General features: G+C 38.7%; 2 protein-coding genes across 3 annotated transcripts; one reads left to right on the forward strand and one right to left on the reverse strand.

The window, feature by feature from the left end:
• Window positions 1-33,564: 33,564 nt before the first annotated feature.
• Window positions 33,565-40,671, reverse strand: LOC127091831 (uncharacterized). 2 transcript variants are annotated; one of them, XM_051030542.1, is made up of 15 exons: window positions 40,410-40,671; window positions 39,698-40,115; window positions 39,431-39,524; window positions 38,465-38,651; window positions 38,111-38,366; window positions 37,032-37,259; window positions 36,846-36,932; window positions 36,620-36,754; window positions 36,084-36,197; window positions 35,713-35,960; window positions 35,534-35,614; window positions 35,112-35,343; window positions 34,707-34,805; window positions 34,399-34,584; window positions 33,565-33,997 (listed from the first exon to the last, which is right to left on the reverse strand). In XM_051030542.1, exons 2-15 carry the CDS (start codon window positions 40,049-40,051, stop codon window positions 33,899-33,901), a joined length of 2,400 nt encoding a protein of 799 aa, XP_050886499.1. In that variant the 5' UTR covers window positions 40,052-40,115; window positions 40,410-40,671; the 3' UTR covers window positions 33,565-33,898. The 2 variants fall into 2 exon arrangements, with proteins under 2 accessions (XP_050886499.1, XP_050886501.1); XM_051030544.1 differs by having other exon boundaries at window positions 37,032-37,247; window positions 40,410-40,670.
• A 104-nt stretch (window positions 40,672-40,775) lies between these two features.
• Window positions 40,776-44,072, forward strand: LOC127094901 (uncharacterized). The gene is made up of 7 exons (XM_051033665.1): window positions 40,776-40,804; window positions 42,230-42,377; window positions 42,471-42,628; window positions 42,739-42,835; window positions 42,929-43,099; window positions 43,176-43,238; window positions 44,064-44,072. Exons 1-7 carry the CDS (start codon window positions 40,776-40,778, stop codon window positions 44,070-44,072), a joined length of 675 nt encoding a protein of 224 aa, XP_050889622.1.
• The last annotated feature ends 28,017 nt before the right edge of the window (window positions 44,073-72,089 follow it).

The raw sequence follows: 72,089 nt of genomic DNA on the forward strand, positions 1-72,089 counted from the left end.
GGAAAAGACACCAGAGATACCGAAGTATATAATAGGTGACTAACCAAAACAAGAGACAATCGATACCAAGCATCCGGGTAAACGAAAGACAACTCAAAGGGATAAATTGCAAGCATCCGGCAATTATCCGACAACAAAGAAATATTCGACTCCGCAAAGGGAAATAACGAATCTTACTCAACAACGAAAACGCAAAAGGCTTCGACTGAAGAGTGCATGAGATATATTATTCATTACCGGCAGACCGTGAATAATACACTCGCATGGAAGATTATCCACAACCGGTCACTGGATTAATAAAGGATAAATCAACCGAAAAGAAAGGCATCGGGATACCAAACTAGGTATATAATGATGACCAGTCAAAGGGAGCAACATACATTACCGACAAAGGGGGTAAATGAAAGAAGATTCGCTGAGATGCATTGATGACAATCAATGATCTGGGGAACACAATCACTGACAAAAGGTGAAAGGACCTGCTGGGGATGAAATTGCTAGCATACGGCAATTATCCACAAAAGACTTGCTGGGGATATAAGTGCTTATCTGAGCAACTTATCCAAACAAAGGAAAAAAAATCAACATCAAACATTAGATGAAGATAAACCATAAAGAGGGGATTACATCTACCAAAAGAAATTGGATAGAAAACCACAGAAGAGTAACTGTCATCGGTTGGGATGAACAACAAAGTTAACTCTGCAAATGGAGAAAACAGGGTTTATAACTACCGATTTGTAGGTAGAAAAAATCGCAAAGATAGGACTTACGACTGCTGGTTTGTAGGCAGAGGGCCAAACTCTGGTGGGGATAACCACAAAATTAGGGTTTACATCTACCGAATACGGGGTAGAAGACCAACAACTCTGCGTGGGGAATAAAAGGTGTATAACCACAAATTCTGTCAAGAGAGCCAGGAAAAATAGGACTTATAACTACCGGTATGAGGGTAGAGGCCCAAAACTACTCCGCTGGGGAACAACCCACTGGGAAGCACGAGACATTTGACAAATAGCCAGTTCGGGAATAATCCAAAAAGACGGACTGAATCAAGACATGTCCTAATGAGAATGTAACTCAAATAGGAAAATCCATCCCAATATATGTGTTGGGAGGAAACGGAAGAAACCGTCATCCACGAGGATATATCTCAGTGGAGAACTGCAGAAGGAAAGACAACACATTTTCTGCTTATGGGGCTGACTCTATATGGAGAGATTTTGACACCCGACATCTGCTAGGGGAGATCTATAGAGAAGATCTATATCGCCCGTTGCAGGAGACACGACAAACAAAAGATATATGGCGAAAAATACAACATGAATATCTGAATGTTTATGAGTATGCATGAATATGCGTGATTTATGTTTGATGAATGCTGACAAAACAGACAATTCTAACACAAACAGGTCCAGGAATCAAACGCCCGGTATTATACTTCCAGGGGAAAAACCAACTGGAGAGCCAATCTGCGGAGATCCATATGCTGAGAAGCAAAGATCTGCGGGTACTGCTGAAGAAGCAGAGGATCGAAGATATCAGGAAACAACCCAATCCAGGTACAGAAAGTCACAACAGGCAAAACAGTCACCGAGACGAATCTGTTGGAGAACAAGAGAAAACCCAAGATATCTGCAGGGGATCCCAGTGTTAACTGAGAAACAAAGGGTGCATTGCACAAGCACGAACTGCTGTAGAAGCAACTCCACATAACTCCGCTGGGGAACAACCTACTGAGGGAGACTGTACCATACAAGTAGATTCTGCAACGAACCACTCTACTTGGGGAGAATACACATAGCGAACTGATCACAACAAGTAGATTCCGCAATATGAGCCACTCTACTGGGGATCACAAACAGTCAGGAAATCAATCCATTCTCTAGATGCTAGAGCCATCATCCTACCATACTGGGGATCGAAGGAGTATTCAACAGGCGAAACTGCCACAACAAACATTCTGCAGACTACGCTGAGGAAAAGATGGTTGAAATACTGGGATATCAACCCAATCAACCACTGAATAGGAAAATAAACCCTGCTCTGCTGAAGAGAAAAACTCTGATGGAGAGATAGCAACAATTCCGCAGACGACTTCGCCGGGGAAAAGGTAAAGTACCGGGTATCAAACCGCTGACTTACCGAGTCTTTAAAAAGAAAGCGATCGTGCTGAGGAAACAGACAATTCCGCTGACAACTGCACTGGGAAGAGTGACAACAACTCTGCTCGCGACTCCGATGGGGATATCAATAACAGCTCTACTCGTGACTGTGCTGAGGAGACAAATAAAGTCTGGGGCAGGCGACCCACTGGAGAAAGTGACGGTGCACCAAGATGACAAACCAATCAACCGCCGAAACTCACAAGGAAACACCCATGCTGGGGAAACTGCTGCTGGAGAAAACGAAGTCTTCAACAACACTCTGCTTGGGGAACAACCCCAACAACAACTCTGTTTGAGGAACAACCCCACCAAAGATTTGAAGAAAGAAGATACAACCAAACCAGGAGTATGAACAAATGTCTTACCTGTTGGAAATCATGCCACCCTTGGGAGAGCACTGAGATATTCTTGAGTATCCTTTCAACCTTGTGAATATTCACTTTGTTTAAAACAGCAAATTTTGAAAAATTTGATTTGTTTAAAAACAATGATATTTTATCAATTTAAAACATGCAAAACATTTGTTGAATTGAAACAAATAAGAGTGAAAATAATTGGATAAAAAGCTCAAATTGATTCAATAGAATGGTAGCCTGCAAATGGCAAGACCCCATAGATCTGTACAAATTTGAAATCAGTGATATATATTGGAAGAGGGCTACATTGAACATAATGATCCTTTCTCTACCAATTTGAATCTCGATGTATCTGAAGCTTCGGTTGACGACGAATCGAGAATCTTCTGACGAAATGACGACTGTAGAACAAAAAGTCTTGTCAGGATGCAGTCATTTGCCAAATCCCTAATTTTTGCCTAGATTGCCCCAGGGTGAGGTACTCAATCTAGCGGGATGCAAATATTCTCTTTTTTTCAAGTCTCTAATTTTTGCCTGAATTACCCTTGCGGGTTCTCCACCGAGACGCTCATTTTTGCCTAAGCCGCCCTTTCGGGTTTTCAACTTAGCGAGCTATTCTGTTTTTCATTTGCATATACTTTTTTTTTAGGCAAAGTATCTCTTGACTGCATCTGAATTCACAGGACGAGTGAAATCCTCCCCATCCATTGTTGTAAGCATCAAAGCTCCGCATGAAAAGGCTCTTTTAACAACATATGGACCCTCGTAGTTTGGAGTCCACTTGCCCCTGGAATCGGGCGTGAAAGACAAAACTTTCTTGAGCACGAGGTCACCTTCTCGGAACACACGAGGCTTGACCTTCTTATCGAATGCTTTCTTCATTCTCTGCTGATATAGCTGACCATGGCACATGGCAGTTAAACGCTTCTCTTCGATCAAATTCAGTTGGTCGTAACGACTCCGAATCCATTCAGCATCAGTCAACTAGGGACTTGAGGGTATAATTTTCTTTTTTCTTTTGAAGAAATCTTGAAAAAAATTTGCTGATTTTTTATTTTTCACCTTTTTCACCCTCTTCTCTTCTTTTTCTTTCTTTTTTTTTTGTTTTGATTGCATTTGCAATGCCCCAGTTTGACTGTTTTGCTGATTCTTATGATACAGCTGAATGAGCTCCTTTGTGCTCAAGAAGGATAGGAAATCTCATCAGGAATCCCCCTTTAACATCATCTTCCTCTGCCTCAAATACAAAGAATTCAAGATTGGGAGATGGCGTTGGATCATTATGTTCAATGGGTTTAGAAATCCCTGCATAATGATTCTGGATAATGAAAAGCTTTTGAATTTTAAACAAGCAAATCATTTATGCATATGAAAAATGTTGTTTTATTGTTTTTCAGGGTTTTTTTTTTTTTGTGATCACTGATTTCATGCAAAAGCAAAAAGTGAAAACAAATGGAAAAACAAATGTTTGACAATGCATTAATTGAATGAAAACATCATTGTATTAAAATGCTGCCAACAATGTCATCACTTCTCCTTTTGGCATGGGAGAAGGGTTTTAAACAAAGTGAACAAATCACGTTGACTTATGAATGACCGTAGGAACATCCACAGCGACCCAATTGTGGAAGACACCACCAGGAATGATGAAATTGTTCAAGTCCTCTGCATCCTCTTCCAAGATAGCAGCAGCCTCTTCTTCAGGTTGATCATTATGGATGAATCCTCCACTTGTGAACAAACCTTGCTCATTACATGCCCCAGAACAGTAGCCAATGCCAGCCCGGGATTGGTTAACCAGGAATAAATCCATCAACAGTACTAAGTCTGGCAAAATCCTCCTCGAGTTCATAGCTCTCTTGCTCAGGATGATCCATCATTCTGGCAGAGTTGGCTTTGGTATAGTACCGGCAAAGGGCGTCTTCAAAATAAATGAAGATCGCAGGGTCAGACCACAGGACGGGAGACCGGAACAAAACACCCGCTTATGCAAATGATGCATGAAGTGTTTGTGCATATGCTTGTTTTTTATATCAAAGGAACCCGAGGGTTTTATTTGCAATCTTTGAAATATTAGCATTTTGATCATACATGAGAATATCTCATCAGATATATCAGGTGAAAAAATTTTCCCGGTTTTTTCATGTTTTGAAAATTTTTGCAAATAAACTCCTTTGAGTTCCTTGAAAATTTTCTTTTTTGATGACATGGATGCAGATGAATGTATGAATGTATGAATGCAACAATCACACTCAAGGATCAAGCAAGTCACACCAAACAAAGGTCGTGGGAAAGCTCATTGTATCCCTAATATCAATCATCCATTTTGGTGGATTTAGGTTTTCACCTTATCGACACCCAAGTTCCACTGATATTAACGGTACATGAACCGGCTCGAACATCCTTAATATCAACCATCCGTTTTGGGGGATTTAGGTTTTATGCCTGATCACCGCCCAGGTTCCATTGATATTAAGGTTGTCTGAACGACTCAACCACGAATCACGGGTTTGTTGAGAGTCACGAGCATGGGGTCTCGGTTAAGAACCACCCAAAGGGAGTGTACTAGGGTTTAAACCTGCCAGACATGTTCTACCAGAGGTTCCCATAATCATCGTTCCATCTTTCTATTTTTGGAAATTTCTTGTCTGACTTTATTTTCTTCACTGTGGATGCTTGACATGTTATATGAGGTTTATATGGACATGAATGAGACCTCTCAAACCAATTCCCACCATCAAATCACTGATTAAATGCACAGTTGACCAAGGTTGACTTCAGTTGACTTTACTAGGGTTTTGCTTGACTGAACCATGTTCTGATGAATTCCAAGCCCCTAACACTTGATATCTTGATCCAAAATGATGTCACAATTCATATGAACTCTTGATGAATGATCATGGTGCCCAAATTCTTCAAGAATGGCCACCATCCATTGCTTAATGACTGATTTGGCTGTTTGACTGTAGATTGCTTCAACTGCAAGTAACATGGTTAGATGACAATATTTTGTACCTTTGGTTAATAGACAAATGAAAAGCAATGATATACAAATGCAAAACATGCTTGGTGATCAAGAACCACACTCACAAGATAACCCACCCACTAGGAGGGAAGCCAGGGCATGCAATGATCCTTGAGGCAATGATATGGTATGATATGGGCCATGAGGGATCTTAGGGCCAAAATTGGGGTTTTACACTAATGTTTACGAAAAGGTTTTTAAAAAGGTGGCCATTGGAACCACAAAAATAACTTGAAGTGAGTTGTATTTACAAGTTAGAAGTATTCACAAAATAAGGTCAAGGTTGGCTTAAGGTTTATTCACAATGAGTATTAATGAAAAGAGTTTGAAAAATCAAAGGCATAAGGCCTAGGTTTCTAGTTTGAAAATAATGTCAAATTTTGCACAAAATGAGTTTGGCTTGGGTTAGAGTGAGGAGAAGAAGAGAATGGCTAGTCCTAAACATGCAAAGATGATAGAAGAGATAAAACCCTTGGAGTTCCTTTTCTTGAGATCATAAAGATGATTCAAGATGCTCCTTTCCTTTGGACTTAGCAAGCAACAAGAAATCAAAACAAACATATATTCAAGCTCCTATGATCTCCATTTGGCTTGTCTCTCATAACTTGGCTATTCATGACAATGGTCCTTCTTACTATCTCAAGATGGAATCCATATCACACAAGAACAAACAATCAAAAAGTTCACAATGCAATAAGAGGAATGGACAAAGAATGAGTTTAGATTAGGGGTCCTTTGAAGTCAACTTTAATATTTAGCATTCTAAAGGCATGAGGCCTAGTTGCTCTTGAACTCCTTTAAGCATAGGTAAGGTCCTAATTCCAAGTCCTTTCTCCTTTTTGCATTGGGTTCACACAAACAAAGACAAAACAAACATAAAGCAACAATATATTTATATACAATAATGAGCTCAAATGAGCAAAAGGAAAATGACATAAACATAAAATATGAGCTCAAGTGAGCAAAGTAAAAAGCAATATGAATAAATGAGCAAGAGAGTAAATTGCATTAAAGTAAATTGCAAGAATTAAATGCTCAAGTTAAAGTTAGTAATTAATGGTTAATGTTAGTGTGTCGTAAGACAATTTAGCGCTATGTTAAGCAATCGTAAGTGGATTAATATAGTAGTCACACTATCAGAGGTCGGTCAATAAAACTATAGGCAAATAAACACAAGTTAGAGATCATGACTAGTAAGCCAAACTCCTACAACTTGCCATGCCAAAAGAAAAGAGGAAGGCCTTGTATGGATTTTAGGTTTTTTGCTTGACCAAGAAGCAACCTATCCTGGACACAAAGCAACTCACTTGATCTTTGATCAAGTTGAGTTTGATTTGGATCAAAGAAGGTTAAGCCTCTCATATGTCAAGACTAACCATAAATCATTAACTCATTGGCCCAAAATGAAAAAGAAGAAGTGAGATGAAGATGAAATGAATAAAAAGAGAATTCAAATGACATAATCAAAACACCATGGTCAAATGTGAATCAAATCATCATCAACCAATGTAAAACAGAAGAGAAATGAATATTAGAAGTCAACAAAGTCAAACATATTTTTTGGTATTTTTGAAATTGAAATAAAATGCAAAATTAAAATGGACAAAATATGGTCAAACCTCAAATTCGATTCAAATCAACTTCAACAAGTTCAATTGAATTATCAAAGGCCTAACATGGTCAAACAAGGTTTGACAAATTTTCTCAACATTTTTTGAAAACAGAAACTATTTAAAATCAATTAAAAAACAATAAAATATAACACAAATGAATTAAAATCTCAAATCAATTAAGAAATTGATGAGACTATTTTTTATAGACTTATCATGATCCATATGTGTTAAGAAAATATTTTTGGAATTTTCAGATATCAAAAAGTATTTAAAATGAATTAAAAACTATTAAAAACAAAATAATTCACAAAAAATATTAAATGAAGTCACAAAAATAATTAAAAATCAGATTATGAAACTAGATTTTTCAAGAAAATTTTTGCCATTGGTCTCATATTTTTGTGACTTCAAATAAAATAGTTATGAATTTTTGAAAATAAATGGAATTAAAAGAAAATAAAACAGAAAATAGAAAAATATGAAAAATCAGCAGCGCTTGGATGGAATTCATTAAATGACGTGGTTGTATCCAATGGCTCAGAGGCGCTGGAGTACCATGGTCATGAGTTAAGCGCGAAACAAAGTGAATTAAAATAAGTTAATAGAAAGCATGGCCACGATTAGATCATTTAAACATCATCCAATGGCTCAGATTCATCCACGTGGGGATGGTGGTGGAAACCACCATCTTCTCTGGTGGACTAACCAATTCCGGACACCAGTTGCAGGTTTTTGAACCTTAACCAAAATACACGAGCCAGGTACCAAAATGAAGCTGGGGTGATGTACATCACACCTGTAACCTTGGATTGTCCTCAAGATTTCTATCAAGTGATAAATCTGAGCTTGAAAATCCAGGTATGCAAACTGAAATGCTTCAAAACATGAAATCAAGACCACCATTGGCATGCCTCTTGCTCGAGGACTTCAGAAAACGGTTTGAACACAAGCAATTCACATTGTATAGCAAGCTTTAGATCAAAACAGTTCAGTGTTATACCTTTGAAGAGCAGCTTTAAACAACACGATATGCTCAAACTCTTGCTTCTAATTTGATCAGGAGATGATGAGGATGTAAGGCTTAGGAATTGAAACTTGAAGATCAATTGATTATGTTGAAATTCAAGTTTGAAATTGAGAAATAAAAATCAGAATTCCTTTGAGTATGGTTTGGTTTTGATTTCAGTAGAGCTTCAGATCACCATAAGGTTGAGATTTGAATGAGGAGAGGCTTCTATTTATAGTTGAGCTTGATGCCAAGGCAAGGTAAAACTCGTGTGCATGATCATTGGATCCTCCATGCATGGGCTTGTACAGGCGCATGTGAGGCCCAAAATTGAGTGAAAATGCAAGCTGATATCACAATGAGTTGAAATGGACGTGCATTCTGAGCTGCATTGCCTTGTGCATGAAATTATAAAGTGAATTGCACAATTGGTCATAAATGTTCATCTCTTCGAAAGTCCCATATGGAAAATCCAAACATGGTGGTGTGAGTAATGGTTAGAAAGGTCTTGACATAAGGAACAAAATCTATGTTGGGCAAAAATCCATTTGGAGTTTGGAAATTTGTGAAAACTGGCCTTAAAGTTGGAGGTACAAAACATGTCTAGGTTTCCTTTGAAAAAATTTCTCAAAAGTGACCAACTTCAAGCCCTTATTTTTCAAAGATTCAAGCCTCAAATAGAAAAACCTCCAACATCAAAGTTGTAGATATTTTCAAGATAATAAATTTAGACTTAACTTTTGCATCACTTGGATTTTTGATGAGAAAGTTATGGGCATATGAAGTTGGACATTTTTCAAATTTAATGGTTTTGGTCCAAAGTGACCTATAATGTTTTATTTTATCACATGTGTTTCTTTTAGGATTATGAAATTTTATCCAACATAAAATTTTAAGTAGACATCTTAAGATTTCCAATGAAATTGGTCTCACCTCAAAATCATAAAAAATGAGGAAGTTAAGTCCTTGGGAAGTTGACCCAAAATTAGGGTTTCAGTCAAAATGACCTATAATGTTTTGGAATTAATGATGACCTTACAAGTTTCAAATGGATTTTTGATGAACATGAAAGTTGTTCATATGGTTCTTAAGAACATTGTTTCTCTTGGGGTCATCTTCAGTTGACAAACATATCAAACGTTGTGTCTCAGTGGATCTCAGTTTGGTCAGATGCCTTGACTGGTCAACTTCTCAAGGCCAAACTCCAAATATTGATGAATGAATGATTGAGGAACCTCACATAAGCTCATATATGCATAAAATAATGAAATAAATAACTTCCCTTGATTGAATTTGATCATAGGTTGAGGTTGCTTCATGAGCAAGGCATAGTCAATGCACAGCTGAATTAGGGTTTCCTTGGGAAACAATCCTCAAGCCCTTTGGATTATCTTGATCAAATTGGAAAATTGAGATACTTGGTGTAGCACCTCAAATTTGCACCTATCATTGTACATACATTCTCATATTAGGTCATAACATAACATGGTCCACTGCATAACATTGCATTGTCCTATTTGCCTCAAGTGCAAGCCAATCAAGAGAATTAGGTCAAACTGGTCAGGAGATCAGTCAGTCAAGCAAGCAAGTACAAATTCCATTGAGCCAAGGCCCTAGGGTTGGTCCAACATGTTCACATGACTTGGGGATCCATTGGAAGTGTTTTGGTCAAGGATTGGATGTTCAGAAGTCATCAGTCAATGCACAGTCAGTCAGAAACCCTAAAAAGTCAAACTTGGTCAACTGGGCTTGATTTTATGGTTTGGATGGATGGATTTGGTTTGAGAGAGCTTATTCATGTCCCAATAGGCCTCATATATCATGTCAAACACCATCATGGAAGAATTTGAAGCCAGGTCAGAAATTTCCAAAAATAGAAACTAGACCTGTAATTGAAACCTGCCAAAAATGGAAAGTCTTGATCCTCAAACTTACATCATTATACAAGCTTCAAATGAATTTTTGCCCAACATGAAAGTTGAAGATCTTGTTCTCCCATTTCCAAAAAGTCCAAGAACACTCAATTCCCATGTATGGTTGGCAAGTTATGATCAAATCATTTTCAGAAATTTTTGAACTTCAAAAGGCCATATCTCTCAAACCATTTGGCCAAATTTGGTGGGGTTTTTTTCCAACAAGTCACATTTGACCTCCTCTTTCCAAAAATGTAACCATCACTCACCAAAACATCATAGATCAAAATGGCATTTTTTGACTTACTTGAATTAATTTCAAGTGAAGTAAAATTTTGACCTTTTAAAATAACCATTTGTAATCACTTTGGCCATTGGAACATGTTCAGAAATGACATTTGAGACTTGTTGGAGGCCCATTTTCGTGCAGTACACACACCCATCCCCAACTTGCTTGAAAAATGGCCAAAAGTACACTTTTCACCAACTCCATTCCACATTTTCATGAACCTTGATTAAGTACCATTAAGCAGGGTATATATTCATCATTTTATCTCTGAAACAAACCCTAGCAGCCACAAGATATCACAGAAAAAACACTTGCTCTCAAAAAACTCATTTTCATCATCTTTCAAAATCCTTCCAAAAGCTCCAAAGAACTCGAGCTGGCTTTTGTGTTTTCATCATCTACCTTCACTTCTGAGCAGCTGTCAAGCATGATCCACTAACTGTAAAGCCCTTTACAAGCACTGCTACTCAAGAACACTTCCATGGCAAGATCCGAATGGAGCTATTTCAAAGATTCTTGAGCTAAACATCCTTCACCATTCACCTTGTGGAAGCTTTGTGAGCACCTGTTTCAAGCATAAACATCCAAACAACATCAAAATCTCAGCTGCTCCTCACTCTTGGTAAATTTTCGAATCTCTCATTTTTCAAAACCATGTTATGCATCATGTAGATCTTTCCATGCTGGTTGTATTGTGCTTTGAATCGTGAAAAACCATTGAGAAATGAGAGAGAACGAGGGTTTTGAAGTTTCATGTTCATGATTAGATTCATTCGATTCGTGTTTGATATGTTGTTGTTTGATGAAATAATGGATTTTCATTGACTGCCTTCCTCTTGTCCAAATGAGATGAAATTTGACATGCTTACCATGTTGTGGGTTGTGATTGACCATGATTTATTTGGTGATTTTTGGAAATGTTTGAGATTACTTTTGATGCAAGTCTTGCTGTTGACTCCTATGAGCTTCTAAATGCCATGCCTTGACCTAAATTGTTCATGAAATGATGATGATGCGTGATATAAACATGAAACCAATTGGGTTTGCTTCCTAAATGTTTGAACATGATTTTGGATGCTTGCCCTTTGCTGTTTTGACTTTTTCATTCCTTTTTGACCCTAGGCTTGCCCTAGTGGTCCTGTTACTCACCTTTGAGCTCATGTTTTCAGGATGACCAACAAATGACCAATGAGACCAATTCTTTTTGATTGAGCTTGCTTAAATATCATTGTCTAACTTGTTTGTTTTGTAGGTGGCTTGGCTCACATGCCTTAAGCCTTATGCCTTGCACATCCATTTGCTTCTGATTAACTGTTGATGTCTGTTTCTTTTTGCTTTGTTTGAAGTTGTATACTAATGTCTGCTTGACTATTTCAGGTGCTTTTAGTTGCTCAGTTCCTTGTGAACTTTTGCTTTGCTTTGCTTGTATAAGCAATTTGCATTGAGGTATATTTCTCATCTTCATGTAGTCTGGAAGACCTGGCCTGTTACTTGGCCAGGCAATTGTCTGAAGTCCTCCTTAAGAGGCAATGTTTGTGGATGTTTAATTTGTCCTTGTATAGAGTCAAAGACCTCCTAAGTGAAGAGGCAATTGGCAGAACCCAAGGGATAAGCAACCTATCCCCTGCTATTCTGTGTGTCATCTGCTTTGCTCACAGCACTGTGTTGATGCATTGCAGATACAAACCCAAGATCTTGTACAATTGTACAGTTGAGTCAGTATCAAATGTGTAGAAGGGTTCCCACTTTCTGAACCCACACATTCTTGTCTTAAGCTCTCCCAGGCCAGGGATAAGAGCTGTGAAGTCTTATCTTCACTCACCTTTCATCTGCTTCACCTTAGCCCCTCAATGGCAAGGTTAAGAGCATATTCACCCGGTTCCAGAGGTTTGTTTGTTGAGGTTGATATGACCCCTCGATTAAAACCTAACCCTTGTTTGAACCACTTGCTTGTGTATAGTGTGTGCTATCTGTGCTTGTATTTTTGCTTGGCTTGCTCCCTGTGCAAGTTAAATGTGTGTGTGGCTTGCTTCCTGTGCAAGTCATGATTAGGATAGGCTGGCTCCCTGTGCCAGTTAGCTAGAAACCTTAACTTAGGGATGATTTTGCATGATAACATCTAGGCTCGAGTCGTAGTCTCCCTAGTTGTGTCTCCCTCTGTTATCTGGTTAGGCTAGTCCTGTATCCCTCCGTAGGGGAACTACGTCGCCCTGATCCTCATACCAGATGAGGTACGTAGGCAGGAGATGAGCAGATCTCTCCGGGCGCCTGTGTCTTTGTTTTGTGTTGTCGTGTGCTTGGAAGCTGATGTAAGTCCATCGAGTGGCATTCGGGTTCTAGTGTGAGTTTGTCTGGTTCGGATGCTGATGTAAGCCCAGTGATTGGCAGTCAGGCTCCACGTTTGCCTCTTTGTGTGTGTTTTGGTTCGGATGCTGATGTAAGTCCAGTGATTGGCATTCAGGCTCCACGTTTGCCTTTGTTTGTGTTTGTTTGTGTGCGTGTCAGCCGAGCTACGAATGCTCTGATTCTCCTTCGTCCAAGAAGATACGTATGCATAGGATGCGATATCCTAGCGAGCATGTGTCGTTTCCCCAGTCCGAACTACTTCGACTCTGATGTCTATGCTTGATAGACTAAGTAGGCCCAGGATGCGATATCCTGCCGAGTCAGTTTCAGTCTTGTTTTCTTGTGTCTCTTTCAGCCAGTGTGCGTGTGTGTTTGAGCAGTGTTTTAGCAACCATTTTTCCTTCCTATTGTGCGTGGATCCCGTCGAGTACGACGGATGCGTAGGGGTGCTAATACCTTCCCTTCGCATAACCGACTCCCGATCCCATTCTCTTTGGTCGCGAGACCATGTCTTTTCCTAGGTTTACTCTGAGCGTTTCCTTCCCCTCTTTTGGGATAAATAACGCACGGTGGCGGCTCTGTTGTTCTTGTTTTCCCGCCGGTTTTTCGCGCGATGCGACAGCTGGCGACTCCACTGGGGATACTAGAGAAGTTGACCTGTGCTGGTCCATCTTCCCTAAGCGAGTCTCTCCTAGCGCTCTCTAGGATAGGGTTTGGTTGCTATTGGCTGTTATTTATTGCATTCATTTGTATATATGTGCATTTATCGTTTGCATTTATTGTTTGCATTAATGTTTGCATTCATCCATTGTTTACCTGGCTGGCTGGTTGTCTGTTTCTCTCTGTTGGGGTGGGAGTTACATGAGGTAAAAGGCCCAATACCCAGGCCATGAGTGAAATCTAGGATACTTAGGAATAGAGTGATTCATGGGAAGCGGGTGGTATTGCGCCACTTAGCGGAACATTGATATCACGAGCAGTTCAGACCCTGGTGGGATATTATCGTTACATACTCCGGGTGTGTATATGATGATATTCTGCGAAAGGTTATCTATGTTGCGTTTCTCTCGCCCTTACCCTGGCCTAGATGACACCCGCGAGTGGGGAGGGAATGATCATTATTACAGGTACAGTTGGTGACTTGTTGGTGACTTGTGATCCTGTTGGTGACTATTGGTTCAGAATTTTGGGGTCTCAGATGACTTTGGGTTTCAGATGAATATGTGGTTCCGAGTTCAAGCCGAAGCTTTGATCCTGTGTTCCGAGAGACACAGCCAACCAGTCCAGTCTGCATCATTTGCATCATAGCATATTTATTTTTCAAAAAAACGCAATAAAAAAGGGATACAAAAAAAAAAAAAAAAAAAAAAAAAAACTAATCCCTGCATGCATGTCATTTCTCAGGTACATTCCAGAGCTTATTCACTGATAGAGATGGCAACAGTCCCAGAGTTGAAGCGGAAGACTTGTTCCTACAGCTTTCACCGTGAACCTTTGACGCCTCTGATTGAGTTGAGCAACCTTATGACCAGTGGTAACCAGAAGGGGTTTGTTGACCAGCATGGAGATATTCTGACACTGTTGAAGATGGTAGTCGATCCGGTGCCGTTGCAGACTCTTCTACAGTTCTACGACCCAGAGCTTCATTGTTTCACCTTTCAAGATTATTAGTTGGCGCCTACTCTTGAGGAGTATTCCATTCTGCTGAGTGTCCCGGTCCGGTATCAGGTTCCTTTCTTGGATGTGCCCAAGGAGGTTGATTTCAGAGTTGTTGCCAGAGCTCTCCATTTGGGTATCAAGGAAGTCAGTGATAGTTGGAAGTCCAGTGGGGATGTTGTAGGATTGCCTCTGAAGTTTCTGTTGAGGGTAGCTAGAGAAGAAGCAGAGAAGGGAAGTTGGGAAGCCTTTCATGCTCAGTTGGCCGTCATGATCTATGGGATCGTCTTGTTTCCGAGTATGCCAAATTTTGTTGACTATGCTGCAGTCAGTATTTTCATTGGAGGAAATCCAGTTCCTACTCTGTTAGCTGACACTTACTATGTTGTTCACAGTAGGCATGGTAAGGGTGGGGCTATCAGGTGTTGTCTCCCGCTTTTGCTCAGATGGTTCTTGTCTCTCCTGCCAGTCAGTGGACCTTTTGTGGATGCTCAGAGCACGCATAAGTGGACTCAGAGGGTTATGTCTCTTACCTCCTATGATATCAGGTGGAAATCTTACCGGATGGATGTGCGTAACGTCATTATGAGCTGTGGAGGATTCCGTAATGTGCCACTTGTAGGGACTAGGGGTTGCATCAATTACAACCCGGTTCTTTCTCTTCGCCAGTTGGGGTTTGTGATGAAGGGAAGACCACTTGAGGCTGAGGTAGCTGAAAGTGTGTGTTTTGAGAAGCGGAGTGACCCGGCTAGATTGGAGCAGATAGGAAGAGCTTGGAAGTCTATTGGTATGAAGGATGGATCTGTCTTAGGGAAGAAGTTTGCCGTTGCTATGCCCGATTACACTGATTGGGTCAAGGAGAGAGTAGAAACTTTGTTGTTACCCTACGATAGGATGGAGCCGTTGCAGGAGCAACCACCTTTGATCCTTGCTGAGAGTGTGCCTGCGGAGCACTACAAGCAAGCCTTGATGGAGAATCGCCGTTTGAGAGGGAAGGAGCAAGATACCCAGATGGAGTTGTACAAAGCCAAAGCCGATAGGTTGAACTTGGCTCATCAACTCAGAGGAGTGCGAGGAGAAGACGCTAGCAGACTGAGAAGCAAGAAGAGATCCTACGAGGAGGTGGAGAGCATGTTAGATGCAGAACACCGGGAGTGCTTGAGGTTGCAGAGGGTTGAGGCCAGCTATCAGAAGAAGATCAGAGACTTGGAGAAGCAACTCAGAGATAAAGACATCCAGTTGAAGAAGGAAGTAGACTTGAGACAGGCATCAGAGAACCACCTTGGAGGAGAAGTGGTAGAGCTTAGACGACAACTGAAGGAGAAGATCACTCTTTTGCCAGAATGTTCAGAATGTGACCTGTTGATAGACCAGTGTCAGTACTTGAAGACTCTCATTCCGGGAGGCCGTTTGTCTTAGCTTGTATCTTTGATATGTATGTTGAGAATCACCTCCAGGCTTGTTGGATGGGATTCATTGTTGTACTCCGATTGTTTGGATTTTCTTTGTCGACTTTGTTGTATGATCCTATTACTCATATAGATGAGGTTGTTGGTTTCACCTTGTACTCATCACTCTTGTGTCTGTTGTTTCTGTGCTTCTGTGTTGTTCTTGATGCAGGTTGCCATCTTTTGAAGATGAATCAGGCTCTTTGAATGCCTGAGAAATGAACATATCATGTGCATCATACGCATCATTAGCACCATACTCATATCATTTTGCATAACGGGTGTTCTTGGTCGTGACTTCTCACTCTTGGTTCCTGTTCAGGCAGGATAGCTGATCAACGTCCGCACCGCTACTCAACAAGACTGAATCAACAGAGGGGTATGGATCAAGTTCAAGCTGAGTTGGCTGAGATGAAGGCTAACATGGCCCAGTTTATGAATATGATGCAAGGGGTTGCACAAGGTCAAGAAGAACTTCGAGCCATGGTTCAGAGACAAGAGGCTGCAATTCCACCGGTCAACCATGCTCCGCCAGAGGGAGGCCCAATCAATGATAACAATGTTGCTGCTGCTGTACCCATCAACAACTATGCTGTAGGTGATGAGTTAGGGGGTATTCGAATCAACGGTCAACCTATTGCTCCAGATGCCGCTAATGCCAGAGCAGTCCGTGCCCCGGCCCGTAATCCTGCTCCGATTGTTGACAGACAAGAGGATATGTTCACTCTGCTCAGTGAAGACGAAGACGTTCTGGGAAGGGTTGATGAGAGGGATCGTAAAGTTGATGCCCTTGCTGAGAAAATTAGAGCTATGGAATGTCAGAATTCTCTCGGTTTTGATGTTACCAATATGGGGTTGGTGGAAGGTTTGAGAATCCCTTACAAGTTCAAAGCACCGTCCTTCGATAAATACAACGGTACTTCTTGCCCTCGCACCCATGTGCAGGCTTATTATCGAAAGATCTCTGCGTATACCGATGATGAAAAGATGTGGATGTATTTTTTCCAAGATAGTCTATCTGGGGCTTCTTTGGACTGGTACATGGAATTGAAGAGAGATTCTATCCGCTGTTGGAGGGATCTGGGTGAGGCCTTTTTGAGGCAATGCAAACACAACATGGACATGGCACCGAGCCGGACTCAGCTGCAGAGTCTATGTCAGAAATCCGGAGAGAGCTTCAAGGAGTACGCCCAGAGGTGGCGTGAACTGGCTGCTAGAGTTCAACCCCCTATGCTGGAGAGGGAGTTGACAGATATGTTTATCGGTACTCTTCAGGGTGTGTTTATGGACCGGATGGGGAGCTGCCCATTCGGTAATTTTTCTGATGTTGTCATTTGTGGAGAGAGGACTGAGAGTTTGATTAAAACTGGGAAGATCCAAGATGTTGGTTCCTCTTCTTCTAAGAAGCCATTTGCTGGGGCACCTCGTCGAAGAGAGGGTGAAACTAATGCTGTTCAACACCGCAGAGATCAGAACAGAATTGAATACCGTCAAGCTGCTGCAGTAACCATTCCGGCACCTCAACCTCGTCAACAACAACAACAAAGAGTTCAACAACCGCAACAACAACGACAGCAACGTCCGTATCAGCCCAGACAAAGGATGCCTGATCGATGTTTTGATTCGCTACCCACGTCGTACGCCGAACTGATGCCCGAACTACTCAGGTTGGGGATGGTTGAGTTGCGTACAATGGCTCCGCCTACAGTATTGCCTCCTGGGTACGACGCCAACGTCCGTTGTGACTTTCACTCTGGGGCACCAGGGCATCATACTGAGAAGTGTCGGGCTCTCCAGCACAAGGTCCAAGATTTGATCGATGCCAAGGCGATCAACTTCGCTCCAGTGCCTAACGTCGTAAACAACCCTATGCCTCAGCATGGTGGGCATAGAGTGAACAATATTGAGGGGAAGGAAGCTGAAGATCTGGTTGTTAGTGTTGATGATGTTCAGACTTCTCTGCTAGTTGTGAAGGGCCGTCTGCTGAATGGGGGTGTCTACTCGGGCTGTGATGAGGATTGTTTGGGCTGTGCAGAATCTGAGAATGGTTGCGACCAGCTAAAGGCCGGTATCCAGGGTATGATGGATGAGGGTTGTTTGCAATTCAGTAGGGCTGTAAAAGATCGTGGAACAGTGTCAACTATCACCATTTACTTTAAACCGTCTGAAGGACGTGGACAAAGGGTCGTTAGTGCACCTGCAACAAATGGTACCCCAGTTACCATTTCCGTGCCTGTAACCATCAGTGCTCCAACTACTATCGCCGCGTCTGGAAGAAGGGCTGTTGAGAATAGTAGAGTCGTGCCGTGGAAGTATGATAATGCTTACCGCAGTAACAGAAGGGCTGAAAGTCAGACGAGACCAGTGAATCAAGCTCCAGTGACAATTGGTTTACCGAATAGAGTTCCTGCAACTGTTGGTCCGGCTGTGGATAATGTAGGGGGTCCAGGAGGTTTTACCAGAAGCGGTCGTCTGTTCGCACCGCAGCCTTTGAGGGACAATAATGCTGAGGCTCTCGCCAAAGCAAAGGGTAAGCAAGTTGTGGTTGAGGAAGAGCCTGTCCAGAAGGAAGCGCCCGAGGGCTCATTTGAGAAAGACGTGGAGGAGTTTATGAAAATAATCAAGAAGAGTGACTACAAGATTGTAGATCAGTTGAATCAAACTCCGTCCAAGATTTCTATACTTTCACTTTTGTTGTGCTCTGAGGCACACCGTAATGCCTTGCTGAAGATGTTGAATCTGGCTTACGTGCCTCAGGAGATTTCTGTCAATCAACTGGAGGGTGTGATGGCCAATGTGAGCACCAGGCATGGTGTAGGATTCACCAACCTGGACTTACCGCCTGAAGGGCGGAACCATAACAAAGCCTTGCACATCACCATGGAGTGCAAGGGGGCAGTGTTGTCTCACGTATTGGTAGACACCGGGTCGTCGCTGAATGTGCTGCCTAAGCAGATTCTGAAGAAGATTGATGTGGAAGGGTTTGTGCTTACTCCCAGTGACCTGATCGTTCGTGCTTTCGACGGCTCCAAACGTCCTGTGTGTGGGGAAGTTACCTTGCCTGTGAAGATAGGTCCTGAGGTATTCGATATCATCTTCTATGTTATGGACATCCAGCCCGCCTATAGTTGTTTATTGGGGCGTCCATGGATTCATGCGGCAGGGGCAGTCTCGTCGACTCTCCATCAAAAGCTCAAGTATGTCTGGAACGGTCAGATTGTGACTGTGTGCGGTGAAGAAGAGATTCTGGTGAGTCATCTATCCTCGTTCAAATATGTTGAGGTGGATGGCGAGATCCACGAAACCTTATGCCAGGCGTTTGAGATTGTGGCTCTTGAGAAAGTGGCGTACGCTGAGCAGAGGAAGCCAGGTGCTTCAATTACTTCTTACAAGCAGGCTAAGGAGGTTGTTGATTCTGGCAAAGCTGAAGGCTGGGGCAAGATGGTGGATTTGCCTGTCAAAGAAGACAAATTTGGCGTTGGTTACGAGCCTCTCCAAGCAGAGCAGAATGGTCAAGCGGGTCCGAGTACTTTTACCAGCGTTGGGCTGATGAATCATGGCGACGTCTCTGCAACCGGTAGTGAAGACTGTGACAGTGATTGTGATCTGGACAACTGGGTTCGCCCGCGTGCACCAGGGGGGTCTATCAACAACTGGATGGCTGAAGAAGTGGTTCAAGTTACTCTTCTGACAGAGTAATTTTCTGTTGTTTTTTCATTTTGCATGAAAATCCTACGATCTGCCCAAGACGTAGTGATTCATTGTAGGGCCTCATCATGTTTTAAATGATTATCATTAATGAAGGACATTTTTTGCAATCAAACTTTGTGATCCCTGTCTTTCTATTTTTTGTTTTCATCTTTTTTCAAAAACAATAAAAATGGCAATGTTTTTGTTTTTTTTTGTGACTTTATTGAACTCTTTTTCTAAAACAAAGCATTAAACATGCAGAAGCGATCTTATGGCATTCACTATGAACAGTTCTGTTATGGCTCAGTATGATTTCGACAATCCCATCTACCAAGCTGAAGAGGAGAGTGAGGAAGACTGTGAACTGCCTGCAGAATTGGTCAGATTGCTGAAGCAGGAGGAAAGGGTCATCCAACCTCATCAGGAGGAGTTGGAGGTTGTTAATTTGGGTACTGAGGACGCCAAAAGAGAAATCAAGATTGGGGCTGCTTTAGAGGACTCTGTCAAGAGGAGGCTGATTGAGATGCTGAGAGAATATGTGGAGATATTCGCCTGGTCATATCAAGATATGCCTGGGTTAGATACAGACATTGTGGTGCATCGATTACCTCTTAGAGAAGGATGTCCTTCGGTCAAGCAGAAGCTTCGTAGAACGAGTCCTGACATGGCAACTAAGATCAAGGAAGAGGTTCAGAAGCAGTGGGATGCGGGTTTTTTGGCTGTTACGAGTTATCCCCCATGGGTGGCCAACATCGTTCCTGTGCCGAAGAAGGATGGTAAAGTCAGAATGTGTGTCGATTACCGGGATTTGAATAGAGCGAGTCCGAAAGACGATTTCCCATTACCTCACATTGATGTATTGATGGATAATACGGCTCAATCCTCGGTATTCTCTTTCATGGATGGTTTCTCTGGATATAACCAGATCAAGATGGCGCCAGAGGACATGGAAAAGACGACATTCATTACACCTTGGGGCACGTTCTGCTATAAGGTGATGCCATTTGGGCTAAAGAATGCTGGTGCTACCTATCAGAGGGCAATGACGACTCTTTTTCATGACATGATGCACAAAGAAATTGAAGTGTACGTAGATGATATGATTGCGAAGTCGCAGACAGAAGAGGAGCACCTGGTTAATTTGCAGAAGCTGTTTGACCGGTTGAGAAAGTTCAAGCTGAGGTTGAATCCGAACAAGTGTACGTTTGGGGTGAGATCAGGGAAGCTTTTAGGCTTCATTGTCAGTGAGAAAGGGATTGAGGTTGATCCAGCAAAAGTCAAAGCTATTCAAGAGATGCCTGAACCAAAAACGGAGAAGCAAGTCCGTGGGTTTTTAGGGAGGTTGAACTACATTGCAAGGTTCATATCTCACCTAACTGCCACATGTGAACCAATTTTCAAACTGCTCAGAAAGAATCAGGCGATCAAGTGGAATGATGACTGTCAGAAAGCTTTTGACAAGATTAAAGAGTATTTACAGAAACCTCCAATTCTGATACCTCCAGTTCCAGGGAGACCTCTGATAATGTACCTGTCAGTGACTGAGAACTCGATGGGGTGTGTATTGGGACAGCATGACGAGTCTGGTCGAAAAGAGCATGCCATATACTACCTTAGCAAAAAGTTTACCGATTGTGAAACAAGATATTCACTGCTCGAGAAAACTTGCTGTGCTTTGGCCTGGGCTGCTCGCCGATTGAGGCAGTATATGTTGAACCATACTACCTTATTGATTTCTAAGATGGATCCAGTGAAGTACATCTTTGAGAAACCGGCTCTCACCGGACGCGTTGCTCGTTGGCAGATGATTCTAACAGAATATGATATTCAGTACACGTCACAAAAGGCCATCAAAGGTAGTATTCTGTCAGACTACCTCGCCGAGCAACCGATTGAAGATTATCAGCCTATGATGTTTGAATTCCCTGATGAAGACATCATGTATCTTAAGATGAAAGATTGCGAAGAGCCTCTTGTTGAGGAAGGACCGGATCCGGATGACAAATGGACACTGATGTTTGATGGGGCTGTGAATATGAACGGTAATGGTGTTGGGGCAGTATTGATCAATCCTAAAGGTGCTCATATACCTTTTTCTGCCAGATTGACGTTTGACGTCACCAACAACGAAGCTGAGTATGAGGCTTGTATCATGGGGATAGAAGAAGCCATTGATCTGAGGATCAAAACTCTTGATATATTCGGAGATTCCGCTCTAGTGGTCAATCAAGTCAATGGAGATTGGAATACGAATCAGCCACATTTGATTCCGTATAGAGATTACACCAGAAGAATACTGACGTTCTTCAAGAAGGTGAAGTTGTATCATGTCCCCCGGGATGAGAATCAAATGGCCGATGCCTTGGCTACTTTGTCGTCTATGATCAAAGTTCATTGGTGGAATCATGTGCCACATGTTGCGGTGAATCGACTCGAGAGGCCTGCGTATGTGTTTGCAGCCGAGTCTGTTGTGGGTGATGAGAAGCCGTGGTATTATGACATCAAGAACTTCCTCAAGACTCAGGAGTATCCTGAAGGTGCGTCGAAGAATGACAAGAAAACCCTGAGGAGGCTAGCTGGAAGCTTCTATTTGAATCAGGATGATGTGTTGTATAAGAGAAACTTTGACATGGTCTTGCTCAGATGCGTGGACAGACCCGAGGCGGACATGTTAATGCAGGAAGTTCATGAAGGTTCCTTCGGTACTCATGCCGGCGGACATGTAATGGCTAAGAAATTGTTGAGAGCGGGTTATTACTGGATGACTATGGAATCCGATTGTTTCAAGTATGCTCGGAAGTGCCATAAGTGTCAAATCTATGTTGATAAGGTGCATGTGCCACCAAGCCCTCTGAATGTCATGAATTCGCCTTGGCCGTTTGCCATGTGGGGCATTGATATGATTGGGAAGATTGAGCCTACTGCTTCGAATGGACATCGCTTCATTTTGGTAGCGATTGACTATTTCACCAAATGGGTGGAAGCAGCTTCCTATGCTAACGTTACCAAACAAGTGGTTACCCGGTTCATCAAGAAAGAAATCATCTGTCGTTATGGAGTTCCGGAGAGAATCATCACTGACAATGGTTTGAATCTCAATAACAAGATGATGAAAGAGCTTTGTAAAGATTTCAAGATTGAACATCACAATTCTTCTCCTTACAGACCGAAGATGAATGGTGCTGTAGAAGCGGCGAACAAGAATATCAAGAAGATTGTGCAGAAGATGGTCGTTACGTACAAGGATTGGCATGAGATGCTGCCTTTCGCTTTGCATGGGTACCGTACCTCAGTACGTACGTCGACCGGGGCAACCCCTTACTCCCTTGTGTATGGTATGGAAGTTGTCCTACCTGTTGAAGTGGAGATTCCTTCTCTGAGAGTTTTATTGGATGTCAAGCTGGACGAAGCCGAGTGGATTCGAACAAGGTTTAATGAGTTGAGCCTTATCGAGGAGAGACGGCTAGCAGCTGTATGTCATGGACAGTTGTATCAGAGAAGGATGAAGCGAGCCTTTGATCAGAAAGTACGTCCTCGAAGCTATCAGATCGGTGATCTAGTTTTGAAGAGGATCCTCCCTCCCGGTACAGATAACAGGGGCAAGTGGACTCCTAATTATGAAGGTCCATATGTTGTGAAAAAGGTATTCTCCGGTGGAGCCTTGATGCTTACAACAATGGATGGTGAAGATTTTCCGTCTCCTGTTAACTCAGATGTAGTCAAAAAATACTTCGCATAAATTGACCCGCTAGACAAAAAGAAAAAAGAGTCCAGGCAAAAAAAAAAGGGCATCCTGGCGAACCAAAAACAGAAAGAAAAGGTTCGGGCAAAAATTAGGGATAAAATGAAAAGAATTTGTACACCCGGTAAGTCGAAAACCCGCAAGGGCGGCTTAGGCAAAAATGGGTATCCCGGTGGATTGAAAGCCCGAAAGGGCGATCCAGCCAAAAGAGGGATTAAAGCGAAGACTACAGTCTGAGTTGTCTGTACTTCATCAAGCTTTGTCGTCTGCCATCTCGAAAGATGTGATCCGTCCAGTCATTCTTCTCAGAAAGCAAGGAGTTGGGAGGAAAACTGATGATCTGTGAGTTATAACAGAATTGGGAAATAGTGGATGCCGTGTTCACGTTGCCATTAGGATAGACTTTTCCTTTTGTGCGCAATTACCTCTTTCTAGGAATTGCCTCCCAATGTATTTGCCTTTTCGGGCACATTTTCAATCAATAAAAGTCGTTATTCAGATAAATGGCTCTTTTGTTTTTATTTTTACTGTTTTGTTTGCAAAAATGTCCGAATTTTTGATAAGCATTGCATATAAGAACATGAAGGCTAAACAATAGCTTGCAGGATGAGGAAACATTTGAAAATCATTTTGAATGTTGAGGACACTTGAGCGTATCTTGTCCATGTATCCCTTGGGGGCATTTTGTTGTGCTGTTGTTCAGGTTGGCATCTGCGAGGACGTTTCCTCAGCAGATATTTTCCCCAAGCAAGTATGGAAGCTATCAGAGCTATGTTCCCCTGCGGAGACGTCTGTGGATAGTGCCTTCTATTCCCCAACAGATCTAAGGATTGCCTATCCCCCAGCAGGCCTGTATTTGCCGTTTTCCTCCCCGAGTGAGGCAGGCTCATTGAGATTTATCTCCAGCATTTATCCTATTTGTGGACTGAAGGATATCCCCAGCGGAGTTTACCTTTCCCCAGCAGCAGTGCTATTCTCCAACGTGAGTGAGAAGTCGTTGCTCTCCTTGCAGAGTCTCCCCGCAGAGTTGGAGTACCCGATCAGTTTTGGCTCCCCAGCCGGAGTTTTTCATCATTTTTGCATTTTTGCATTTTTAGTGATCATTGCATCCTCAAACTGCGTAGCATTCCCATTCAATATGGAACATTACGCCATAGAAAATTCAAACATATGCATTCATGTGTTAACCTCACTAGACCGTATCCCCGGCAGAGGCGGATCATTTCATTCAACATCAGCACAGCAAGTCTGCTACAGTTGCTCTTGACAGCATTCAGGATTGATATCCCCACAGAAGTTTATTACCTCACCCGTTGGTGACAGAAAGTTTGTCTCCCCCCAGTGAGACCCCCAGCAAGTGGTCAACCTTGCCTTGACATATCTAAAAGTCGTTCTTGTGATACCGGTAAGTGTCATACTAGCACTCGCGTGTGTTTCTTTGTTTGGTGTCGGTAAACACCATTGTTTCGGTGTCTGTAAACATCGGGTATTCTCCCCAGTCATCAGTGAATGTCTGGTCATCATTTTTGGTGTCGGTAAACACCATTGTTTCGGTGTCTGTAAACATCGGGTTTTCTCCCTAGTCATCGGTAAATGTCTGGTCATTTTTTTTTTTTTTGATGTCGGTAAACATCATCTTTCGATGTCGGTAAACATCGAGTCTTTTCTGCAGTCATCGGTAAATGTCTGATAACCCCCAGCTAGAGATCCCCAGTAGAATCATCGGTAAATGTCCTATCTGGTTTCCAGTTGCAAATATTTGTTTTTCCCTTAGCGAAGTGTTCCCCGGTCATCGGTAAATGTCTGGTCGTTTTTGGATGTCGGTAAACATCATCTTTCGATGTCGGTAAACATCGAGTCTCATCCCAGTCACCGGTAAATGTCTGGTCATGCTTTGTTTCCTTGTTGATAAAATCAAGATCCCCAGAAGTCGTCGGTAAACGTCTTGTCTGATTACACCACAAAGATTTTGTTCCTCCTCAAGTGGAGACGCCATCGGTAAATGGCCCCGTATGCTTCGATATCGGTAAATATTGAATGCCCAGTTTTATCCGCCATCGATAAATAGCCCCGTTTTCTTCGATATCGGTAAATATCGGATCCCCAGTTGCAGTAGCCATCGGTAAATGGTCGAGTTGAAGTTGATATCGGTAAATGTCAAGTTTTCTTTGAAGCCGCCATCGGTAAATGGTCTTGCTTCCTTTTACATCAGAAGTTGTTTCCCAGCAGCCATCGGTAAATGGTCTTGCTGAAGTTGATATCGGTAAATATCAAGTTACCAGTTTCTAACCATCGGTAAATGGCTTCGCTTTTCTGAAGTTGTCAATTGCAGGCATCATCAGTAAATGATGTGGTTCTCCTTGTATCATATCCGGCAGAGTGCAAATTTCTACGGTTCTTGGTATTCAATCCCTGTTTACCCTGAAAGTCTGACAGCCCTTGCTCTCATCCATTCGGGTTCCCAGCTGATTGAATAGGGGCAGCTGTAGCACCTCAAATTTGCACCTATCATTGTACATACATTCTCATATTAGGTCATAACATAACATGGTCCACTGCATAACATTGCATTGTCCTATTTGCCTCAAGTGCAAGCCAATCAAGAGAATTAGGTCAAACTGGTCAGGAGATCAGTCAGTCAAGCAAGCAAGTACAAATTCCATTGAGCCAAGGCCCTAGGGTTGGTCCAACATGTTCACATGACTTGGGGATCCATTGGAAGTGTTTTGGTCAAGGATTGGATGTTCAGAAGTCATCAGTCAATGCACAGTCAGTCAGAAACCCTAAAAAGTCAAACTTGGTCAACTGGGCTTGATTTTATGGTTTGGATGGATGGATTTGGTTTGAGAGAGCTTATTCATGTCCCAATAGGCCTCATATATCATGTCAAACACCATCATGGAAGAATTTGAAGCCAGATCAGAAATTTCCAAAAATAGAAACTGGACCTGTAATTGAAACCTGCCAAAAATGGAAAGTCTTGATCCTCAAACTTACATCATGATACAAGCTTCAAATGAATTTTTGCCCAACATGAAAGTTGAAGATCTTGTTCTCCCATTTCCAAAAAGTCCAAGAACACTCAATTCCCATGTATGGTTGGCAAGTTATGATCAAATCATTTTCAGAAATTTTTGAACTTCAAAAGGCCATATCTCTCAAACCATTTGGCCAAATTTGGTGGGGTTTTTTTCCAACAAGTCACATTTGACCTCCTCTTTCCAAAAATGTAACCATCACTCACCAAAACATCATAGATCAAAATTGCATTTTTTGACTTACTTGAATTAATTTCAAGTGAAGTAAAATTTTGACCTTTTAAAATAACCATTTGTAATCACTTTGGCCATTGGAACATGTTCAGAAATGACATTTGAGACTTGTTGGAGGCCCATTTTCGTGCAGTACACACACCCATCCCCAACTTGCTTGAAAAATGGCCAAAAGTACACTTTTCACCAACTCCATTCCACATTTTCATGAACCTTGATTAAGTACCATTAAGCAGGGTATATATTCATCATTTTATCTCTGAAATAAACCCTAGCAGCCACAAGATATCACAGAAAAAACACTTGCTCTCAAAAAACTCATTTTCATCATCTTTCAAAATCCTTCCAAAAGCTCCAAAGAACTCGAGCTGGCTTTTGTGTTTTCATCATCTACCTTCACTTCTGAGCAGCTGTCAAGCATGATCCACTAACTGTAAAGCCCTTTACAAGCACTGCTACTCAAGAACACTTCCATGGCAAGATCCGAATGGAGCTATTTCAAAGATTCTTGAGCTAAACATCCTTCACCATTCACCTTGTGGAAGCTTTGTGAGCACCTGTTTCAAGCATAAACATCCAAACAACATCAAAATCTCAGCTGCTCCTCACTCTTGGTAAATTTTCGAATCTCTCATTTTTCAAAACCATGTTATGCATCATGTAGATCTTTCCATGCTGGTTGTATTGTGCTTTGAATCGTGAAAAACCATTGAGAAATGAGAGAGAACGAGGGTTTTGAAGTTTCATGTTCATGATTAGATTCATTCGATTCGTGTTTGATATGTTGTTGTTTGATGAAATAATGGATTTTCATTGACTGCCTTCCTCTTGTCCAAATGAGATGAAATTTGACATGCTTACCATGCTGTGGGTTGTGATTGACCATGATTTATTTGGTGATTTTTGGAAATGTTTGAGATTACTTTTGATGCAAGTCTTGCTGTTGACTCCTATGAGCTTCTAAATGCCATGCCTTGACCTAAATTGTTCATGAAATGATGATGATGCGTGATATAAACATGAAACCAATTGGGTTTGCTTCCTAAATGTTTGAACATGATTTTGGATGCTTGCCCTTTGCTGTTTTGACTTTTTCATTCCTTTTTGACCCTAGGCTTGCCCTAGTGGTCCTGTTACTCACCTTTGAGCTCATGTTTTTAGGATGACCAACAAATGACCAATGAGACCAATTCTTTTTGATTGAGCTTGCTTAAATATCATTGTCTAACTTGTTTGTTTTGTAGGTGGCTTGGCTCACATGCCTTAAGCCTTATGCCTTGCACATCCATTTGCTTCTGATTAACTGTTGATGTCTGTTTCTTTTTGCTTTGTTTGAAGTTGTATACTAATGTCTGCTTGACTATTTCAGGTGCTTTTAGTTGCTCAGTTCCTTGTGAACTTTTGCTTTGCTTTGCTTGTATAAGCAATTTGCATTGAGGTATATTTCTCATCTTCATGTAGTCTGGAAGACCTGGCCTGTTACTTGGCCAGGCAATTGTCTGAAGTCCTCCTTAAGAGGCAATGTTTGTGGATGTTTAATTTGTCCTTGTATAGAGTCAAAGACCTCCTAAGTGAAGAGGCAATTGGCAGAACCCAAGGGATAAGCAACCTATCCCCTGCTATTCTGTGTGTCATCTGCTTTGCTCACACCACTGTGTTGATGCATTGCAGATACAAACCCAAGATCTTGTACAATTGTACAGTTGAGTCAGTATCAAATGTGTAGAAGGGTTCCCACTTTCTGAACCCACACATTCTTGTCTTAAGCTCTCCCAGGCCAGGGATAAGAGCTGTGAAGTCTTATCTTCACTCACCTTTCATCTGTTTCACCTTAGCCCCTCAATGGCAAGGTTAAGAGCACATTCACCCGGTTCCAGAGGTTTGTTTGTTGAGGTTGATATGACCCCTCGATTAAAACCTAACCCTTGTTTGAGCCACTTGCTTGTGTGTAGTGTGTGCTATCTGTGCTTGTATTTTTGCTTGGCTTGCTCCCTGTGCAAGTTAAATGTGTGTGTGGCTTGCTTCCTGTGCAAGTCATGATTAGGATAGGCTGGCTCCCTGTGCCAGTTAGCTAGAAACCTTAACTTAGGGATGATTTTGCATGATAACATCTAGGCTCGAGTCGTAGTCTCCCTAGTTGTGTCTCCCTCTGTTATCTGGTTAGGCTAGTCCTGTATCCCTCCGTAGGGGAACTACGTCGCCCTGATCCTCATACCAGATGAGGTACGTAGGCAGGAGATGAGCAGATCTCTCCGGGCGCCTGTGTCTTTGTTTTGTGTTGTCGTGTGCTTGGAAGCTGATGTAAGTCCATCGAGTGGCATTTGGGTTCTAGTGTGAGTTTGTCTGGTTCGGATGCTGATGTAAGCCCAGTGATTGGCAGTCAGGCTCCACGTTTGCCTCTTTGTGTGTGTTTTGGTTTGGATGCTGATGTAAGTCCAGTGATTGGCATTCAGGCTCCACGTTTGCCTTTGTTTGTGTTTGTTTGTGTGCGTGTCAGCCGAGCTACGAATGCTCTGATTCTCCTTCGTCCAAGAAGATACGTATGCATAGGATGCGATATCCTAGCGAGCATGTGTCGTTTCCCCAGTCCGAACTACTTCGACTCTGATGTCTATGCCTGATAGACTAAGTAGGCCCAGGATGCGATATCCTGCCGAGTCAGTTTCAGTCTTGTTTTCTTGTGTCTCTTTCAGCCAGTGTGCGTGTGTGTTTGAGCAGTGTTTTAGCAACCATTTTTCCTTCCTATTGTGCGTGGATCCCGTCGAGTACGACGGATGCGTAGGGGTGCTAATACCTTCCCTTCGCATAACCGACTCCCGATCCCATTCTCTTTGGTCGCGAGACCATGTCTTTTCCTAGGTTTACTCTGAGCGTTTCCTTCCCCTCTTTTGGGATAAATAACGCACGGTGGCGGCTCTGTTGTTCTTGTTTTCCCGCCGATTTTTCGCGCGATGCGACACTTGGGAGGCATATATGATGACTAGGAACTTTGTGGACCATTGTCTTGCTTGTTTTCATCTTCATCTAGCCACTTCATTGAGCATAGGAGCCTCCTAGGAGCAGGGGATCTCATGATCACTTGAGTTTCAAAATAAAAGAAGTTAGTGACATATTTTTGTGCTTTTGGTTAGTAAACAAAATAAGAAAAGCAATAATATACAATTCAAGCATGCTTAGTGATCTCAAACCAACTCACACAAGTCCCAATCCAAGGGTCAAGGAGCCATACATGCTATGATCCTTGAGGCAATGCATTGAGCAAATGATAGGATGCCATGAGGGATCTTAGGGTCAAAATTAGGGTCTTACAACTACTGCATATGTCGGGCTATATCTCCTTTCCCTCCTCTGGCTCCTCTAGCTCCTCGATTGTCAATACCCCCTCGTCCTCCAGCGCTGTCACTGGTACATAAATGCCTCTCATGCCTCTGTCATGATGACATCTAGAACATGTCTTACATCATACCCATTCGAGAAGATACATTTTTCAATTCCTTCCTGCATTATCTCCACTATGTGACAGCGTCTAGGCAAGACATCCTCAGCATGATCTAACTGTGTTTGCTTCTCCTCTAGTATCTTCTGATGAGCTAGCCTCGGTGGATCTCCTGGAGCAGCCTGCACCATATACGGGTGTGACACCCTAAAGAACCACCTGATGCACCTATCAACGTAGCTCCAGTTTCTCTCAGGTATGGTACTTTATGCCTTCTCTGGTACCAGATGACTCTCATAATCATCAAACATGGCATCCATTTGTCTACGTGTTAAAGCAGGAGGAGCAGAGACAACAGGGTGTCTGGGAATGGTCTAAGTGTAGTTGAACTGACGCATTACGTGCTCAGGAAGATGAGGAGATGTGAGACGTGATCTGCATTACGCGTTCGGGAAGATGAGGAGAATTCTGTCATCAAATGGTCGCGTCTCACGATGATCGACATAGTTGTTGAAGTGCATGTCATCGGCAACCAAACAGTTAAGATACACTTTGGATGGCTCTATCGCTTAGTTCCCTCTGAGTGAAGCAAATGCAGTAGCATGCGGTATATCCTCAGTGTAAGTCAGTGCACCCTCCTATCCGGAGATGCGTGGGAACTGTTGGAGGATTCAAGCCTGAAAAGTTTGGAACACACGAATCATCAGTAATGGCGTTGTAAAGATGAAATGAAAATAACACGGAAACATTAAAAAGACCAATAAATATTAATGTTAGTAGTGTGATGCTGCTTGTACCTACTTCATCTTCCACCTACAGCCCTCTGATAACTTCGAGTACAAGTCGACCAAACAAGTGGCCCCCTAGTTGTTTGTACTCATGGATCCGCTCGAAATCCTCTAAGTATCGTAGGTAGACAACATTTGTATAAGTGGAACTCTTGTCCGTAAAAATCACACTGCCAACTATAGCATATGCTCAATGGAGCCCCACCTGCTCGTTATCACCTCTAGCCTGCTTTGCTCTCTGGAGCTCATCTATATATACCTTTTTCAGGAACTCAAACCTAGCATGAGCCCCTTTGTTTCTCTCCATCTTCGTCAATGCAGCCTCAGGGTCAACTCCCAGATGTCTACCATTAACTCCATTGTCTCGTCTTTTCTAATCCTCCCATGATCTAGAAGTCTCCCCTTGATCAGAAGATGCAGCAAACACGACACATCATCGAGTGTGATAGACATCACACCCAACGAGAAATGAAATGACGAGGTCTTGATGTGCCATCTCCATAAATGCATTAAGCATCCCGTGGTTGATCATAATCGGTCATGCACAAGTCCTTCATCTCATATAGGGACAAAGTTTCCTGGAACTAATCCTCATTCGGCTGAGGCAAGCCAATAACCTTTCGCCTGTGGTTAATAACCTTCAGCAGATCACGGTCCTGCAGAAAAAAAAAATCAATGTCAGAAACTTGTAATATAATAGTAAACGTAAATTTAAAAAATGAATTCAACTAATATACCGCTCTGTCCCAGATATGTCTGGCAATATGGTCTGGATACAGAGGCAGTAGTGACAAATCTACAGTGCCTCCTCCAAATGCTTGAGGTAGCTCTGCTCATCATCCGTAACAACCTCACCATTCGGAGGTGGCACTAGCTTAGCAGGATCAGCAACCTGAGGTGGCACTAACTCACAAGGATGGAAGGAGTGATGCGCTGGTAGGTGAAACTCATCTCCTACAGGAAGAAGAAGAATATGGAAAAGCATGAGGAGAAACATGAGCCCCAAAAGTAGATGTTTTTGCATGGCTAGAGTGAACAGGAGCCTCATAAACCTGACTCTTCTCCCGTCGCTCTGATGAATGTTATGTAATCCAGACAATTAGTACAAGCAACACTACAAGGAAGAACATAAAAAAATAGACTGAGAATTTCCGGAGATGCATATCCGGTTGCTAGAAAACTAAATGTTAAAAAATTTCGGAGATGCATCTCTGAAATTTTCTATAACTCTCCAGGTCATCAATGGCGGTAATGCAGACATGCAAACCTCAAAATAAACTGTTTGATTGTGATTTTCAACAAACAAACATGTTTTACAATATATATATATATATATATATATATATATATATATATATATATATATATATATATATATATATATATATATATATATATATATATATATATATATATATATATAAACTAACGTTCTTGCATTTCCTACTCATTTATACCTAAATCATCATTTTCTATTCATCTGCACAAAAATTCAAAAAAATCATCAAAACATCAAAAACTTACAAATTTAAACTTTGTTTCAGTGTTGGATGATGTTTTTGATGTTGATTGAAGACCATTTGAGCTTGGTTGTTGGATTTTTGATTTGGTTGAAGGAAAAAATTGAGTTTGATAAATTTTTGAGTTTTTTTAGAAATGAAAAAGAATAAGGATTTTTGCGTGATTTACGCTCTAATATCTTCTGGAGATGCATCTCTAAAATAAGTTTGAAGATGTATCTCTGAAATATTTTAACGTTGAGTCGGAATTAGGTGCGTCCGGAAATGTATCTCCGAATTTGGGACATTTTAATATTTTCACGTGGTGATTAAGTAATATATATAGTGCATTAAAAAATTTCCAAATTAAAATCCTCTTCTTTGTTCTCATACTTGATACCATTTTTCTCACGTGCAATTAGGACCCTCATGCCATAATGCGCTGACTTTGCCAAAAATTTAACAGAAACACCTGATATGCCATTACTGAGCTAAGATAGAAGACTTCAGCAATAAAGTTGAAGTTGGATATGGTCGGTGTTGTCAATATATAAACAATTGTATAGTTCTATCATTAATATTATATAAAAAATCATATCAAAGCAAAATAACATCTTTTTGGATGTGCATTTTCAGACAATTTTTTTTGAATAAAATAGAAATATCTCACTTAGTGTTAAAGTGTTAAAATATGTGTAAAAAAATGCAACCGAAGATGATTTTCCATAGGGTGGGGGAGCACCCAGCCCTAAGTGTGGAAAGATAAATCCCCAACATAAAAGTGGCAAAAAGTTGTAAGTCCTTTTAGACAGCGTCAACCAAAAAAATAGAGCAGAAAGAAGGGACGGGGCAGAAATCTTTATCGGCCTACAAAAATGACAGGTTAAGCTGTAAATGCACCGCAACCTGTTTTGTCACCATTACTTTTAATTGTGATACAACTCAGAAAACTTTATTAAATTTCAATAGAATATCAATATAGAACCAAATTGGCTTGATTGGAAAACCAATGTAGAGTTAATTTAGGAAATTAAAACTTTTACATTTTATTTTTTATTCATCTTAGGGATACTTGTTTATACATACTTTGTTCGAATTATCTTAATTAGAAAAGTTGAATGGTAAGTTGAAACCAACAACAAAATGTTGATTAGTGTGAATATTATGATGCTTTTATTTAATAATCATTGCATTGCAAACATAATTTCCACATTCATTCACTGATATTACTAGCAGAAACATCTACCACAATGAAAAACATGCAACATAATTTCCACATTCATTCACTGATATTACTAGCAGAAACATCTACCACAATGAAAAACATGCAAAAATATTGCAAAATATGATTAGATGTATATAAAATTTGTTTACACTGCTATTGCATAGTTACTAAACTCTCTTAAATTTCTAATTAAGTAATTCAAAATGGATGCACACTATACTTATTTTACAATTCGACAGTGTGACAGCCTAAGACACAAAAGCAAAATCCCTCAAGAAACACTTTTACATACACACATTTTATGTGAGAGGGAAAAAAGAATCATGTATGTTCACTCTGGTTGAATGATTTACTGCACTGCGCTGATAATGGTAAAACATATTATAAGAACTTGACCTTCACCTTGTAATTCACTGCCTTTACTCTTCAGTTGGTGTTTACCACACACTGGTTAGGTAATCCAAACTTCTTGTTGTGGCGAACTTGTTTCCTCCAAGGATCATTATGTAACTTGTAATGCAAAACCTTGTTTGTTTTGATACCAAAAAAACTTATGGTCAAAAAATGAAATACAGACAAACACACCCATAAATTGCATAGTAAACTACTTTCTAATTTGCAAGTAATGTTAATGATACGGCATCATGCTACTATTCATCCATAAGGGAGCTTTTGAAAAGCATTATTTGTTAAAATGGATTTGTTAGCTAAATCAGAAGAATTGTTCTTTCTATACAACAACATAAACAACCAAGCCGAATGGCATCGGCTACATAGATCAAACGATGCCATAATGTTCTATCAAATATCATACTTTTTTATCCAGTTCATTAATCTCGAGATCATTGTTAATAGTTTCTATTATAGTTACTAATACCTAGCAAAGTGCAGCATCAAATCTAGAATAGTTTAAAGAAGATACATACTTGTATTAAAGTTGTGGTGACGTCATCCTCCGTCAATTTTAAGAATTCAACTGCCCAATCATCAACATGTCCAAACACAGCTTTTTGTCTTTCGGCTTCAAGCAAAATAGAATCGCGATACAAGAATCTTTGCCAGATTTTCTGAACATTTGCTAACTTCAAATTGATTTCTGTTTCATTGAACCCCTGCATATCACCAACCATTCATACAATCTTCTTGCCTAAGATGACAACTAAATGCAAAAGCTATGGATTTATATTGTATTATCCACTATGCAATATAAAAGAAAGGGAAGGGGGATGAGTACCCGAAGAATCTTTATCATGTTGGGAATTTCTTCTTCTGGTATTCGAACGGCAAAGCTATCATAGTTGAGTACATTTTCATATGGTAAGAAGATCCCGTCCTACAGAACAAAGAAACAAAACAGCAAAAGGTATACAGTTACCATCAATGATAATTTCAGTTCAGTCATTTAGTAACAGATTGTCAACACGAGGGAGATAGCTTCAATTAGCCACTTCCATCACAAATCAATTAGCATGATTCATATTTAGAGTACTTACGGTAAGTAAAGCCACATGTGTCAAGATGAATCACTAACTTTTAAATTTTCTTAGTAGTTAGAAAGCTTGTTCACTAGATCAAAAAGCTAGCTAGCAACACAGAGCTAATGACTCTTTTAAATTGTTTGCTGGGAAAATCCTATTACCTGAATGACCACAGGAATGCATCCTTGCAAAACACTGTCTTCCATGCGTCCACTCCAACCATCACCAGGAAGCACTCCACAGAAAACAGAACTTGCTATATCTGCATGATAGTTATCAGAACGTACTGGAGTCACGATGACATCTTCTGCATGTTGTTTCCCTAGCTTTCCATCCTTGTTGGGGCTTGATCCAAACTCCTTTGCTAACTTCTGTCTTATACCCATACTATACCTGCATCATTTTTTAAACTGGGGTCTTCTATAACAGTTGTAAAAAATATATCAAGATCTAAAGTAAGAGTTACGCCAATTTCATTCAAAACTTTAGGCAACAGGATATCAAGGTTACTAACTAGAGACAATGAATATTCTTCGAACACAACCTCTATGATAATAAAACTAAAGTTTTCTAGTAAACATACGAGACTTGTGGTCTTCCTTGAGGGTAAGCTGGTCCCAAATTCCCATTGAAGAAAAACAGTGTCTTCCGCTTTTCTCGAGGCCTGAAAAAATTATACCATGGTTGCATTCAATTTCAAGAACTAAATAAATAGAACAGTAGCTTCAAGCATGACCAGGAAAAGCAACTAAAATCTGATACCGAGCCCAAAATTTTGAAGCCAACACATTAGCATCAGGAACTTTCCAAGCAGGAAGCACGAGATCTTTGTCAGGGTCAAAGCATGGATGAATGCCTCTCATATGAGTTGAAATCTCATCCCATTTATCAGCCCAGTAGGCTGTGGTTGAACGGTTATGTTTTGTATTTGTGTTTCCCCAATGTACTAACATCGTGCTGTTCCATATTTCCTTAGGGGCATAACAAGCACCTTCATCCCATGAAAAGAACTGCCTTCAGAGACAAAAGTGGAACTATTAGCATCTTCTTCTTATAAGCAAATACAGTTAACTTAACTTTACTTCGTAGAAAACTCTTCAATACATAGGAAAAACAATTCTCCTAGTACGTACCCAGATGTGATCCCTTCCTGATGAGCGATTCCAATAAGGATATTGCTCAACAATGTGATAATATGCACTCTTATAATATTCTAAAGTCAGTGAGCTCCTCAACCCCTTATGCCTCTGAACTTGATCAAGAAAAAGTGAGAAACATTATAGGTATCCAACACTACATAGATGTATCCAATTATATATTCCAAAACGGAATTTACAATCTAAGAGCGACATAGTCTGAGCATTTATGAAAGTAAACAAACAGGTAACAAATGACTAGAAGTATTTTTATCCATCCATCCAAAAAGGGGAAAAGGAACATGAAACTATCGTTTAATTTGTTTCCACTTTGAAATTACTGCTTAGTTACATCAAGAGAAAGCAAATCCATGCACATCATAGCATTGCTAACATGCACATGCATGAAACAGTACATCACTGATGCAGTCTATTTATTAGATGTCCCATATACATACAGTAATCAATGAGTCAATGAGTAGTGAACATTCTACAGATCTACTTCAGTAAATATAGCAGTTAATAAAATATACCTCCATGCTCAAGTGAGGAGCATCGTCAGAACGAGTTATGATGCATGAATCAAGGACAGGAACAAAGAAAAAATCCGCTTCTTCACCATTTAGTGTTCTATGTGGACTAGCTAACAAACTCTCATAAATTGCCATCTGCAGAGATGCAGGCATGGGGCATAAATATATTGCATAAGAAATAAAATTTTACCAGTTGAAGTCCTCCTAAATAAAATTCATGGAATACCTGAGCTCCGTACAGGTGCTCTGTCCATAGGGTTGCATTATTGCCGTCATAAATTCTATTTACACACTCTAACTTGAAATGACGCCCCTATAATAACCAAAAAGAATAAATAAAAATGAAAAATAAAAAAACATAAAAAATCTCTTCAGATGTAATCATGAGAATTGACACTTGGAATATCCTCACCTCCAATAGTAGGCTGTTGTACTCAGGGGGCAAATCATAAATATATATAAGAGGCCTTTTCTTTGCCACCACAGCATTAAGATTGATTATTTTTTCACTGACATGAATATTGTCAGGAACGTCAACTCGAGCAGGACGAAGCCAACTAGGCCACTCTCTTATAGAAGATATTACTGATGGAGTGCTGCAATCTGCTCCATACCAGCCATTGTCACACTGAAAATATACCTATATTCAATTTATCTATTGATACTGGGTGGAAAATGAGCAGTGTTACACCAAAAATACACAACATGCAGCTTATCTATAGAAATCGAATGGAAACAAATAGGACTTCTGTTGCATAGAATGAAAGTAGTTTCATTATATCCTACTGATGTTGTCCTTGAGAAACATATATGTCCGATTTAAAGCAATTCCGGTAGTGTTATGTTAGTTCATGTTCTGCTTGGGGTTCTTGCTGTTTCGTATGTCTTACTATTGGTTGAGTGACTTTGTATTCTTCTATTCTATATTTATTTTACATTGCCCCAATTAAAGAATGTTAAAATTAGGGACTCAGGTAACTTATTTTAAATTGTTAAGGTTTTAGTTTATTTTAAAATTTTATTTATTAAGTAAAGCAACCTTTTAGAGTTGATGAGTTAAGTAAGTTTACAAAAGTACCACGAGTTTGCATAGACTCTAGCGTTTGACAACCTGACTGATAATATAAATCATAAATGCACACAAATTGAACACTGCCTATGGAAGGTATCCGCAGTTATCCCTCATCAATCATCCATTTTTATCTTTTACATTTCCTTTCTTCCAGGTTACTACTCCTCCATCTCCAGGTTATCTGATTTCTAATTAATGACGTGTAGTCAGCAGCAATATTCAAGAGACGGTTTTTTTATAATGAGCCTAAAAACTTGAGAAAAAAACTTCATCAAATAAGTTAGGGTAGTAACTATTTTACTATCAGCCGATCCTACGGCTGCAAAGCCAAACAATAGATGGCTAACGAAGCATTTATTCTTCTAGTAAATAATTGAAACGCCAAAGATAGGTGTCACATTATTAAACAAAAGAATCACCTGACAAAATCCACCACGACACTGGCCATGTCCAGAGCACTGATTAATGCAAACAGATTGAACAGACACTTCGCAGAATCGTCCCCAAAGACCATCATATTTGCAATCACATTCCTCTTTGAATTTTACCTTGCCAGCATATGCTCCGACCGGATCTACATTACACCAACCTGGTATACTACCATTAGTTGTGAACACATCTTGATCAACTATTGTCCAATTCACTAATTTGGGACCACCGGGTTCAGAAGGTGGACTGAAACAGATTTAAGGTGGATATTTTACTAGTAATTGGAAATTGAGGGGAAAAAAAGTAGCGAATGAAACACAATACTAGTAATTCAATTTACTTACTTAAATTGAAACCCACATGTCTCTGCCAATGGCCGAGATGGATATTTTGTTCCTTCTCCACAGAAGCACATTGCCCTTGTTTTGTCGCAGTTGGCTGGACAAATTGATACAACCCATCGGCCAAATGGCTCCACTGGTGATCCTGGGAAGTTGCATTCTAACTCCAGTTTGTCAGTGCATCCATCCCCTGTCACCTCAGAAAATAATATGAATTTCCAAACCAAATAACAAATTGTATTTTGGTGCAATCGTCAAACATATTCTGAAAATGGTAGCATAGCAACAAGTTATAATAGTTTACTTCTTTGTCCTGTTTAAAAAATGTTGTACCAAAAGAAAATCATTACATTATATAATCAAAACTGATTTACCCTACAAGATTTAGGGAATTCAAAATTGTGAAAACAGATAAGTCTGATTTAGCAACTCCCGTTTTTGTTCTCTCATCCCAACTTCCTTTGTAGCATAACAAGTAAAATGTTTCCTATGGATATGAAGAATTCAATTTAAAATTTATTCCCATTTATTCAGCACTAGAAGAATCTTACATTTAAATGTGTCAGGGTTTTAAATCAAATATCAAAAATAATAGTTCGGGGCCCAAATAAAAAAGGTAACATGTCAGCCATTAGTTGGTGGAATAAATGTTGCAGGTAATATATCTAACAAAAAATCCAAAGCACTTCGTAATCTAACAAAAACTTCTCATTAGAGAAAATGATTTTAGGCATATTTGGGGTTTAAAAAAACTCAGTATGTCCGATTTACAAGTTACCGAAGAATGTGCATGACTGTTGGTTCCGATAAACTCTGCAATTCTGATCACCAATATATTAAGAGATGGTAAACGATATGTGAAAGCCAGAGCTACAAGTTTTAAAAAATGAGTTATCTTCTCCTATTTATATCTTCTGATCAAGCATTATGTACCTAGTCAATAGAATGAATATAAGGAACAGAACTAACCAGCATAACCATGAAAGCATCGACATTGTCCCAACTCTCGATTACAAACTCCCAGACCACTGCAGTCATTTTTGCAGTCATTTCCACCTATTATCTGTAACCAATCATATTACAAAGCAGAAAATTTTTACTTTTGGTAACCAGAAATTAACTCAATGCCAATAACAACCATAAAAATTCAGCACAAAACCTCTGAAATAACAACTTAAAAAGAAAACATGAAACAAAAAAGGAAAAAATAAACAGAACTACAACATCACTTGTCACCTCAGAAACGTTGATTTCCTTCGTAATAGAATGACAACCTGCAAGCCACTGACCAATCTCAGCCTTCCACGGTGCACCCTTATAAGGAACCGAACCATGCAAGTCACCCGGGAACCGGTTCTTCAAATCAATCACAGGCTCATCCCAACCATGCGAATTTATCAACTCCACCGATGCATTAGTCGAAACACAGGAATTTGAAGCTAGCTTAAAATAATCAAAAGAAGGCGTGAACGGAAACAAGAACAAATGAACTACAGAAACCAACACCAAAACTGAAGCAATTGTTGCGGCAAGAGACCAAGAACACCTCCAGTTTTTCATGGAGAACAAATCTAACAGGTCTCTTGCCATTCGATAAACCGAAACACTACAAAACAATCTTATCTAATTCACCGATCTCTCTTGACATCATAACCTGAAATCATCAACAATCAACAATAAAATAATAGTATAGTATATTAGTATCTTTCTTACAATGACGACAATCAGAATCATATAAACCTAACCATAACCATAACACCAAAAACTGAACTAGGAACTAAGAAGAAAAACAAACAGTGGCAATTTACAAGTACTGTTACAATTTACAAAAGCAAAACCCTATTTAAATATTGAATATATTAAAAAATGAATCAAAATTGAAATTCAATAAAGAAATGAAATCATCATTGGTAACGTGAATTCTGACATTAGCATAGTTTAGACTCACATTTCACGGATCTGAATCGAAATCAGAGAAACTGATTGAGCAATGTTGAAGAATATTGTAACAGACATGGTGATGATATCGGTCAATGGCTTTACCGAAATTACGTCATTTATTATTTTGTTGAAATCACGTCGTGAGGAGTTCAATTATAGAGGGGGACCACTCAGGTGTAGATTTTCTCCCTTATAGTTTACTACTAGTATATGTGTAAGAATAAATGTACTAACATTCTTCTCTTCACTGAGTTTACGTTCTGGAAACTGATTCGTGAAAGCAATGTATTTGTTTTTTTTTGGGGATTTCAGTTTTATTTATTTATTTTATGTAAATTTGACCTACAAAGACATTTTTGCCCTGCCGGCTTAGATGCGCGATTTGAACCTTTTTGCTTTGAGGTATGTTGTTTTTTTAATTGCTTATTGAATATTGCTTCTTTACTCTAATGAAGCACTGTTTTTAGAATATATTTTTGGATACATCTCAAATACATTAAATAGAGGTATAAGTAACTAATACTTTAATTTTATAAGAAAAGATTAGTATCAAAATGTAATTTCAAAATAATATCAAAAATATAATTTTAAACGCACTTTAAATACATCATATATATATATATATATATATATATATATATATATATATATATATATATATATATATATATATATATATATATATATATATATATATATATATATATATATATATATATATATATATATATATATATATAAAAGTGAATCACATTCTATTTTTTTAAAATAATCCAAAAATATATTTCTAAAATAAAAAATTATGAAGGTTGGAGTAACAATTAAGAAGGCAAATTGATTGAAATTAAGTATAACTTTGTACTCCCTCCCTCACTTTTAACTTTGTACTCCCTCCCTCACTTTTAAATTATCAGAGATTTTGGATATTTCACGTTAATTAAGAAATATAATTAATTTTATATGAGAAAGAAAAATTATGTATGAATTTAGAATAGTGTCATTCATTTAATGCACCGAAATAAAAATTAGTTTAATAAATATTTTAGTTTCTTAATTTAATTTAGTATTCTGCTTTAGTCTCTTAACTAAAAAAATATTACAAGTTAGTCTTTTAATTTTATTTTTGTTATCTTATTTGGTCTCTTCTATCAATTTATGACAAAAAAAATATTAAGTCTGGTGATGTGGCATAAGGTCATTAGTACAAATATGAATCAGCATATTTAGTTAAAAACGAATACACTATTTAAACTTTGAAAATAAAACTATCCCAGTTTAAATAGTGTATCAGTTTTTAACTACATATATTGACTCGTATTTGTACTAATGACATTGATGTCACGCCAAGTCATTAGAACTTAACATTTTTTTGCCAAAATTGACGGAAAAGACTAAATTGGATAACGGAAGTAAAGTTAAGTGATTAACTTGTAACTTTTTTTTAGTGGAAGGACTTTAGTGGAACATTATATTAAGTTAAGGGATTTGGAACTAATTATGTCATAAAAATTTAAAGAATTGAAAGAAAAAATAGTAATAAATGATAGAGTATATTGGAAAAACTTTCATGACTGTTACATAATTGTAACGTGACTTATAATTTGAGACAATTTTTTTTAACAAAATGACTTAAAATTTGAGAATGAGTGAGTACTAATGAATCATTGTTTCTTTGGTCACACAAATAAAATTTTAAATTTGAGAATGAGTGAGTACTAATGAATCATTGATTATTCATTTACTTATTACTAATTTATTTATTATATAAAAATATATCAAATAAAATTTTAAATATATGTTGTGTCATTAGCATTTATGTATATATAGGTTGCCTACTAATGAACAGAAGGAGAAGCCTACTCAATCTGCAAAATCTCTTTCTAATTTGTCTGGTGGTTCTCAGTATTCGCCAGTAGAAAAGTTTGTTCATAATGCGAAATGTATGTCCTTAAGTCAGTTCTGCAAAATCAAACATGTAAGTTGAATACTATAGAGCCGAATTTATCTTTACTATTACAATTATATTGTTTGCTTTTTGAAATTAATATCATTTTTTATTTGCTTTTAGGAAATTTTATGTGTTACTGTAGCAACCACATTGAAATTTGTTGTCTCAAAGTATGGATGGTTTTATTATGGCTGCACAAGGTGTTCTTCGAAGGCACCTAATCCTGAAAAAGCTTATGAATGTTCATGTGGGCAAAAAGTCGAACAGCCTATACCAAGGTACATATAATCTAGATGAATTGCAAATAAATTTGGTAATGGATTTGTTATTAATCATATTATTTTCTTCGTTTAAAATACTATATGTACAAAATTGAGATATATGTTAGCAATGGTGAATCAAAATATCGATTTGTATTCTGGGATTCCGAATGTGCTGCTATACTTGGAATGACTGCTGAATTTATGCATAACTCTATGGTGGAGGTACATTGTTATACATAAGTTAAAATGTTAATAGTTTATCGAGTTGTAAAGTTCAGATTATCACTCATGGTTGATATTTTATTTTTCCATTAGAATGGAGAAGATGATCCAATGGTTTATCCTGATGAGCTTGAAATGTTGTTGAATAAGAAAATTGCTTTTAGAGTTAAGGTGCAGCCAACGTTTTCCCAAGCGTCTGTTTGGAAGCTTTGTGATGATGAAGCCTTTGTTAAAGAGATTGAAAATGACTACATAGTAGAAGACGTATAATATTCACTTAATTCATGTATTATTTAAACATTTAACAAGTATAATAAATATTCGATGTTTCAATGTGCAGAATCAGTCTAAAACTGAATATGCAAAGTTGGTCCCTAACAAAGAAAATTTGGAAACTTCCGCAGTAAGTATCTTCATTTGTTAACATAATAATTTTCTATGATAAATATTGTATTATTATAATTCATTTTATATCTGACAATTAATTTTTTATATTGCAAGCAAACATTATCTGCATCTGGTGAAAATGATCCAGAATCAATCATTCTAATGACTCCGGCTAAGGATGTTGTAATTGCTGACAAGGGTGAAGAAGTTGATTTTGAAGCATCTGGCGCTACGCAATTATCAGGCACCAAACCATCCAAGAAATTAAAGATAGAACCATCTTCTTAATTAGAATTTTCGGAAATTTGATATTGAAATATATTTTATGAACTTTTTAGCACCAGAATGAGTTTAAGTATGAAGTTGTTAAGAACATGATATGTTTTGGTTGTAGGATGTGTTCTTACTTTTTTGAAGTGTTTATTTTGTGGGATTACAATTGACATTTATATTTCATGTATGGTTTAAAGGATGATAATGAGTATTTAATTCATGTGTGTGAAATTATTCAAAATCCTATGTTGTTAGGTTGAACATTGTGTTTTGTGTGTTCTTTCAACTACAAAATTTATATGAGTAATCATATCTTCAAATGTTAATAAGTATTTTAGATTGATAACAAAATACGTTGTCATCTTATGAAATATGTGTATACGACTAAATTATAAATAGATTATTGCATGTCATGTTTGGTTTCAGCATGCCTAATGGTGTTAGAAATTAAAAAAACAATTACATAAAAATTTATTATGAAATCCTTCAAAACTAATTATAGAAAACACATAGAACCACATTTTTTTACAATTTTTTTCAAAGTCTAATACATATGTTAAAATTGCAGGTAGTTTAGAAATGTTTGAGCAATATTTGAATCTTGCATTCAACTGAATTAAGGATTTATAAAAAAAACAAGGTATAATTATCATATACAATGAATTGTCTTTTGATTGGTAATGGAAAATCTACATTGTTTGTTTGAAATGATTAAGTTAAGCATGCAACTATACTTTTTACCAATCTTACGTCATCATATATAGTATTATAACTCAACATATTTAAATTATTTATTTGCCAAAATATAGTTGGGGGTTGAAATGAATAATTATGTCCACTGCCTACTTTCTATTGGCTAGGTCACTGGAGTATTAAAATAATTCAGCCGTAAGATAATTAATGTTATGCATGATTTGTAATAAATCAATAAGAATATCAATTCTTTATACATTTAGTTGTACAAGAAAATGATTGTAAATAATTAAAGTGGGCTAAGAAAATGGGCCCCACTAAATCCCACTATATATTATATAAAATATAATTAAAAAATTCATTCAAATATATCAAAATACATTAAAAGAGAGTTTTTCATTGGGTAAGGTGATGTATGATATGAGTAATTTCCAATGGGTGAATTATTTTATGGATTTTGGATAAAAAGAGAATTTTGAAATCTTGAATTATGGTGTGGATTTGGAATACAAAGAGGACTTCCATCATTTTGTATAAAATTGGAGCATGTGTTATGTTGATTGAGGTTCATTTTCAAATGAAATGTGTACATACAAAAATTAAAATTAAATAAAATAAATTGGTCAAATTTAGACTAGATGTGAGTGAAAAATGTGATAAAATAAATTACCTATTTATACTACTAAAAAATATTACTGTTATTTTATTGTTGTTGCAATCTTATCATTCCAAAATGAAATCAATATCCTGAAATCAAATTAGTTATTATTGTAGTTTTTTAAGGTTGCGGGCAGATTTTGAATCATCACTTTCTAAAAGGTTGCGGGCAGGTTTTGTATAAACCCAGTTTTTTAAGGACCAAAGAATTGTACGAAGTTAAATCATTTTTGTTGTTGGACTTATTTCTCACAATTTTAACTAAAATTGTGAACCTTTTGTTTCAATATCTTTTGTTGCATTAAACCTTACTGTATCAATTGCAATTAATTTCAAACTTTGATAGTATTCATTATTATATTTTAAAACAAATGAGGTTCTGGTATTTCTTTTACATGGTTTATGTATTTTGGTTAAATAATCATTTATTATGAAGGTTAATATTTGCGCTTTTATACCTCAAATTAGTAACAGATTGGAAAATTTCATCCATTACTAAATAAATATATTTTTATTTCTTATGTCCAAAATCTCAATGATAAATGAATGTTTATTCATAACATTAACAATGGAATGTTTATTATATATCAATATATCAATAAATTGTAAAAATATTTTTGTATTATATTTTTTGATTATTTCCTTAATATAGTATACAAAAAAATTTAGCAAAGTGAAAATTTTTTGAACCCATTTATTGATCATTTAACATCCATTACATTAAAAAAAACTCTTATGCAATAAATTTGTGTACGTTGATCCAACCATATATATATATATATATATATATATATATATATATATATATATATATATATATATATATATATATATATATATATATATATATATATATATATATATATATATATATATATATATATTATATATATATATATATAAACAAAAAAATATATTATATTTTAATAAATTATTGCACTTGCACGACCCGTGCGAACGCACGGGTCCTTTACTAGTTTATGACAAAAAAATATTAAGTCTGGTGATGTGGCATAAGGTCATTAGTACAAATATGAGTCAGCATATTTAGTTAAAAACGAATACACTAGTTTAAATAGTGTATCAGTTTTTAACTACATATATTGACTCGTATTTGTACTAATGACATTGATGTCACGCCAAGTCATTAGAGCTTAACATTTTTTTGCCAAAATTGACGGAAAAGACTAAATTGGATAACAGAAGTAAAGTTAAGTGATTAACTTGTAACTTTTTTTTAGTGGAAGGACTTTAGTGGAACATTATATTAAGTTAAGGGATTTGAGACTAATTATGTCATAAAAATTTAAAGAATTGAAAGAAGAAATAGTAATAAATGATAGAGTATATTGGAAAAACTTTCATTACTGTTACATAATTGTAACGTGACTTATAATTTGAGACAATTTTTTTAACAAAATGACTTAAAATTTGAGAATGAGTGAGTACTAATGAATCATTGTTTCTTTGGTCACACAAATAGACATATTTATTTAAGTGTGGAAACTCTTCACTTAAATGAAAGTAATATGGTTAATCATGCAATGCAATAAATAAGAATTTATGAAAATAGATTTTTGGATTGATTTTGGAAGTAATGTTTTCAATACCGGGTCGTTCATCAAACCGGTGAGGGTGTTGGGTCACAAGTTCATTGGTCGAACCACTAGGTCACTAGTCAAACCGCATGACTAAATAGGATAAAACCGAAAAATTCGATTGAATAAATCTGTCACTATAATAAAATTATATCGGTATTAAATCAGTCGAATCGGATGACTCGGTGTCAAAAGAAATCACTAACACCTAAAAAATTTTAAAATATCATAATTTCACAAGTTTATAATTTAAATTCAAGTTTTAGTTAATTATAAATTTGAGTCAAGTAATTAATTTAATAAATTAATCAAAGTATCAATCTCAAATATAAAACTTATGTTTGTTGTCTATCAAACATGCATTATTATTTACTTTATCAAACACTTCATCCCAAATAATAGAAACTAATGATATCAATCACATAGGAGAGAAAATGTTCAAGTTCTGCAACCTATCAATGCTATAATACTGCAATAGCCTCTATTTACTATATTTAACATCATTGTCACCAATTTTTAAAGGAAATAATATCAACTTTCTCATATATTTTTATTTTTATTTTTTTTAAATAATGAAAAACAACGTTGTTTTAATTTTTTCTTAATTAAAAAAGCACTTAAACCATCAATTTTCCAGATTTCATTGATTCAATTACATATCCGATCCAACAATTGAACCAGACCGGTTACCACTCTGATTTTCGGTTCAACCGATCCGACCGACCGGTTTGGTTTTGAAAATTATGTTCAGAAGTATATTTTATGGATTTTTTTTCATAAAATGAGTGAGCGGTTCACTTATACATGTATTTGGTTTGGTTTATTTGGGATACGTCCAAAAATACATTTTCGAAATTTGATAAGTATTTTCAAATTTTTATAGAATTGGATAAACAAATTAACTTTTTACGAGAAAAGAAGAAATGTTCTTTCAACATTTAAATAGGATATTGGGTTCTTGAATTTTATAGAGTATTTTTTTGTTTATGTAAAATTGTATGAAATTAAAGTAAGTGAAAATGTTATATTTAATTAATTGATATTTATTTTATTTATGGGCCAACTGGTTTTTTTAAATGCATAAAAATAAAAATATAAAAAATACAAAAAGCGAAAATGCATTATTGTTTAATTGAATGTTGTTTGAAATTTAGAGTGTTGTATTTATTAAGAAAAATATTTTATTAGTCATAGTATTATAGTTTGTAGGAAGTATTGCATCATATGACTATTTATTTAGATAGTACATTATTATTTTACATTCTTTTGGGGGTAAGATGTGTCAAAAGAACATTTACAAGTTATTCAACTACTAATGTATTATTGTTTTGAAAAATCTAAATGTGATACTAGATGAAGACCGTCTTTAGAATATTGTTTCATCCTCAATAGGGAGGCTGACTTATCTTTTATATTATTTAAAACAAAACATTCACAAACAAAAATTCAAAAATAGGAGAATTTGGTTTTTCGTCACGAAAATTTGGTCAAATAATTATCTTATTTAAGAGATGACACACATGGTTAATCACATTCACCTAATAATATTTAGAGATTATGATCCCTCTAATCATAGTCCTAATAAGTACTACCAAAATACAAATCTTACACTCCACAAAAACACTTTATTGTGGAATTCTAGGACAATAAAATGTATTGATTATCACATTTTTTGTCACAAAAGTTTTAAAAGTAGTGGTTAACAAGCTCACTACTGTAGTTTCTCAAGTATTTCTTGAAGAGAGTACCTCAACAACTGTTGTTGGGGAAGCACATGCATCATTTTATTCTTTAGGTATGTGTACTTTTGTTTGTTATTCACATTTTTTCCTTTTGTAGACCCTTTTGTAAAAACACCATTCAAGGTTTTTCTTTAATGAAAAAATCTTCACGCCTTTTGGTGTTTTATTTGTATAATTGTTGGCTTTTATTATACATAGTACTAATTCGTAATTTTAGGAGGCGTGTTCCTCATTGCCATATAAGGCGACAAGGATCCCTTTGTGATGGTCTTGCAATATTTGACTGATAAGACGACAAGTGTAACACCCCGATAAAAATAAGATAATTATTTAATTTAAGTTAATATTATATTTATTAATTTAATTAAGTAATTGGAATTATTGGATTATTATTATTATTATTATTATTGGAAAATATATAAGTTGGAAATAAGGAAACAGAGTTCCATTTTGGTAAAAAGAGTTTTCACGTGAAAACAGAGAAGCGGCTGAAAAGAGGAAAAGGGCAAAGAGGCAGAGCAAGAGGAAGAAGGTTGGAGAAGAGAAGAGCTTGAGGCTAAAGGATTGCCGGATTAACTCAGGTAAGGGGGGTTTATCGTCGTTTAATGGGTATTATGGGTTAACATGTAATGGGTAGTGATAAACCGTTGAATTGACCCTAATTGGGATGTTAGATGCTGAAAAATTGTGATGAATAAACTGTGTTAAGCCGTAATTGAATCTGTAATTGGATGGGTAGTGATTTTCCGAACGTATAGCTTTTTACGGAATCGGAATCGGAGGTCCGGAAGTCCTCCAACGGCGGAAAATGCGGAGAATTCTGCATTCTGCTTCGTGTTAGCGCAGGAACAGCTTTCTGTCTTGCGTTAACCGGTTAACCCAGGGTGTTAACCGGTTAACACTGTTGTGAATTATGAAGTGTTGCTGTTTTGCTTGCGTTAACCGGTTAACCCAGGGCGTTAACCGGTTAACACTGTTGTGATTTGTGAAAATTGTTGTTCTGTTTGCGTTAACCGGTTAACCCAGGGCATTAACCGGTTAACACTGTTGTGAATTGCCAGGAAGCGTGTTCAGTGTTGCGTTAACCGGTTAACCCAGGGCGTTAACCGGTTAACACTGTTGAAAAGTGGGAAAATTGGTATTTAAATGTTGTGTACATATTTGATGGTTGGCCTATATCGGTATGTGATATAGTAGGGATCATTTCCCGTTGTTTTGAGTATTATAGGTATTAGTAGAGTGTGCTAATACTGTGATTGATTAATTGGCATGACATGATATGATTATGTGATAAATATGCTGATGATGTGTTAAAGTATGCATAATGTTGTGAATGTATATATTATGCATGTGTTGGTGAATGGACTGTTTTATGGCTTAGAGTGTGAGCATATGTCCATTGTGGATTGTTGTTGATGATGTTGCATTGTTAGGTGAATTAGCATGCATATTGTGGCCTTTATGGTGGTAGCTAATTCCCATGGTGAGGAATTAGTGAGTAAATCATTGTAGATTGTTGTTGATGTTTGCATGCTAGGTGATTAGCGTGCATAGCATAGCCCTTGGGGTGGTAGCTAATTCCCATGGTGAGGAATTAGTGAGTGAGTCACTAGGTCTCAAATGAGTGGGACTAGTGGGCTTGGTAGCCGTATCTGGATTTGATCGGTGAGGTGAACTATATGTTCACGAATAGTCGGTACCGCATGCATGGAGTCTCATTGCATAATGTATGTATGGCGTATAATATGAATGGATGTATTCCAATATTATGCGTGTGTTTGTGTTGGCATTGAGTATGAGTATGAATTGTGTTGGTATTGAGTATGATATTTGAGTTGATGTGCCGTTACTGAATGTGTGATATGATTAGGGTGATTAATGTGTTATTTACTTAGCATTACATGATATTTTATAAGGCTTATTATATCGATTGAGGAACTCACCCTTACAACTATTTTTCAGGTAACGAGCAGTGATTGAGTAGAAGCTAGTGCTTGGAGTCTAGTGTAGTCTCCTTAGTGGGTCATGCTCTGATAGATGTAACATCGGGACGGGATGTTTTACCTTGTTGAATAATTTTACATGTAATGTGTTACATGTTTTGCATGATTGATTTGATTTCTATCCGCTGCGTACTGTGCAAATGATTTATGTTTTGAATTAATAAAAGAGCATGACAGTTATTTGGTGAATGGTGTGAAATGATTGTGTGACACCCTTAATTGCATAATTACTCTGATTGATATATTGCTATTTTAATTAAATATTTGGGGTATTTTAGAAGGGTGTTACATTAGTGGTATCAGAGCATAGTCGGTCGAGTCGAGTCGTAATTATTCTGTTTCCCTGTATGAGATAGGTGTTGTGTAACCCTATCCGTACTTATTGTTTTAGCTTGTTGGGTTTTCAGAATAGAGATGGCTGGAAGAGGTAGAGATGATGCTGCGATTGCTGAGGCTCTGGGTATTCTAGCTGGAGTACTTTGAGGGAATCCGAATGTTGTGGGAATGGGAGCTGCTCGTCAACTGAGTGAGTTCCAGAAGAACAATCCTCCAATGTTCAAGGGAGCATACGATCCAGATGGTGCTCAGAAGTGGTTGAAGGAAATCGAGAGGATCTTCCGAGTGACTGAGTGTGCCGATAACCAGAAGGTCAGGTTCGGTACGCATATGCTGTCAGAAGAAGCAGATGATTGGTGGGTTGCTACCCGCACTGAGTTGGAAGCTGTTGGGAATGCTGAGATCACTTGGGCTGTGTTCAGAGAGAGATTCCTGAGGAAGTATTTTCCAGAGGATGTTAGAGGAAAGAAAGAGATAGAGTTCTTAGAATTGAAGCAGGGCAATCGGTCTGTTAATGAGTATGCTGCTAAGTTCACAAAGCTGTCGAAGTATTACACTCCCTATAACGAGGCTACTGGGGAATTTTCAAAATGTGTGAAGTTTGAGAACGGGTTACGTCCCGAGATCAAGCAGGCTATTGGGTATCAGCGGATTAGAGTGTTTTCTGACCTGGTGGACTGTTGCAGGATTTTTGAACAGGATACCAAGGCCAGAGAGGAGAGCTATCAGCAAAGGGTTGATAGGAAAGGCAAGAATCAGAATGATCGTGGGAAACCGTATGCAGCTGGCAAAGGTTTCCAGCGACAGAGTGGGATGAAGAGGCCTAGTGGGGGAGACTCCAGTGCCCCTGCTAAGTGTTTCAGATGTGGTCAGGCTGGACATCGTATCCATGAGTGTACCAGTAATGAGAAGAAGTGTTTTAAGTGTGGAAAAGGTGGGCACTTGGCTGCAGAGTGCCGGTTGAAGACTGTGACTTGTTTCAACTGTGGAGAGGTGGGTCATATCAGTCCACAGTGTCCTAAGCCGAAGAAAGAGAACCAGTCGGGAGGCAAGGTCTTTGCTTTATCGGGTTCTGAGACTTCTGCAGATGATCGTTTGATCCGAGGTACGTGTTATATTAATGGCTTTCCTCTTGTAGCTATTATTGACACAGGTGCGACTCATTCCTTTATATCTTTGGATTGTGCTGTGAAACTTAAGTTAGAGATATCTGAGATGCATGGAAGTATGGTGATTGATACTCCTGCGAAGGGTTCAGTGACTACTACTTCAGTTTGTTTAAATTGTCCTTTGAGTATTTTTGGTAGAGACTTTGGGATGGACCTAGTGTGTCTTCCACTTGTGCAGATTGATGTTATTCTGGGTATGAACTGGTTGGTGTTTAACCGAGTCTATATCAATTGTTTTGATAAGACTGTGATTTTTCTTGAGATTGAGGAAGGAAAGAGTTTGTTTCTATCAGCGAGGCAGGTGAATGAGGCAGTAGCAGATGGGGCAGAGTTGTTTATGCTGTTAGCGACTTTGGAGGCTAAAGATAAACTGATGATTTGCGATCTAGCTGTGGTGTGTGATTTTCCTGATGTGTTTCCGGAAGAAGTGAATGAATTACCGCCAGAGCGTGAAGTTGAGTTCTCGATTGATTTGGTACCTGGTACTAGGCCGATGTCGATGGCTCCGTACCGTATGTCTGTTGTTGAGTTAACTGAATTGAAGAGTCAGTTGGAAGATCTGTTGGATAAGAAATTTATTCGTCCGAGTGTGTCACCGTGGGGTGCACCAGTGTTATTAGTTAAGAAGAAAGAAGGTACTATGAGGTTGTGTGTGGACTACAGGCAACTGAATAAAGTGACGATCAAGAATCGGTATCCTTTGCCGAGGATTGATGATTTGATGGATCAGTTAGTTGGTGCGAGTGTGTTCAGCAAAATAGATTTGAGATCAGGGTATCATCAGATATGTGTGAAAACTGAGGATATTCAGAAGACTGCTTTCAGAACAAGGTATGGACATTATGAGTATTCTGTAATGCCTTTTGGTGTGACTAATGCGCCTGGAGTGTTTATGGAGTATATGAATAGGATTTTCCATCCGTACCTAGATCAGTTTGTTGTGGTGTTTATTGATGATATTTTGGTGTATTCGAAATCTGAAGAAGAGCATGCTGAGCATTTGAGAGTGGTTTTGGGAGTTCTGCGGGAAAAGAAGTTATTTGCTAAACTGTCCAAGTGTGAATTTTGGTTAGAAGAGGTTAGTTTTCTTGGTCATGTGATTTCAAGAGATGGTGTTGCTGTTGATCCTTCTAAGATAGAAGCGGTATCTAAGTGGGAAGCTCCGAAGTCAGTTTCGGAGATAAGGAGTTTTCTTGGTTTGGCTGGTTATTATAGGAAGTTCATTGAGGGATTTGCTAAGTTGGCGTTACCATTGACGATGTTGACTAGAAAGGGGCAAGCGTTTGTTTGGGACTCAAAATGTGAAGAAGGGTTCCAAGAGTTAAAGAGAAGGTTAACTACTGCTCCTATTCTGATATTACTGAGTTCGTCGGAATCATTTGAGGTTTACTGTGATGCTTCATTGTTGGGTTTGGGTGGTGTGTTGATGCAGAACAAGCAGGTTATAGCTTATGCTTCGAGACAATTGAGGGTTCATGAGAGGAACTATCCGACACACGATTTAGAGTTGGCAGCCGTGGTATTTGTTCTGAAGTTATGGAGGCATTACTTGTACGGGTCAAGATTTGAGGTTTTCAGTGACCATAAAAGTTTAAAGTATTTGTTTGATCAGAAAGAGCTGAATATGAGACAGAGGAGATGGTTAGAGTTCCTGAAGGATTATGACTTTGGTTTGAATTACCATCCGGGTAAAGCAAACGTAGTGGCTGATGCATTGAGTCGGAAATCATTGCATATGTCTATGTTAATGGTTAAGGAATTGGATTTAATTGAGCAGTTTAGAGACTTGAGTTTGGTGTGCGAGAGTACTCACAATAGTGTTAAATTGGGAATGTTGAAGTTAACGAGTGGTATTCTGGATGAGATTAAAAAGGGTTAGAAATCCGATGTGCTTTTGGTTGATAAGTTGACTCTAGTGAATCAAGGTCAAGGTGGTGAATTCAGAGTTGATGAGAATGGTGTTTTGAAATTTGGTAATCGGGTGTGTATTCCGGATGTTACCGAACTTAAGAAGAGTATTCTTGAGGAAGGACATCGTAGTGGCCTGAGTATTCATCCTGGAGCTACGAAGATGTATCATGATTTGAAAAAGTTATTTTGGTGGCCGGGAATGAAAAGAGAAATTGCGAGTTTTGTTTATTCTTGTTTGACTTGTCAGAAGTCGAAGATTGAGCATCAGAAGCCGTCTGGGCTAATGCAACCGTTGGCTATTCCAGAATGGAAGTGGGATAGTATCAGTATGGATTTTGTTTCTGGTTTACCGAGGACGATTAAGAATTTTGAAGCTATTTGGGTGATTGTTGACAGATTGACGAAATCGGCTCATTTCATTCCGATCAGAATGGATTATCCGTTAGAGAGATTAGCTGAGTTGTATATTGAGAAAATTGTAAGTTTGCATGGTATTCCGTCGAGTATTGTTTCGGACAGAGATCCTAGATTTACATCGAAGTTTTGGGAAGGTTTGCAGAAGGCTTTGGGAACTAAGCTGAGATTGAGTTCTGCATATCATCCGCAGACTGATGGTCAGACTGAGAGGACGATTCAGTCATTGGAAGATCTTTTGAGGGCTTGTGTTTTGGAAAAGGGAGGTGCTTGGGATTGTTACTTACCTTTGATTGAGTTTACCTACAACAATAGTTTTCATTCGAGCATTGGTATGGCACCGTTTGAAGCTTTGTATGGTAGGAGATGTCGGACGCCTTTATGTTGGTATGAGTCCGGTGAGAGTGCTGTGGTTGGACCGGAGATTGTTCAACAGACTACGGAAAAGATTAAGATGATTCAGGAGAAGATGAGAATTACTCAAAGTCGTCAGAAGAGTTATCACGACAAGAGAAGGAAGTCACTTGAGTTTCAAGAGGGAGATCATGTGTTTCTTCGTGTTACTCCGATAACTGGTGTTGGTCGAGCTTTGAAGTCGAAGAAGTTGACACCTCGATTTATTGGTCCTTATCAGATTTTGGAGAGGATAGGGGAGGTAGCCTATCGTATCGCTTTACCGCCGTCACTTACGAATTTGCATGAGGTTTTTCATGTGTCTCAGTTGAGGAGGTACATTCCTGATCCGTCGCATGTGGTCCAAGTAGATGATGTGCAGGTGAGAGATAACCTGACTGTTGAAACATCACCTATGAGGATAGAGGATCGAGAGTTGAAGCAGTTGCGGGGTAAAGAGATTGCTTTGGTGAAGGTAGCTTGGGGAGGACCAGCAGGTGGCAATGTGACTTGGGAACTTGAGAGTCAGATGAAGGAGTCTTATCCGGAGTTATTCGCTTGAGGTATGTTTTCGAGGACGAAAACTCTTTTAGTGGGGGAGAGTTGTAACACCCCGATAAAAATAAGATAACTATTTAATTTAAGTTAATATTATATTTATTAATTTAATTAAGTAATTGGAATTATTGGATTATTATTATTATTATTATTATTATTGGAAAATATATAAGTTGGAAATAAGGAAACAGAGTTCCATTTTGGTAAAAAGAGTTTTCACGTGAAAACAGAGAAGCGGCTGAAAAGAGGAAAAGGGCAAAGAGGCAGAGCAAGAGGAAGAAGGTTGGAGAAGAGAAGAGCTTGAGGCTAAAGGATTGCCGGATTAACTCAGGTAAGGGGGGTTTATCGTCGTTTAATGGGTATTATGGGTTAACATGTAATGGGTAGTGATAAACCGTTGAATTGACCCTAATTGGGATGCTAGATGCTGAAAAATTGTGATGAATAAACTGTGTTAAGCCGTAATTGAATCTGTAATTGGATGGGTAGTGATTTTCCGAACGTATAGCTTTTTACGGAATCGGAATCGGAGGTCCGGAAGTCCTCCAACGGCGGAAAATGCGGAGAATTCTGCATTCTGCTTCGTGTTAGCGCAGGAACAGCTTTCTGTCTTGCGTTAACCGGTTAACCCAGGGTGTTAACCGGTTAACACTGTTGTGAATTATGAAGTGTTGCTGTTTTGCTTGCGTTAACCGGTTAACCCAGGGCGTTAACCGGTTAACACTGTTGTGATTTGTGAAAATTGCTGTTCTGTTTGCGTTAACCGGTTAACCCAGGGCGTTAACCGGTTAACACTGTTGTGAATTGCCAGGAAGCGTGTTCAGTGTTGCGTTAACCGGTTAACCCAGGGCGTTAACCGGTTAACACTGTTGAAAAGTGGGAAAATTGGTATTTAAATGTTGTGTACATATTTGATGGTTGGCCTATATCGGTATGTGATATAGTAGGGATCATTTCCCGTTGTTTTGAGTAGTATAGGTATTAGTAGAGTGTGCTAATACTATGATTGATTAATTGGCATGACATGATATGATTATGTGATAAATATGTTGATGATGTGTGAAAGTATGCATAATGTTGTGAATGTATATATTATGCATGTGTTGGTGAATGGACTGTTTTATGGCTTAGAGTGTGAGCATATGTCCATTGTGGATTGTTGTTGATGATGTTGCATTGCTAGGTGAATTAGCATGCATATTGTGGCCTTTATGGTGGTAGCTAATTCCCATGGTGAGGAATTAGTGAGTAAATCATTGTAGATTGTTGTTGATGTTTGCATGCTAGGTGATTAGCGTGCATAGCATAGCCCTTGGGGTGGTAGCTAATTCCCATGGTGAGGAATTAGTGAGTGAGTCACTAGGTCTCAAATGAGTGGGACTAGTGGGCTTGGTAGCCGTATCTGGATTTGATCGGTGAGGTGAACTATATGTTCACGAATAGTCGGTACCGCATGCATGGAGTCTCATTGCATAATGTATGTATGGCGTATAATATGAATGGATGTATTCCAATATTATGCGTGTGTTTGTGTTGGCATTGAGTATGAGTATGAATTGTGTTGGTATTGAGTATGATATTTGAGTTGATGTGCCGTTACTGAATGTGTGATATGATTAGGGTGATTAATGTGTTATTTACTTAGCATTACATGATATTTTATAAGGCTTATTATATCGATTGAGGAACTCACCCTTACAACTATTTTTCAGGTAACGAGCAGTGATTGAGTAGAAGCTAGTGCTTGGAGTCTAGTGTAGTCTCCTTAGTGGGTCATGCTCTGATAGATGTAACATCGGGACGGGATGTTTTACCTTGTTGAATAATTTTACATGTAATGTGTTACATGTTTTGCATGATTGATTTGATTTCTATCCGCTGCGTACTGTGCAAATGCTTTATGTTTTGAATTAATAAAAGAGCATGACAATTATTTGGTGAATGGTGTGAAATGATTGTGTGACACCCTTAATTGCATAATTACTCTGATTGATATATTGCTATTTTAATTAAATATTTGGGGTATTTTAGAAGGGTGTTACAACAAGGACCCCTCTGTGAGGGTTTAGTAAAATTGTTTGATAAAGCGAAAAAGATCACTTTATAAGGGTATAACAATGTATTGTCTAATAATCCGATAATGGTCTCTTTATAAGGGTCCAATAATGTATTGCCTAATAAGGTAGCAAGGATCCCTCTATAATGGCTCAGTAATGTATTACTTGATAAGTCGACAAGGATGCCTCTGGGAGGATCCAACAATATATTGTCTGATGTGGCGATAATGGTCCATCTATGATGGTCCAATAATGTTTCCAGACATGGCAGTAATGATCATCTAGTGTATTGTGCTTGATTTTTACTACTTTTGAGATTAGTTCAGTTGGTTCGTGTTAGGGACCAATTATCACTACTTTTCATATATTATTATTGGTCCCTTTTACCATTTTCTTATTGAATTACACACTTTTATTCTCACAATTTAGTAAATATGCAATTAAGTTTAATTTAATTATGTTTTGAGTAGATATTTCACTTATTTGTTAGTTTTGTAGAAATTGTGGACAAGAGAGCATTGGATTGCATGAGCATAATTTGGAAGGAGTTTGATGGGCATTTTGGAAGCATTTGAAGAACAAAGTTTGGAAGAAATGGTGTGAAGGAAGCTCGCAAGGCAAAGAAGTTGTACTTCCTTCAGTTCACGCCGCGTCCCTTGTTGGCGCCGCGAACCCTGCGAAGACAGCAAGCTTCTTAATTAGTTTGGGCCACTTGCTATGTTTTGAACCCAACTTAAGTGTGACAGTTTTAGAACATTTTGAGATCGCTTTTCTGTTTTAGACCAAAAGGAGATATTTAGGGGAAGTTTGAACTCTTTAAACATACAATGGGAGAAAAGGAGAGAATTATTCACAAGTTAGAGAAGAAAAACAGAGGCTATTTTGTGTATTCCACTTGCTGTCAAACATGGTGATGAGGAGCTAAACCCCACTTTGTCAAGATTGGAGGTAGTAGCTATCCCTTATTGATCATGTATTCCTATTGACTCTTGTATGTGACAAAAGATTATTGATGTAGTGATTGATATTTTCACCCTATTTTGAATATTAAGATTTGAGTTATTGTTGAGAAAGGTTATTCAAGTCTTGACTTAAAATATGCTTTCAAGTAGTGAATAAATTGTAGAAATAGATTTATACACTACTCTTCTTTTATATCAAACATTAAAGATTGTTATATTAATAGTTAGGTAGAGAAATCGTCTATAGATTAATATAATGATTATCACAATCTCATTTAGAAATAAATGTTATTGAGAGGATACTTGAATATTATCAATAATCTTGAGTCCATATAGTTGTCACTAAGGAAACATAAGAAATTGGGATAGTGAACTCCAATCTTGGCAAGCCTTTTATATTTGATTTAAAACTAATTTCATTGTCTTAATGTCATTTTACTTAAGAGATAATTATTCACTCAAAAACAAATTGGTTACTTTTTAAACTTATAACAATTGAAATTATAGAACGGCGGTAATATCAACCAATCTCTATGGATACGATATAAAAATATTTGCCGGAAATATACTTTTCAACAAATTGACGCCGTTACCGGGGATTGGTGTTCGATATTGGAAGCATTGCAATAATTCATTGTTCTAAGTTTTTATCTTACTACTATCACTCTTGTGTTTCACTTGGTTTATTAGTTTTGTAGATTCTAGTGCATGCGAGGAAAGGCTACCGAGGAGCAATTTCAATTCGATCCCAAAATTGAAAGAACACTTCGAAAGCTCAATAGCAAAACACGAAGAAGAAGGAAACTAGCCGAAGAGAGGAACCGGAGAGAAGAATCATCTACTTCTTCACTTGTTCAAATTGAAGAAGTGGGTGTAGAACCTTGTGAAGGAAACATGGCGGATGAAGCTCCTACCGAAATGTCCGCCAATACTCCAAGGCAGAATGCTCAATTTGCTCGTGGTGGAAGGAACACGGAGATGAAAATCGGAATCCTCCAACTCCTTTATGCAAATCCATTCACCGAAATAGACTATGAAGATCTGTATACCCATCTCATCAAATTCTATGAGATTGCGGGTTCTACGGGAATAGAGGAAGCGGGTGAAGAAGCATTATTCAAGAGAATGTTCCCACATTCCTTAGTGGGAAAGGCAAAAGAGTGGTATCTTGATCAAACACCAAGAGTGATGACGGATTGGAATTTATTAGAAGAAAAGTTTCTAGAAAGATATTTTCCTCAGTCCCGATTCATGGAAGCCAAAACGGCTATTGCGGTATTCAATCAAGGAAGCAACGAGTCTCTAAACGAGGCTTGGGAAAGATTCAAGTCAATGTTGAGAAAATGCAAAGGCCATGGTTTTGATGAACTCACTTAAATCCATATTTTTCTAAATGGGCTCCAATCGACTCACAAAACACTTTTGGATGCTACCGCGGGTGGCTCTCTTATGTCAAAGAACGCGGAAGAGGCGAAAGTCATTATTGACCGGATGGCACACAATGATCGTCAAAGTCAACATCATCGTAGTCCTTCACAAAGGAAACCAGAAGTTCTTGAATTAAATATCAATGATGTTATTCTTGCCCAAAACAAGTTACTTTCTCAACAAGTGGAGTTACTTACTCAACAAATGTCCAAACTTCCACAATAAATGAAGGAAATTCAAGGATCTCAAGCTAGACATCAAGTAGCATGTTGTGAACTATGTCAAGGAGATCATCCCACCGGTTATTGCCCTCCATTGGAAGAAGTGAGTTATGTGAAAAACCAAAATCAAGGTTATCAAAGGCAACCTCCACCCCACAACAACTCATATCAAAGGAACAACCAAGGCTATCAACGATCAAGTGGAAGAAGTGTAGATGTTGCAGTAGAGGATGATATGAATGTCGTAACTGAAAATAAAGAGAACGAAGTGGTGGTGGAATCTGAAAAGAAAAAAGAGGAAAAAACTGTTCAGTTCGCGCCGCGATCCCTTTTGGCGCCGCGAAAAGAGCAGGGTCAGAATGGTTCAGCAGCACAGGAGGGTGAAGCAGGTGAGGAGAAAGAATCAAAGGAAGTAAAGAAGAAAAGAGGAGATAAAGGAGTAAGCGTTATTCCAGCTCAACATCTACCTTACCCGCACGTACCATCAAAGAAGGAGAATGCTAGACACTATGCACGGTTTATCGATATATTTAAGCAACTTCAAATAAATATTCCATTTGCTGAAGCATTAGAGCAAATGCCAAGGTATGCGAAGTTCATGAAAGATATTCTCACAAAGAAGAAGAGATTTGTGGAAGACGAGACAATCTTGCTTGATGCACGTTGTAGCCATAATCCAAAAAACTCTCCCAAGGAAGGAATCTGATCCGGGCCGAGTCGTTTTACCGGTAACCATTGGAGGCACTTACATTGGCAATGGTTTGGTCGATTTGGGATCTAGCATCAATTTAATTCCCTTATCCATTGTTAAAAGATTGGGGAATGTTGAGATTAAATCTACAAGGATGACTTTGCAACTAGCCGATAAGTCTACCACTTCACCATATGAAGTTGCTTAAGATATGCTAGTAAAGGTGGACAAATTCTTGTTTCCGGTAGATTTTGTGGTAGTGGACATGGATGAGGATCATGATGTTCCTCTAATTCTTGGAAGACCATTTATGAAAACAGCCTGAATGATGATTGACATTGATGATGGACTCATGAAAGTAAGAGTGCAAGATGAAGAGGTAACTTTCAATCTTTTTGAAGCCATGAAGCACCCTAATGACAAGCATGACTCTTTTCGAATAGATGTCACCGAGGAGGAAATCATGGAGGTTGCAAATCAAGTTCATCTTTCTAATCCGTTAGAGAGATCTCTTATAGGAGCTTACAATGTTTTAACCGAAAATGAAGAAAAAGAAATTGAAGCAATTTTGCATGAATTGGAGTCTTGCGGAGAGATTGTGTATCATGAGGAGAAAAATGAGGACTTGGATGTGAAAAAGAAAGTGGAAGAGCCAAAGTTAGAGTTAAAGATGTTACCTCCACACTTGAAGTATGTGTTCCTTGGTGATGATTTCACTAAACCGGTGATCATTAGCAATGCCTTGTCCACAAAAGAGGAACATAAGTTGATACAAGTGTTGAAAAAGAATGAAGGTGCAATAGGGTGGGTATTATCCGATTTAAAGGGTATTAGTCCGGCTTATTGCATGCATAAGATCATGATGGAAGAAAACTACAAGCCTGTTGTACAACCTCAAAGGCGCTTAAATCCATCAATGAAGGAAGTGGTGAGAAAGGAAGTTGTCAAACTCTTGGAGGCCGAAATGATTTATCCTATCTCCGATAGTGAATGGGTGAGTCCGGTACAAGTAGTCCCAAAGAAGGGTGGTATGACGGTTGTTAAAAATGAGTTGATTCCAACTAGAACGGTAACCAGATGGAGGATGTGCATTGACTATAGGAGGCTTAATCAAGCTATAAGGAAAGATCACTTCCCACTACCTTTCATGGACCAAATGTTGGAAAGGTTGGCTGGCAAGAATTTCTATTGTTTCTTAGATGGTTATTCAGGTTACAACCAAATTTCGGTCAATCCGGCGGATCATGAGAAAACGGCTTTTACATGTCCTTTCGGCATTTTTGCTTACCGAAGAATGCCTTTTGGATTATGTAATGCACCGGCAACATTTCAACGGTGTATGCAAGCAATATTCTCGGATTTGATTGAAGAATGCATTGAGGTGTTTATGGATGACTTTTCCGTTTATGGGTCGTCCTTTGACTTATGCTTGAAAAATCTTGATGTGGTTTTGGAAAGATGTGTGGAAACAAATTTAGTGCTCAACTAGGAGAAATGCAATTTTATGGTCACCGAAGGTGTTGTTCTTGGTCACAAAATCTCTTACGAAGGGCTAGAAGTTGATAGAGCAAAGGTGGAAGTCATTGAAAAACTACCACCTCCAACAAACATCAAAGGAATAAGAAGCTTTCTTGGACATGCCGGATTCTATCGAAGATTCATCAAGGACTTCTCAAAGATAGCAAAGCCCTTGAGTAATTTGCTCAACAAAGGTACGCAAATTCTTTTTGATGAGTCGTGTCTAAAAGCATTCCATGAGTTAAAAGAAAAGTTAGTCACTGCACCCATAATCGTTGCACCTAATTGGACACTTGATTTTGAACTTATGTGTGATGCAAACGATTATGCGATTGGTGTTGTTTTGGGTCAAAGAAGAGCTAAACAAATTCATGCCATCCACTATGCTAGTAAAGTTTTAAATGAGGCGCACGTCAATTATGCAACAACCGAAAAGGAGTTACTAGCTATAGTGTGTGCATTGGAAAAGTTTAGAGCTTATTTGGTCGGGTCCAAAATTGTAGTTTACACTGACCATTCGGCAATCAAGTATTTGCTAACCAAGCCGGATTCCAAACAAAGACTCATTCGTTGGATTTTGTTATTACAAGAATTTGATTTGGAAATCCGGGATAAAAAAGGTTCCGAAAACTTGGTAGCGGATCATTTGTCCCGATTGGTTAATGTGGAAATTACAAATAAAGAAGAAGAAGTGAGGGAAGAATTTCCGGACGAAAAGCTTTATGCGATTCAAGTGAGGCCTTGGTTTGCCAATTTTGCTAATTATAAGGCAACCGGTTTGACACCGGAAGACCTCACTAGTAATCAAAGAAAGAAATTCTTAGCGGATGCAAAGTACTATGTGTGGGATGACCCGTATTTGTTCAAAGCGGGTGTGGACAACATTTTAAGAAGGTGTGTGACACTTGAAGAGTCAAAAGACATCCTTTGGCATTGTCATAACTCTCCGTATGGAGGTCATTATAGCGGTTTGCGAACAACTACTAAAGTCCTCCAAGCGGGATTTTATTGGTCGTCCGTGTTTAAAGACGCACATGAACATGCAAAGAATTGTGACACATGCCAAAGAAGCGGAGGGATAGGTAAAGAAGATGAAATGCCTCTAACCAACATGTTAGAAGTGGAAGTCTTTTATTGTTGGGGCATTGATTTTGTTGGCCCATTCCCCTCTTCCTTCTCTAATGAGTATATTCTTGTAGTCGTTGACTATGTGTCAAAGTGGGTGGAAGCGATTGCTTCACCTAAGGCCGACTCCAAAACCGTGATAAGATTTCTAAAGAAAAACATATTTTCATATTTTGGTGTGCCTAGGGTGTTAGTAAGCGATGGGGGATCACATTTTTGCAATACATCCTTGGAAAAAGTTTTGGAACATTATGGTGTAAAGCATAAAGTGACTACTCCTTACCATCCACAAGCAAATGTTCAAATGGAAGTGTCAAATAGAGAAGTAAAAAGGATACTTGAAAAAACTGTTTCGAGCTCAAGAAAAGATTGGTCTTCAAAATTGGATGAAGCTTTGTGGGCGTATTGTACCGCCTACAAAGCTCCTATTGGACTAACCCCGTTTCAGATGGTTTATGGGAAGACTTGTCATCTCCCGATAGAGATGGAACATAGAGCACTTTGGGCTCTTAAATTCTTGAACTTTGACTCCACTCTAGCCGGCGAGAAAGGAAAAGAACAACTCCATGAATTGGAGGAATCAAGGAACAATGCTTACCACTCAAACAAGCTTTACAAGGAGAAAGTGAAAGCTTATCATGATGGAAAGGTCCGTCACAAGGAGTTCAAAGTTGGACAAATGGTGCTCCTTTTTAATTCAAGACTTAAGTTATTTCCGGGTAAGTTGAAGTCCAAATGGTCGGGACCGTTTGTAGTGAAAGAGGTGCGAGATTATGGAGCCATTGTGGTTGAGGACCCAAAGTTAAAAGAGAGTTGGATTGTGAATGGGCAGAGATTAAAAGTCTACCATGGTGGAGAAGTCAACCAAGACGTCAATGTCGTTTCGCTCACCGGATCGTGAAGTATCATCGAACCGTCGAGCTAAAACAACATTAAACAAAGCGCTTGTTGGGAGGCAACCCAATTTCGTAAGCCTACATTTCAATTTTTATTACTTCAATTGTGTAAAGTATTCTGTTTTGGTTTTCTAGAGAAGAATGAAGGTCAGTCCAATTTCCAGCAATTTTTTTGAAAATTCCTTCAGTTCGCCCCACGAACTGAATGGAAAATTAATGTTCGCGCCGCGAACTAAGCGGGGCAGACCCTTTTAGTTTCTGTTTTGTTTTACTTTTGTTTCCTTATTATATGTTATAACTTCATATCTCTCTTCACCACTTTCACTCTCTCACTTCCAAATTCAAACTTAACCCTCTCAATCTCAAAAATCCCAACTTTTTAGCAAGAATCAATTCAATCTCCTTCTCTCATCAAGGTATGTTCACTCTTTTTCCTTTTCCTTATTTGTCTCTCATCAAGGTGAACTAGGGTAATTTGTAAAGGATGATTTTTTTGTTGAAATTCACTTTGCATGTGTAGAGATGCTTCAAATTAGGACAGGTTAAGAGTTTGTGGTATCAATTGTGAAAAGATTTGAGTAGTAGGAAAAACCCTAGGGCTGCTGATTTTTCTGGTTTTCGAAGGGATCGTGCCGCGATCTGGCCTTCGTGCCGCGAACTGGAAGAATTTCAGCTTTATTTTTTTTTTGTTGATTATGTATGCTGACTTAAGTATTGGTTGTTGTGTGGTTTCTTGTGGTTTTATTGCAGATGTCTAAGCGCACAAAAACAGTTAGCTCCACTCCCTCAAGGTCCGTGCGAAGATTCATTAGTGATGAGCATGAGGAAAGGTTTGAAAAATTGATTAAAAGGACCATTCAGTCAGAGAGATTCATTCGTTTGTCACCAGGTGGCAACTATAGGAAGCTGGTGGCAAACTTTGAAAAGAGAAAGTGGGGAAAAATCTGTGAGTCGGAACCAGAAATCAACTACGACATTGTGCGTGAATTTTACGCCAATGTGATCGGCCACCATTTCCATTGAAGTCCCGCCGTTAATCCGACATATTTTCATCACTTTGGTAAGATTTATGTTGATTTTTAGTTGCTTTGGATTCAATTACATTATTTTGTTGATTCGGTATCGCATTGCATTTGATTACAAGTTTATGTCAAAAAGATCTCGTTTATGCTTCGTTTGGTAGTGTCATTGTTACAGGCCATTGCACAGGTTTAAAATCAAGAATGATGAAGTTATGGACACTCTAAAAGGCAAAAATATGAAGAAACAGTAGGTCAACACGGGCACCCGTGTGCCACAACACTGCCCGTGTTGTTGGTCAGGCAGGGCAAGAGAGGAGAAGAAAAACAGAGATCGACACGGGCACCCGTGTTCCACCATACGGCCGTGTTGATTAAAACAGTGCATCAACACGGGCACCCGTTTGTAGGAACACGGCCCGTGTTGTTGCCTCTGTAGCTGATGCTGAAAATAATTAATTATGGTGATCAACACGGCCACCTGTGTGGTGACACACGGCCGTGTTGATTGGACGCAGCATGGAAAACCTAAATTTTGCTTTGTGAACCGATTCTGCTCATTAAGGGTAGTTTGGACCTTTTGCTTGGATGAAAGTGATCTGAAACTATAAGAAGGCCTGGAAGAGAAAGAGGAGGGGACCTTTTGACAGACAAACGAAAGCATTGCATTGGAGAAGATAGCGAATACGACGGAGTTGAAGACGGCGAGATTCAAGGGTATCAACCATTGAAGATCAAACTCTTCTAATTCTTTGTAATGTCTAATCTTTACTTTATGAGTTCTTTAAGTACTATGAGAGGCTAAACCCCCTGATGCTAGGGGGTGGTCCTGATGTTATCGCATGTTATGAATTTGAACAAATGATTTCTTGACTACTATGTTACGTATTTCAATTCAATTGTGTGATGTTATTATGCGTTTGTGTCGGACAAATACAAATTGATCTACGACTTTCAATAACAGGATTGTGAATTGTTAGGGTTTTCACACAATTGGTTTATGAATGCATCATCTAGGACTAATAACTTTCGTAAATCACCGTAAACCTTTATAATTTGTATGATTAAAACTAATGATTGATTGAATGGACATTTGAGTAAGAATTGGTAGTTTAATAGTTTCTTCCTTAAGGACTTAAGGAAGAACATTCTGAGGTTAGGTAATTGAATGTTTCATATGTATTAAGGAAATCTTGACTGAATTCATAACTAGTTAAATCAACCACTTCCCCTAGCATATTTTATATTAATCAATTATATTTTACTGTCTGTTGTGTTTATTGTTAGAATTCCAAAACAACCAAACCATTATCTTTTTGTTCTGATAGAATCAAAGTAAAATAAGTATTTCCTACGCAATCCTTGAGATCGATACTTGGAGATAAAACTCATTATTACTACATCGGTAAAAATAGTACACTTGCTATTTTTCCGATCAAGTTTTGGCGCCGTTGTCGGGGATTGCCAAACTACATATTGTAATTTCTATTCTATCGAAATTTTGTTGCTTGCCAACCAAGATTTTATTTGTGACAATTTTGTTATTCAATTCTAATCTTTGTCTAACTTGTTTATGCGAGGTAAGGCCTCAGCGGATTTTCCTTTTGACGCAGATCCAGAAAGAACTCTTCGTGCTAGACTCAGACAAGCTAAGAGAAAGAAACTGGAATTAGCAGAGAAAGCGGAGGAAGAAGTTGTTTCAGTGCACTTAGAGAATTCAGATTCAGACACGGAAACAGTTCCTGAAATCATGGCTGCTAATCCACCACCACCAGAGAGACTCCTCGGTGACTATGGTGGAACAAACACCCCGGGTGGTCGTATGACAATTGTCAACCAACCAGTTACTGTGGAACAATTCCAGCTGCATCCCAACACCATTAATCAACTCGAAAGAAGGTCCTTCTCTGGAAGAGTGAATGAAGATGCCAACAAGCATCTGCAAAGATTTTTAACCATGAGCACAACACTGAAAATGCCAGGACATAGCGAAGAAGTAGTCTGACTTCGTATGTTCCCATTCACTTTAGCAGATGAGGCTGAAAAGTGGTTCTATTCCTTACCTGCTGGTAGTATCACTACATGGGAGCACATGGAAACAACATTCTTGCAGGAGTATTTTCCCGCATCTGTGTCATTGCGGAAAAGATATGAGATCCTAAACTTCAAATAGAAGGAGGGCGAGTCACTAGGAGATGCCTACAAACGATTCAAGAGAATCCTAGTGGCTTGTCCTACTCACAACATGGATGAAACTGAACAAATGCAAATGTTTGTCAATGGTCTTCGAATTCAAATAAGACAAATTCTTGATTCAGCAGCTGGTGGCTCAGCCAACTTTGCAACAGCCACCGGTATAAAGAAGATAATTGAAGCTATTGCCTCGAACGAGCATTTAGAGTTATATGACAGGGTATCAAGCAAATCGGCAGTTATTGACTTGAAGCTTGAAACAAATAAACAGGTGAAAATTGAAGAAACTGTTGCTGCAGAGGTAGAGAAAAGGTTGAGAGCACTAAACATAGGTGCTCAGAAAGTGGCTCAAGTGCAACAGGCACCGAGTGAAGTGTGTGACATTTGCAATGGACCACACAATATTGTTCATTGTTTTGCAACACCGCAACAGATTGAAGATATAAAATTTTTAAAGCAGAACAATCCCTACTCCAACACATACAATCCGGGGTGGAAAAATCATCCCAACTTTGCATGGAAAGATCAAAGAGGGAACGTGCAACAGCAGGCACAAGGTCAATATCAAAATCAATATCAGCAACAGCAACAACAGGTACCTAAGAAGGCAGATTGGGAGATCGCAATTGAAAAAATGGCAGCTCACAACATCCAATTCCAAGAGGAGACTCGAAATAATCAGAAAAACACTACAACATCCATAAAAAATCTTGAAATGCAGATGGGTCAAATTGCCCAACAGTTAGCTTCAAACTCCCATGCACCTGGCACACTTCCTAGTGGGACAATCGTTAATCCCCGTGATCAAAGTCACATTAAAGTTGTGGTCACCAGGAAAGGAAAGGCTAAGGAACCACAAGTTGACAAACAGGTTGAAGAAGAGGGATTGTTGGAAGTTGACTTGGAGATTAGAGAAGAGACAAAACAAACTGAAGAAGTGGTAGTCAAGCCGACAAGCCAGCAAGAGAAACAAAAACCAAAGATCATTCTTCCTTTTCCGACAAGAATAAAGAAGAAAGATCTCCATGAATTTTTTTTTGAGAAATTCTTAGAATTATTCAAGAAGCTCGAGATCAACATACCTTTTGCTGAAGCTCTGGAACAGATGCCAATCTACGCCAAATTCATGAAAGACATCATATCAAAGAAAAGGTCGATCGACAGCGAGCCAGTCATGCTAACTGAAACTTGTAGTGCTATTTTGCAGGGCCTAAAAATTCCGATGAAGAAAAAAGATAGAGGTGCAGTCACTATTCCTTGTAGCATTGTAGATAGATCCTTCAAAAAGGCATTGATCGATTTGGGAGCAAGTGTGAGTCTAATGCCTCTCTCAATTTACAAAAAACTTGAGTTAGGGGAGGTGCAGGATACTCGCATGACACTGCAGTTTGCGGATCATTCTATGAAGAGACCCTATGGTATATCAACAGATGTTCTGGTGAAGATTGATAAATTTGTATTCCCGGTGGATTTTGTGATACTCGAGATGCCGGAAGATGAGGAGATTCCTCTCATATTTGGAAGACCTTTCCTGGAAACGGGAAGATGCATGATAGATATTGAGGAAGGAACCATGACCCTCAAAGTTTATGATGAAAAGCTCAAAATTGATGTGAGGGATACTATGAAATTCAAGGATGACGAGGGGGCGAGTAAAAGTATTGAAGTGTTAGATACAGTTTTTGCTCAATCTATGCAGATTACAACACCCAGGCTTCCTTTGGAGAGAGTTTTGAGTTTATCGATTGTTGAGGATACTGAAGGAATTGATGAGAAAGAATCTGAAGTGGTAGCAATGTTAAAGGAACAACCGCCTTGGGTTCGTTCCCGACCGCAACGGTGGGAGGAGCTTCGACCTGAAACATCTTCAGAATCAAAACAGGATATAAAAAAGGGGATAGAGTTGAAACAATTACCAGAAGATCTCAAATATGTTTTTCTTGACAATGAGGAAAAATGTCCAGCAATCATCAATTCAGGTTTGAGAGAGACCCAAGAAGGAGAGTTAATCAAAGTCCTAAAGAAATACAAGGGTGCTATTGGGTGGGCGATGGACGATTTGAAAGGAATCAGCCCGACAATGTGTATGCACAAGATTTTGATGGAGGATGATCAGAAACCGGTCGTCCAACCTCAAAGAAGACTTAATCCAGCTATGAAAGAAGTTGTTCGCAAGGAGGTTGTGAAACTTTTAGATGCGGGGTTAATTTACCCAATATCTGACAGTTCGTGAGTGAGCCTAGTTCATGTGATACCAAAGAAGGGAGGGACAACTGTGATAAAAAATGAGAAAAATGAGTTGATCCCCACCCGTACTGTTACAGGATGGAGAGTTTGCATAGACTATAGAAGACTGAACACTGCTACAAGGAAGGACCATTTTCCTTTACCTTTTATCGATCAGATGTTGGAAAGATTGGCAGGTCATGATTTCTACTGTTTTCTGGATGGGTACTCAGGGTACAACCAAATTGCGGTGGTACCTGAGGATCAAGAAAAAACAGCATTCACATGCCCATATGGAATCTTTGCTTATAGAAGAATGCCATTTGGTTTATGCAACGCACCTGCAACATTTCAGAGGTGCATGACATCCATATTTTCCGATATGCTTGAAAAGCACATGGAAGTGTTTATGGATGATTTTTCGGTTTTTGGATCTTCTTTCGAAAATTGTTTGTATAATCTGTCACTTGTGCTGGAAAGGGGTCAACAAACCAATCTAATTCTAAATTGGGAAAAGTGTCACTTCATGGTGAGAGAAGGGATAGTACTGGGTCATAAAATTTCCCATCAAGGGATAGAAGTTGACAAGGCAAAAGTGGAAGTGATCGCCAATCTCTCTCACCCTGTGAATGAGAAAGGTATACGGAGTTTCTTGGGACATGCAGGATTCTATCGTAGGTTCATCAAAGATTTCTCCAAGATCACAAAACCTTTGACTAGCCTGCTTGTGAAGGATACTCCGTTTCTGTTTGACAAAAAGTGCAACGAAGCCTTCGAGACTCTGAAAAATAAATTGGTGTCTGCCCATATAGTGATCTCGCCTGACTGGTCTCTACCCTTTGAGATAATGTGCGATGCAAGCGATATAGCAGTAGGGGCAGTCTTGGGGCAAAGAAAAGACAAACGCCTCCACGTCATCTACTATGCTAGCCATGTGTTGAATCCAACCCAGATGAATTATGCAACCACTGAGAAGGAGTTACTGGCTGTGGTTTATGCCTTTGACAAATTTCGGCAATACTTGTTGGGAACAAAGGTAATTGTTTATACTGACCATGCTGCGTTGAAATATCTTTTTTCTAAACAGGACTCGAAGCCAAGGCTGCTCAGATGGATCTTGCTGTTGCAAGAATTTGACCTTGAAATTCGAGACAAAAAGGGGTGTGAAAACACCGTTGCTGACCATCTGTCCCGAATGTCTCCGATTGAAGAGACGGAAGAGGAACACCCCATAAAAGACGAGTTTATAGATGAAAGAATCCTCGCGGTGGTGGGAGTTCCTTGGTTTGCGGACTATGCAAACTACCTGGTAGGTGGTATAATTCCTGACGACTTTGATTATAACAAAAAGAAAAAGTTTCTTCATGATTGCAGGTTTTATTTGTGGGACGAACCATTCTTGTATAAGAAAGGGGTAGACGGTCTCATTCGTCGATGTGTCCCTGAGGAAGAACAAAATGAAGTCTTAAAGGCTTGTCATGACTCAGATTATGGGGGACACTTTAGTGGAGACAGGACAGCCGTAAAAGTCCTCCAATCCGGGTTGTACTGGCCCACGTTGTTTAAGGATGCCCAAGTCGTTGTGAAGGAATGTGACAGATGCCAACGGACAGGAAATATTTCTAGACAGAATCAGATGCCTCAAAAGGGCATGCTTGAAGTGGAATTATTTGATGTTTGGGGAATAGACTTTATGGGGCCATTTCCACCCTCATTTGGGAAAAATTATATTCTGGTGGCTGTAGACTACAGTTCCAAATGGGTGGAAGCCGTAGCTCTCCCCTCTAATGACGCTAGAGCAGTGGTAAGCTTCCTTAAACAAAATATCTTCTCAAGGTTTGGTGTGCCTCGAGCACTTATCAGTGATGAAGGAACACATTTCTTGAATAAGCTCATGGAGAACTTATTGAAGAAATATAATGTGAAGCACAAGATTGCCACACCATATTATCCCCAAACGAGTGGGCAAGTTGAAGTGTCTAATCGGCAAATTAAAAAGATTTTGGAAAAGACAGTGAGTGCTTCACGAAAAGATTGGGCAATCAAATTGGATGACGCGTTATGGGCGTACCGAACCGCTTTTAAAACACCAATTGGCATGTCTCCGTATCAGCTGATTTATGGTAAGGCTTGTCATCTCCCTCTGGAATTGGAGCACAAAGCCTTTTGGGCATCCAAGTTCTTAAATTGTGATCTTGAAAAAGCCGGTGAATCCCGAATTCTTCAACTTCACGAGTTAGAAGAATTTCGTAATCAGGCATATGAGAATGCAAAGATGTACAAGGAGCAAACACGGGAGTGGCATGATCAAAGAATCATCAGGAAAGATTTCTGGGAAGGACAATTGATATTATTGTTCAATTCGCGGCTCAAGTTGTTTCCTGGGAAATTAAAGTCCAGATGGTCCGGGCCATTTGTCGTGCATAAGGTTTTTCCCCACGGAGCAATAGAGATTAAGAACCAAGACAATGGAGATATATTCAAGGTGAATGGCCAGAGGCTAAAGCCATATTACAGAGGCCAACAACCGGGTTTGATTGACCATATGCGCCTCGCCTAATGAGGTGGGCAACCGTCGAGCCATGCGACGTTAAACGAAGCGCTTCGTGAGAGGCAACCCACGTGTTCGATTGCTAACTTATTTTGCTTTTTCTTTTCTTTTCCGTATGGGTGTGAAATATTGTTGCAGGTAAGGAGAAAGGATGCCCTAATCATAATCACGTCGCAGCGACAGGATGCCAGACCAAAGAAGCATTGCCGAATTCAGAAAATGAGAAAAACAGG

The sequence above is a fragment of the Lathyrus oleraceus genome, chromosome 6 (assembly GCF_024323335.1).
Source record: "Lathyrus oleraceus cultivar Zhongwan6 chromosome 6, CAAS_Psat_ZW6_1.0, whole genome shotgun sequence".
NCBI classification, from domain to species: Eukaryota; Viridiplantae; Streptophyta; class Magnoliopsida; order Fabales; family Fabaceae; genus Lathyrus; species Lathyrus oleraceus.

Coding starts and splice junctions, on each gene's coding strand:
- LOC127091831 (XM_051030542.1), bottom strand. CDS start 40,051: ATGGCAAGAGACCTGTTAGATTTGTTCTCCATGAAAAACTGGAGGTGT. Junction 38,652..39,430: donor ATGCTTTCATGGTTATGCTG/GTTAGTTCTGTT, acceptor CTGAGGTGACAG/GGGATGGATGCACTGACAAA. Junction 36,755..36,845: donor AGCACCTGTACGGAGCTCAG/GTATTCCATGAA, acceptor GCATCTCTGCAG/ATGGCAATTTATGAGAGTTT.
- LOC127094901 (XM_051033665.1), top strand. CDS start 40,776: ATGCGCGATTTGAACCTTTTTGCTTTGAG. Junction 42,378..42,470: donor AGTTCTGCAAAATCAAACAT/GTAAGTTGAATA, acceptor ATTTGCTTTTAG/GAAATTTTATGTGTTACTGT. Junction 43,100..43,175: donor ATGACTACATAGTAGAAGAC/GTATAATATTCA, acceptor TTCAATGTGCAG/AATCAGTCTAAAACTGAATA.